The 72,089-nt window shown below is 29.4% G+C and overlaps 3 protein-coding genes across 6 annotated transcripts in view; 2 read left to right on the top strand and 1 right to left on the bottom strand.

Annotated features, from left to right (window-relative positions):
* Nucleotides 1–502: 502 nt before the first annotated feature.
* LOC143079439 (core-binding factor subunit beta-like) lies at nucleotides 503–44,099 on the top strand. 2 transcript variants are annotated; one of them, XM_076254777.1, is made up of 6 exons: nucleotides 503–679; nucleotides 806–892; nucleotides 2,794–2,913; nucleotides 8,664–8,780; nucleotides 11,622–11,818; nucleotides 39,385–44,099. In XM_076254777.1, the coding sequence occupies exons 1-5, from the start codon at nucleotides 518–520 to the stop codon at nucleotides 11,784–11,786; spliced, it is 651 nt and encodes a 216-aa protein (XP_076110892.1). In that variant the 5' UTR covers nucleotides 503–517; the 3' UTR covers nucleotides 11,787–11,818; nucleotides 39,385–44,099. The 2 variants fall into 2 exon arrangements, with proteins under 2 accessions (XP_076110892.1, XP_076110891.1); XM_076254776.1 differs by having other exon boundaries at nucleotides 11,622–11,741.
* A 7,688-nt stretch (nucleotides 44,100–51,787) lies between these two features.
* Nucleotides 51,788–58,447, top strand: LOC143078580 (uncharacterized). The gene is made up of 3 exons (XM_076253437.1): nucleotides 51,788–51,878; nucleotides 52,340–52,963; nucleotides 56,007–58,447. Exons 1-3 carry the CDS (start codon nucleotides 51,788–51,790, stop codon nucleotides 58,202–58,204), a joined length of 2,913 nt encoding a protein of 970 aa, XP_076109552.1. The 3' UTR covers nucleotides 58,205–58,447.
* Nucleotides 58,448–59,185: 738 nt separating this feature from the next.
* The window catches only part of LOC143079440 (katanin p80 WD40 repeat-containing subunit B1-like), a 24,941-nt gene continuing 12,037 nt past the window's right edge, over nucleotides 59,186–72,089 (bottom strand). The window contains exons 9-21 of one of the 3 annotated variants that reach the window (XM_076254779.1): nucleotides 71,847–71,997; nucleotides 71,419–71,472; nucleotides 70,648–70,703; nucleotides 70,180–70,242; nucleotides 69,496–69,668; nucleotides 68,247–68,297; nucleotides 67,802–67,849; nucleotides 66,283–66,404; nucleotides 65,589–65,747; nucleotides 63,525–63,601; nucleotides 62,404–62,478; nucleotides 60,965–61,081; nucleotides 59,186–60,383 (exon numbers count right to left, since the gene is read on the bottom strand). In XM_076254779.1, coding sequence (XP_076110894.1) covers nucleotides 60,251–60,383; nucleotides 60,965–61,081; nucleotides 62,404–62,478; nucleotides 63,525–63,601; nucleotides 65,589–65,747; nucleotides 66,283–66,404; nucleotides 67,802–67,849; nucleotides 68,247–68,297; nucleotides 69,496–69,668; nucleotides 70,180–70,242; nucleotides 70,648–70,703; nucleotides 71,419–71,472; nucleotides 71,847–71,997 — 1,279 coding nt within the window. In that variant the 3' untranslated portion in view covers nucleotides 59,186–60,250. The remainder of the gene's footprint in view (nucleotides 60,384–60,964; nucleotides 61,082–62,403; nucleotides 62,479–63,524; nucleotides 63,602–65,588; nucleotides 65,748–66,282; nucleotides 66,405–67,801; nucleotides 67,850–68,246; nucleotides 68,298–69,495; nucleotides 69,669–70,179; nucleotides 70,243–70,647; nucleotides 70,704–71,418; nucleotides 71,473–71,846; nucleotides 71,998–72,089) is intronic. The other 2 variants (XM_076254780.1, XM_076254781.1) reach the window with 2 other exon arrangements.

Raw genomic sequence — 72,089 nt, forward strand, 5'->3', positions numbered from 1 at the left:
AATTGAAAATTGTCAATATTTGTTTGGTGGTGCATATCGCAATCACGTTTCCAACCTTTATACTTTTGCTTTGATTGTTTTGAAATTATTTAACATGCATCGCAAAGACAACAACATGAAAACATCACGATTTTATATAATTAAGTCATTAACATAATTAAAAAATTTCTGATAATGTATCGAAGTCTTGTTTTGTTTACTATAAAATCGGTAGTAAGTTGTAAATGTGTAGTAGAAAATCTAGGCCACGTCATTCCATATAAGGAATAAGCTAATGAATTATTCATGAGATATGCCTTATATGGAAGATGATAATGAAATATTGATCACGTCGTTTGCATAATAAGTGATTTCCGCTTACGTAGCGTAAACACTGAATTCCCGAAGTCGACAATATCCAAATAAGGTAGTCCCCGGAGATCTCCGTGATCCCGAACATTCATGAATATATTTCCGTCAACCAATCGGAACAGTCGGTTGTATTTCGTCACACCGACAATATTGTTGTGATGTAGTAATGAATGAAGTGACCTCAGACAGCATGCTTTCATTTGTAGCGAACACGTTGTGTTGCGAAGTTGGAAATAATAATTTTAGAACTATGCCAAGAGTTGTCCCTGATCAAAGATCTTCGTTTGACAACGACGAACTATTTAGAAAATTAAGCAGAGAGTGTGAGGTAGAGAAAAATATAGTGTTTTCATTCTTACCTGTGGAGTTCATATAAGTTCATTCATTGTACCGTGTCGCAAGTTTTACCAGGAATATATATATATATGTATAAGGATTATGTCTTTTATTTCAGGTAAAATACACAGGATTTAGGGATCGACCAACAGAGGAAAGACAACTTAGATTTCAAACTGATTGCAGGGAAGGACACGCAGAAATAGTAAGTTTTCTCACTTTTCACACTTGATGAACTTTTAAAGTTGCGGTAATATGAGTAATTTCTTATATACAAAACACCTTTCTTCCCAATAGCATAAAAGTTTTATTAGTAAGAAAGAGTTGTCTTTATTATTTTATGATGTTAACTTAACAGGTTTTGCAAAAATATCAACATTTGGAGGCCCGAAAAATTTAAACATAACAAAGTTATTGTTGAGTATACAAAAATAGATTTTTTGGAAAGACCAAATTTGACCGCTTTTATTTACAAAAAACCGCAAATATATACGTGTGTCTATATAGTGCTTATTTACTACACAAGTAAACATGGTAAAGGAAGTTCTAAGTAGTTTTAGTTTCCTGCTCCTTTGCCAAGTACACAACTGACATTTTATTGAGCAAGTTGTCTAACAAAATGTCACATATATGAGACACTCCCAAAGTTAAAATATCGTCTTTATGTTCCTTAAAGTTTTAAAGAAAAGAAAAGAGGAGAGTCCGAGACAAGACAAAGCAACTTCCTCCATTCATTAGAATTAGTCACGAATTTTAAGTCTTTTAAAAGACGAACATTTTCATAGATATACATTTATAATTACGAACATCTTCCCATTGTCTGGGATAGGTACATACATTGTGATCATCATATTTTAATATCAAAATATCAAAGTGAAAAAATAGAGAAATTTAAAAAGATGCTAATCTCAAAATTGCTTTTTTTTTATAAAAGTTTTTAAATTACATCGACTTGGGCATTTTATTTTAATTTTATATAAATATTCATTTAATATTTGTCACCAATGCGAGGGAGTAACATTAAATCTTTTGGGTGTAATTTGTGCTTATAAAGACTTAAGTTGATAAAAATGACATTATAAGCAGAAACCGGAGTTGTGCACCTTTTTTATCTATACCATTTGGAAGGCTAGTCGAACGCACCTATTCTAAATCCTTTATTTAGATGTTTGTCTCTTGAAACGAATTTGTGTATATTTGAAAGAATGTATATAAATACATTTTAATTTACGTAAATGTGCATGATTATAATAAGACTAGCAGGGACTGTAAAATTTCAAATTACGTTTCGGAGATCAGAAAAGAAAAAAATCAGGATTATGTAAAGGATGTATAAAATTATGAAGTATCCCTGCATAGAAATGATTTTGCTTCTAACTGCACCATTAATATAGCTAGAAAAATACAAAAAGAAAAAAAATTCTAGTGACCACTTTTTTCTAGCATTTCCTCCCAAGCTTCTTAAGAAAACAAAGAGAATTGTTCATTACATTTTTGTTGTTATGAACAAAAATCAACAGTTCTAGATATACAATATGTTTATGAGGATAGAAAGAAACTTCTATATTTTATGTTCTGTTTTCTGTTGAAGAAAGGAACAATAGAACCTCCATTCCAATATACTATTTGACCTAGCTTCTCCCAGATATGTATTTTTTTTTAAATGCTATTGTATAGTAAGGTTACTTAACCAATGAATGTCTTATTCCTGGGACTAATACATTGAAATCAAAGTCATGAAAGTATTATTCCCAGCTTGTTCTGAATTAAGTATCAAATTATCACTACATAAAGGAAGGTCACTACTTCAAGTTATTGTACTGTCTAAAGATTAAGATGCTGTGTTGAATCTTATGTAAGTAGTCATGAAATAAAAACAATAAGAAAAGTTTTCCATGTTTTTACAAAAAATGTTTTTCAATGGATATTTATATTACATGGACAGCTAATCTTCTTTTTGTAACCAAAATACTTTTCAATCTTGACCAAACAAATTTAAAATATTTCACAGCATTATACATTAAACTGTTTTACAAATAAAATTCTTGTTTAAATAAATATTTGTATGCTTTTAATTGATTTATTTTTCTTTTCCCTTTTTTAAAGGCATTTGTAGCGACAGGGACCAATATACCTCTCCAATTTTCATCTAATGCCTGGTCGGAACGTGAAGAAGACCGATTAACGACACAAGAGTTTGTAGATTTCGACAGAGAACCAGGAAAAGTGAGTGATCGTTGTTATATAAGTACATAATGAATGTGATTTATATATTTGAATTGTGTTTTTTAGTAAGTCTGGAAGAAACAGATTAATAATAAGTCACACATACTTCACACAGGATAGAGGTCTTAAAAGGAAAACCTATATACCATCAACTGACGTTCAGATTTCCCTTTTTGGGTCCCTTGTATGTTATTCCTGAAAATGGAAGTGTTTCCTAAGATAAGGTCCCCAATTTACCAGACTGCATGTATTAATTTATTTGTTGTATGGATAGGAACTTTGAATTTACTAAACTTGTAATATATGTGCTGATCTGACATTCCATATCAACAATTTAAAATAAAGGATATTTTTCATTTTCATTTATTAAGTAATTGGATACTATAGTTTTGATCTTTTTTTAAAAGCTAATGTATAGATAAATGATCATACTTTTGATATAAGTCAACGAAATCAATGTTTGTCCTAATTTTGTTGGAAAATGACAATGCAAATTTAATGCTATAATTTTTTTTCAAAATTCAAGATGGATTTTTTTTTCAAGACAAAAGTTTTTTAAAAAGCTTTTATCTATATAATACTTGTACTTCATTGATGACATTATTTAACTTCAGGTCAAGGGGCAATGTCCATTATGGGTTTGCTTTTAATCTGAAAAGAGGTTATATTTACAGAAATCATATTGATAATTTAAAAAATATAGTTATTAAATAATAAATATTTATGAAACTAACATATTCACAAAAGTACAATACACAATTGTCTATATGAATATTAAACAAGGAAATACGTATTACGAACAGGAGCTGAATAAGTTCTCAACAATTTATGTAAACATGGGGATCAGTGGGGGTTATTTTAAGTTTATGTAATAACAGGGACTCACAACTTATAAATTGAAGTGGAAATCTTGCAATTTACACAGAAATACATTTATAAATAAGACATATTCAAGAATTAGCATTTAGTCTATTTTATTTGATTTTTGTTTAATCTTCAAGAAAGGGATATGCAGTTTTAATAATATTTTAATAAAATGGTTTGTAATGTCAGTTTCAAAATTTTCTCCTTTCACTGTCTTTTAGCACTAAATACTCTTTCAACAATTTTAGATGTTTACCAAAATGTAAGATAAATCCATGCTTTAAGTTTGTTCTTATATCTGCATTGCAGAATATAAAGAACTTGCTAAAAGTCTAGTCATTCCTCATTTTTTATTGAGTTGAATGACCATTTAGATTGAATTCCCGGCAAACTTTGTACCTTTAAGTGTATTATGCTCAATAACTAGTACCATTTAATAAAATATTGAAATTTAACATTAGAAATCTCAGAGTGGAAGTAATTTTTCTTTCACCCCCCCGTGTAAATTTTAAGTACTGAGATGTATACATGACATTCAGCATTTATTTTAATTTGTAAATTTTTATGAGAAAATAACTTTAATTAACAATATCCTCATGTTTTGTTGGCTTTATAATCAATAAATATGCATCGGTAAAGTTTATTAGTGTCATTTGGTTTATTTCTTTTTTCTGTCGAAGATTAATAATGTTTATTAGAAGAATAATGTGACTACTTGCATGTTTTGGAATTTTCCCGATATTGTATTATCCTTACATAGTAGTGACATCATAGCGCTAAGTATCGGTTCTACGTAATTCTGTAAGAATCAGATGATGATGCTTACAGAATCATCCGTGATTGTTTTAGAATGATATTGAAAAACTAATCAATATGCTGTGGCTTATGGAATCTCGCCAAACCGCAAGACAAATTTAACTGTTATGATAGACTCAATGATTATCTAGTGTAGTTGTTAAGTGCTATGTACAGTGCTAAATGAGGAATTCTATAGAGGATTTTCTAATTAATAAAATTGAGAAAAACAAATGGAAAGATCCTTATACGAACGATCTGGGAAGTACAACATTAGATTTTTCGTCATTCGGCAATTACTAGCCGTGTAAAATAGAAGTGTTTTGTACAGTTTTATTTCGATATGTCAGATTTTAGCTTGAGGCTAATAAAAATGTAGGCAATTACATCTTTTTGTTGACATTAAATGCAATACATCATTGACTTCACACACTGGTGCACATATAAGTAAAAATCAGACATAGGTAGATAGGAAGGTAATTTCCTGGTAAAAATAAGATTTTAAAATAAAAATTAATACTGTGATCCTTGTTTGTTAAGGAAGTGATTTTAGAAGTCGTCATAATAATCAATAGCAAATATTGAAAACGCATAAACTAAATTCCCACATTTTTCCAAGTATTAAAAGAGCATAATTTTTTCTAAAGGAATTAAAGCCTATCATGTCATCTGCCTGAGGTGTGAAAGTGAAAAAATATAATTTATGTAATGGTTTCATTATCATAATCTGATTTTACGAAAAACATAATTTTCCATAAGATACATGTACATAACAGTATGTCAATTTGACCTTGAATTTTGACAATTGCATTTTGTGTAGTTGAGTTTTATAAATTTCGCACAAACAGTTTTGAATTTAACTTTATAATATATGGTGTTGTTGATTATACATTAAAACTTATTATCAATATAAAAACCCTAACTTAAGGAAAGAATAGGCATTAACAATTTAATTTTCATTCTCGTAGAATTCACTGGTTTTAAACTTTTTAATTAACGCTTATAAACCTCTTTAATAATAAACACCAAATTTAAATGAATGACCTGAAGTCAAAAAGTTTAAAATGAAAACTAAAAAAAGATAATGCATGAAGTCAGCTAACGGATAAGACAGATTATAATTTTTAAGTTTTTAATACTGTACATTTTCTGTTTTAACATTTAATGGGAGACAACTCTGGCAATTCTATATTGTCCTTAGATATTTGCAATGCATTGGACGCTTCTTATATTTTATTATATGAAAATAAATTCTGTAAGATGTAATCAATTCATTATTATAAAATTCCTATCATAGTTGGTTTTATAATTAAATTCTTTAACTATAACAATGATGAAAATCTCTTTATTTCTGTCAATAAGTATTCTTTAAATAGCTTAAGATTACATCATAGTTTATATTGGCAGAAGTCAAAATATTTAAACAGTTTGGCACCAAATCTTTAATGTATTCAGATAAAGGGGTGGTCAGTGATATAATACCTCATTACACCTTATAACTCATCAATGAGTCACATGGCCACTGACCCACTAACTTTTACATACCAAAAATCGGTAAACCCCCACCCACACATATACATTGGCTACACTCCAGTTACCTTTGTAAATATATTTTTGCCTTGACATTTTTCTTTGTAGTGGGTCAGATTTATTTAGAGATGATAATATAAAGTTATTTAAAATGAAATTTACCAGTGCTTTGATAACAGTTTGGTTCAAGTGCCTTTAAAAAAGTAAAATATTGATTATCTTGAATCACCTGGTCAATCCTAAGATCTAACTTAAAGTGTATAATTGAACACACCTTTTAATATTCTAGACTTATGCAAAATGCAAAAAGCTTTTAAAATAGCAAGATAGCAATTACTGTGTGCAGGCCCACTTAGGAACCCATCCTTACTCTTTCTATTTCAATAATATGTAAAGTCTAGGTAAAATTGTACAGAGAAGTTAACTATTATTCAATAGAACCCCCTTTAAATTTAAAAAAAAATCAACAACAGGTGGATTTATCTGTGTAACATTGATAAATAAAGAATTTTAAGAAATGAATAAAATTTTAAAATTTAAAAAAAAAGCTAGATTTAAGAATTGAGTGTAATTTTCTATTATCTCTGCTAAACATTAATGCTAGTTTGAAGTGTTGTTCAAGTTCAGCACAGTACGTGTCATTCAGTTTAATTTCTAGCACTTGTAGGCACAATAAATGAATGCTAAAACTATTAAACAGTTGTAACACATTTAGTGTTATTGGCAGTTAAATACAAAAATGCGTGTTTTGGAATTAGTCATTATAGAAAAGGATGGTCATTTGACTCAGTGCCCCAACCATCCCCCATACTTCAGTTATAAGATGCTTATCTCTCAGTACCTGTGTAATGCAAGTGCACATTGTAACATCTGCAGAGCCTGTTGCATTCTGAGCAATTGGAAAAATCATCAAAAAGTGAATAATAACAATGATTATAAACGTTAATATTTATAGATTTTTTTCTATATGTAATAATTCACTAAAAATAGAAAACAAATACCACATGTTGTTGTGAAAAAGTATTTATTTTTTACGGAGTTTTACCTTTTGTGGTATTCAGATTGACCTTTAAGTTTGTTTGTACTTAAATAACTTTTCCTTGTTTATCAATTTTCAGATTTGTTTCTTTAGTTTTTGAAGAAATATATTTTTGATCATTGTTAGGTCAATTCAATTGACCTATTCATTTGCTTCTAAGCTAGTGTTGTAATAATGTAAAACTAAACCAATGATTTGTATTAATAATAATGCTCTTAAACATAGTTCAAAAAGGATGTGAAAAAAATGTAATTTATGATAAATTATAATATTTAATGTCTGTCCGAATTATCATATAAAAAGATGAAATATTTTATTTTTTAAATTTATGCTGACATTTTAGCTGTTAGCAAACTATTATAACTTTAGGAATAAAATTTAAATTTGACAACCCTATGAATTGTAAAGAGTTTCTTCTTGTAAAAGGATTTTAAGTTTTAAAACTTTTGTCCAATCCATTTATGCAAACAATTTAATAGGATATTGTAACAGAGACTTTATGTTGATGTCAAAAACTGTATTTTTATTAACTTATGATACTACAGCATTAGTTTTGTTTTGATATTTTGGGATTGTTTGCATTGGGTTTGACTAACTTTGATTAGATGAAAATTTAGATAAACACAATATTAGTTTCATTTTCGACAGTATTTTTTATGATACAGTAGTCAAGCCTAAATGACAGAGGTGTCAATTCTATTTTGACAGGGAATTAAGTAACCTGTTTGTCATTTCACAACACACTTATTATACATCACGATGTAAAACATATTCTGTCTATGACATCACATACAATATGATACACAGTAAATGTTACGTCACACCTGAGAATGTCACGGATAATAGATATTAATAGGAAGTGGGTGCATAATAGTATTACGTCACTTCAACTTGTTTACATAGCTTCATTTATCATTTGTTACTAGATTTTCACATTTTTGTGTTTATTTCCTCTCTCTCTTTTGCCAGATTTCTATAGACTGACAAAGTTTTACTAGTAGTTTCGTTTCATAAATAATTTCATTAACAAATGATATGATACCTATAAATTAAATGAAAAACATGTAGCACAAGTTCTGACAGTCTAAAGTACAGGCTGAACAGTTTATTTGAACAAATTACAATTATTTATAGGTTTAATGGATTTTGCTCCTTGTTGAAGGCTGAATGTTGACCTTAAGTTTATAACTGTCTACATTCTGTTGGAAGTTGTTTTATTTCCCATCATTCTACATCTCCTTAATAAGTAATTTACATTAAAGGACCATGGAATAATTTTGTATATATAATGCTAAAAGTTTTTGCATGATCTCTTTAAAGTCAACCTAACTTGTGTCCCAATTAGGTGTTTCTGATAGACCCAACTAGACCAAGAATTCCCCTTCTATAGGACTGTTTAGCTATTTGCTTTGTAAGACATTCACAATTATTGTTTTAGGATAAAACAATTTTGTGAAGAACCAATAAAGATCTGTAAAATTTACTAAGACATAATTTTTTAACATTACATTCTCTTTTTCAGGTACATTTAAAATCACAGTTCATATTGAACGGAGTATGTGTAATATTTAGAGCAGCATTAGATTTAATACGATTAGATGGTGTAGGCAGTTTAGATTACGACTCGGATAGAGCCGAGGTAAGTCAAGTGCATGATGGGAAAGGATTTTCTTCTTTTGGTCTTATATGCCATTGCTTGATGGCTTGCTGACCATATAGCATACATCTTTTAGCTGTGCTTGTCTTTTAAAAAAGGTTATAATTCAAATGATTGATATGTTCATATTTAAATCAAGGATAAGAGAGGGACTTGAGGTCTGAGACAAGACACAATGCTTGAGAGCTTATTGCCTTGTTCAAACAATCAGGTGAACTTGAAAGTGGGTCTCATTGGGGTCTAAGCGGGACACGGGATTGTCGATTTTTTTGTAAGCATGACATGTGAAAGTCAAATTATTGCGCCGTGAAAATGGGGAAATGAAGTCTAGCAGGACACGGGAAATTACAAAAAAAATGAGAATTGCTTACGTACATAGTGTAAGTGGGATATGGGAATCTGACAAATCAGTAAGCGGGATCTGGGAACACCCCCCCTATGAGACCCCCTGGAAAGAAAATTTGTTTTGTCTCCTTCTCCCTTTTCCTGTTTTTTGGAAATAGAGAATGATGAAAAAAAGTTTAAGTGTCCAAGACTTGACTTTAGATCTCTCATGTTCATTGAAAGAATATGCACTTTACTTTGTATTTATATATACCAGTTACAAAACATGATCAAACATCCTTTCAACAAACCTGAAACAAAACTGAAAAAAAAGGAATCAGCTGTTTTTTGCAATTTTTTGTTGTTCAAAATTTGTTGTAGGACCATCATTTATGTTGATAACTCGTGAGAAACCTTTTTGAAATGATAATAAGGGGTATTAACAAATACATCTCCATTGTGTATAGTGAGGAATATTCATATCCAAAAATACAATACAAAAAATTATAATATCTGGCTGGATGATGGTAAAACTCCCTGGGGACCAATTGTAAAAGGAAATATTTTGAAATAAAAATTGAAAAAAGTTGATATGAAAGATGAAATTAAAACATCAAAGTTGTCTTAATTAAAATTGATGTAACGATTCTATGAAATGAAAACGTCAATGTCTATGAAAGCTAATGTTTGAACTATGATAATACCGCAGAGCATATGGCGAAAGAACAGATTAAAATGCACCCTATCATAATTTTGTTTGCACTTGCATCATGATTCACTGTGATTAAAACACTTATTTTCCTTTTATTTGGTTTCTAAATGACCATGTTGGGACTGTTTTATGAAGAAAATTGTTCGCAAACACTGGATTTTGTAATATTGTTTAATTAAGATGCAAGGTGGCAAATAAAAGGGAAACACTAGATTGAAACATTTTTGCAGTTTTATGGAGATTTTGACAAAGAAATTTGTCACTTTTGTGCAAAGATTAGAAATTTTGGATGTTATTAATATTGTTTGTGGTAATGGGGACTGTTTAATATCATATGATTTATGTATTAAGGTCTTCTTTTCTGCAATGTCTTAAATACATTTCCTGTATGCAAACTGCAAAGTTGCATCATATGAAATTGCCTTTCTCTTTAATTATGCTTGGAGGAAACTACAATGATTTAATATTTTCTGACAGGTTTATTATCTAAAATTGAAAAAAAATGTCCCTATTGTTTTAACATCTGCAGCATATTTCAAAATTCCATTTTTCATAATTTTCTCCAACAATACATTTTAAAATTTGTGTTTTAGGCCATATTAGAAGTGGGTATTTTACAAGGGTTATGGACTCTTTATATAATAGTAAAGCACATTTTTCCATATCTAGAAACCATGCCATATGCTGAAATCTGTCTTTTCTTCAACATTATCATTTGTTGTGGTTTTTTTGTGCCATTATGTAATGACTCTGCAATCATGGTATTGCATCTTGAGATTTGAGATATGAATGAGCTAGTCACCAGCCTCCCAAGTTTGTGTTGTCCCTGAAAGCTAAAGATAACCACAAACATATCCCTGTTCCATCTGCTATAGGCCAGGCCTTTGCTATCTATAGACAAGAAAACAATGAAAACAAAGACTAAAATGCAGATTGCAAACCTGAAAAAAATTGCAGTGATCCATTCTAAAATATCACATGTGTTTCTTAAATCATCCAGCATCAGATTCATTATGTCAAATGTTTCATAATTTTAGCTGCTGCATCTGAGTAAAATTAAAGTTTCCACAGGACAATGGGAACAAAAAAGACAAAGAAAAAATCAATATCTGATAGTCAGTGAAGGAAATGTCAGCTGCCTGTATCCCATTTTGTTATTTTATTGCACTATATCTTGTAATAATAGCCCAGAACTACCATATGCAGTATGGATGCAAAAAGCCTGCAGGAGAAGTTAAAAGACAAAAAACTAACTTCAAACTAATTAAAATTTCATTTTCTTTGATGTTTTGAATTAGCAACACATTTTATAAAGCAGCTGATTGAATTTTTAAGCCATATTTTATCCCATTGTTTTGAAATTTTCAAGGATTGCATCTTAAAATGCATATGCCGCAGTCATGTTTTTGGATGCAGATGATGCATTTTAGTGCTGCCCGGCACATGTCCAGCAAGTGCTTACATAATAGAATGAAAATATTACCATTTATAAGCTCCAGGTGACACATAGGGTCTGCAGAAGTTGAAGTTTTAACGTTTGAATCATTTTCAATAAAAAAGTTATTTGGATATGTTAAACCAAATCATGTGTGAGACCCATTACTCTTCAGATAAAAAACTAATGCCATTGCATATTAAATGATTTGAAATAATGCTTTTCAAGGAAGGACATATGCTCTTTGTAAACTTAACTTGAGAAAAAGTGACTAACAGTATCTAGTTTGAATAAATTGAAAAAAAAGCCCTGTGATTTAAATTTTAATTCTAGAATTACCTCCCCTTTTCAGGCGGAAGATGCAATGCTCAGAGAACAAGTAGAACAATATAACAGAAGAATACGAGACTTTGAAATTCGACAACAACAATATCGTGATCAACAAGACCGAAGAGCTGAACAAGAGGCAGAGGTAGTTGAAGCCTTGTTGTGCTTTTCTGAAGAACGGAAGTCATAGCCATGTTGTATACATTGTTGTGTGTGATAGGTGTATGTGATCTTCATTTGCTCATTCGCATGAAAACTTGCCTCATGCTCAAATTCTTCATTATCAATTTTTGAATGTATTTTACATTTCATTTGTTTATATATTATGAAAATTTTTCCTTATTAAGTTAAATCTTTTATATATTTTATTTATAATTTTTGCTTTTCTATATATATATATCTCTTGATTTCAAAGAAATGATTAGGTGATGCCCTTTTTTTAACAGTATACACTTGTTTATTTATCAATTAAAACTTAGCTTGAAAATTATGAAATAAGTCTTGCAATTTGGTTATAGTATTGGCAAAGAATCTTTGATTTGTAGGACTTTAAGTTTAACACAGGCTTTACAATAAAATGCTTTTATCTGTCAGAAATATTTCTAGAATTGAAAAAGAAGTGCTATTTTAGGAAATTTTCAGATTACTGTGTCCGTTAAGGTTACTTAATACAATTTATCAAATCATTTTCTAATTCAATTGAATGATAAACTGGTTCTATCAAAAGTCCTACATATGCTTACAAAATTGATTTAAGCCCTTATTCAAGTCTTTCGGACAGATTACTCCAGTTATTTTATATTTGTCCCTTCTTTCTGAGTGTAACTTTTCTGACCTTAAAAATCATGATATTCAAATCTTCCTTCCTATATATATGTTGTAAACTGTTGTATTCTCCAAGTTGATTGAATATTGTAAAGTCTATAATTCTGAACAAAAAAACTATTTCTGTTATGTTGTACAGATCTCGTCTTCAATGCATGTTATTATTTGAGAGTATATAGATATTGTTTTATCATCATTGTACATACAAGCATTTTATCGTAATCATCCTAAATATTGTTATTGTATGTTTGTTGACAATAATTTATGATTCTCTAGTCAATTTTTATATATTTATATTATGTGTACATAGAAGCCACTAAAGATGCCTTACCAAAATGTATATGCAATGCAGTTCCGATGCAATTTGATGTATATAGATTTGTAGAATTTTTTCCAAACATAGAAGGCTGTGATCGCAATGATTATGACCGTAAAGTCTTCAATCAGATTTGCCTGTTTTAAAGGTCAAATCTGTTGTCTTTGACCATGATGATCCGAGTTTTGCTAGTTATGTTTTACATGAACAAAGCCATTTGATAATATTGCCGATTTATTTGCAGTCCATATTTATTCTGTAAATGAGACGTCTGAAAAGCAGTAAACCTGTTTTTTACTCGCATAATTGCATCTTATGTAGAATTTAAGTCAAACAGTTTGGCTTTTTTCCTTGAAGAATATTCCTGATAGAAAAATCAATATTTTCTTCTAATAAATTTAGAGTTACCTCCCATGTTGAACAATAAAATTCCCATTGAAAGATAAACTGTCACTATTGTTTTGTTTTATGTTTCATATTTTATAATGACAAGGTTGTACACAAATTATGTTTTAATGTTAAATAAAAACTGTTGAACTCTTTATTTTCTTCTTTGTTTTATTCTGTCTTGTTTTTTTTGTTTTTCAGTGCATGCATCTTGTAAGTGGTCCACACTTTTCTTTGTTCAAGCTTTCAGTTCTTTTGTTGTGGTCCCTATTACAGACAGGGGCACATGACCAGGTTTATTGTCTCCTTTTGCAGCACCTGCATTCAAAAGATTGAAATATTTATATTTCACATTTCTATTTATGCATTCATATTTCAGTTTTATTTCAAGTAAGGTAAATAGGTCATTATAATAAGTGATTTAACAATGGAATTTTCAATATTTTTTCCTAAGCATAAAAAGTAAACTTTTGGAAATTTTCATCAAAATGTTGAAATTCAATTCTTTATTGGTACATTAAGATAATAAATCTTACAACATTATGTATTCTTGAGCAATAGAAATTATTATTTTATTTTCTCCTCGTATCAATTGAATATGACCATCTGTGTTTTTTATATCATACATCAAAATATTTTAGACATTTACTATATTAAGTAAAGGGTTTCTGGTTGAATTATTCCCCTTGATTTAGACTAACAACAGATATGGAAATAAATGGTCGTTGGCAAACAATTGTTATTTTTAGTGCTATATCAGTTGAACAATAGACTAGATTTTTTTTTAAAACGAGTTAAGAACTTTTGAAAGGTAAAAATACACTTTTAAGTATTTTGCACTAAAATTAAATGATACATAAATATCCCCAAAAGTCGTAAATCAATTGCTGCATTGGTAAACGAAGTAAACTTTGTGATGTTTTTGTTCACACATCTTTACAATGTAAGTCACGGAAGAATATAAATCCATATTCAGCGGTAATAGATTATATAATTTTCATAAGGCCGGTTGTAAAAAGTTGAAATTTGGGGTATTTAATATGTTAAATCTTTTAAATGATATGCAAATGAGCATTGGTCTGACTTACTTTTAACAACAGGTTTGTAAACGTTTGCATATTGCTAAGAGGCAAGCAATTGCTTTATATTGTGTTTGCTTTGAGAGAGGAAGTTGTGCATTTATGTATTACTGACAAATTAAGCAGAAAGATGAATTATTAAAAACCCAGACAAACTTTCTTGCTTTTCATAAATTTACTTAACTAGATTTAAAGGTGTGTTTCCTTTTTTGAAACTTTAACCGAGAAACATGTTAAGCAAGAGGTTTTTATCAAAAAAATAATTAAATCCCTCTTCACCTATGTTATACATTATTCAATTACGACAGATAATGACATATCTAATATCATCTGTAAAAGAACATTTAAGAAAACCCGTCATCATTTTAACCTGGGCATCTATAGGTACGTCCATCATTGCTCTTTTATTCTTAGAATGGTGTAATGTATTTTTTATGTTACCAATACTATAATTATACTGCCCTTGTTAATAGAGATCACGCTCAAGAGTAAAATTAATTCCTTTATTGGACAACAAGATTTATTTATTGAATTCCATAACAATGAAAAACAGACATGAGCTCATTTAAATCTTTAATGGGAGTCTTTTTGATGTCCAGTAAATTAGAATACTTTAATGGCCAACAGATTAATAAAATGTTTTGCGCCTGTCCCAAGTTGGGAGCCTTTAGCCTTTGTTAATCTTGTATTTTTTTTTTAATTTAAGTTCATTTATATGGTTTGGAGTTTAGTATGACGTTCATTTTCACTGAACTAGTACACATTTTTGTTTAAGGCCCAACTGAAGCCAACTCCAGGTGTATGATTTACCTTCAGTGTTGAAGACCCATTGGTGGCCTTCAGTTGATTTCTGCTCTTTGGTCCGGTTGTTGTCTCTTTCACACGTTCCCCATTTCAAATCTCAATTTTATTTTTTAAGCAAACATAGATCTGATATAATTTTAGGATAAATTTCGTGTGACATTTAAGGTACATACTATGTCTACATCATATGCTAAAAATAAAACCAAAATCAAAGACTCCTCCCATTTGTAAATAACCAGAAGGTCTTTAGCAAGTACATAAATTATACATTACATAATATAACTAAGGCTAAATAAACTTTTCTGACAGCGATAAATAGACCTCAAATCATTCTAATACATGTAGTTCAACATTGCCAAGCATTGTAATATACTATGTTATTGGTCAAGAAATGTTGGCTTTGGTCACTTTGCTTGTTTGCTTTATTTCATATAAGAAATAAATTTCTAGATTTGTTTTCTGTTAAAAAATACTGAAATAACTTAATTAATTTGTTTTTGGGTAATTTACTAATAGTCTTAGTTTATGGGGGAAAAAAATTGCAATTGAGGCATAGTTTTCCCCCAACGATGAAAAGCTTCATAATATTATATCTATTTACAACCAAAACCACAAGTATGTGTTAACCGGGTTTTATCGCAAATGGTTTGTTTAAATTTGAAGACCAATTATAAGTAAAATCTAAGTAAAAAATCACCAGCAACAAGCTTCTTAGCTTGAGTTATGTTCATATAAGGACCTTTCAAATGCTAAAATAGATCTAGGAAAAGTTCTTGCTGAACTGATCTTTTACAAGAAAATTAGTTACAATAAAACTTGTTTCTATTACAAACCTGGTAGTTTATAATGCTCAATGAAAATGTTTGGCTTTAAATGTACATTTTTAGCTGTATATAGTTTGCATGAAGATACTTTAGATTAACCTAAAAAGATAAAATCGAAGGTAGGCTTAAAGTTATTTGTTTTCAAATTCTTCATGAAAATGTTGATTTGTTGTTTACCTTTTAATTAATAAATGAAGTAAACCTTATGTTTTATAAACACTAAAATTTGCATGGAGAATGAAGATAACTTGATTTCTTTAAAATCAAATATCAAAAAATATTTATCAAATCTATTTGGAACTTGAATGTAAAAAAGAGCTTCTTCCTGTGTATTCCACCTCACCAAATTCTTTATTAATATATCCGCTTGTCTCCTAACACAGGTGAGTTCATCCACACAAACCAGAGGTGCCAAAATGATTGCAGACCCTCCAGTTAGAAAGTAAGAAATTGTTTGTCTGCTTAGTAATGCATTGTGATGTTCAGCCATAATGTGAAAAAAACAATTACTTCTCTTGAACATACTCTTGTGCTTGGAGTTTTGCTGCTCATTTCAATTATTACAAATGTGTATATGACCTTCATTAAATGCTCTAACTGGTTTGGTATTTTTAAAGAAAATCTAATGTTGTTTTAAAACTTGCATAAAAGATAATTAGCCAATTAGTATAACTTCAAAAGGTTATTTTGCCCCTAAATTTTCCAAGCGACATGTATATGTTTAAGTCTGATTTAATGTTGAGTTATAGGGCTAAATCACAGTGCATTAGTTATTTGTAGTGACTTTGGTTTGTGGGCATGGACTCGTTGTGTTTTACAATGCTTTGATTATGCATTATTGTTTTAGTTGTATATATTGCTATATATTGCTACTTTCAGGAAATATATATTTATGTTTGCCAATTTCATTAAGCTCACCTTGACTTAGGTCATGTGAGCTATTGTTTAAGCTCTGCATTGCCATTTGACTGTTGTCATAGGTCTTAAATTAAATACTTGACCAATTTTAACTACAGCTGATTTGTATCAAAGGTACCCTCTTACAAGTTGGATTGGGCAACTCAACCAAACAACCAACTAAACTTAGAGTGTGTTCTCTTAAAGATGTACTTAGGTGAGGTTAGGTGAAAATTAATAAATCAAGAATTTAAAATTGATACTGTAAGCCAGTAGAGCATTCGTGAAGGATAAAAATAAGCTAAAAATAATGATAGGTCATGGACCTCCTTTTCGAGATATTTGAGATTTAAAATATGGCGGTAAAAGTCTGACTCAGACTTTTACCTTACATTTGCATCGGTATTATTTGGGTCTCAAAACGAAACAAAGAAAATCAAGAATCTTCTAAAATTTTGGTATATGACCTTTTATGAGCTATTAAGTCTTATATGAAAAAATAAATACATCCTTAAGCAATCTTGACTTTGTCCTATAAAAACTGACAGCTATGAGAAAGGCTATAGTGTTGAAAGTGGCATTAAACACCAACACTGAATCAATCAATCAATCAATTTTATTTCAAATCTATAAATCAGGTTATGTAATTAATCAACTAATTGGTTGATTTTCTTTTTAAGTCAAACTTAGGAATTGAACATAATCTTTATCTGCATGCAGCTTATGAGCTCACAATGAAGTTTTTCCAGCAACTCAGAACAATATGAAACTATACACCGAGCTATACACAGCTAATTCAAATATCAAAAAGTACTTGGAGCCTCTGGTTTTTTAAAAAGGGTCAATCAATCTATAGTAGGGAAATACTTTTTCATAGATGTATTGTTTCATTTTTTTTCCTGTGAAAACAATATTGCGACATTCTGTTTTGTACTATGTTCATTTAAAATATATATGTAAGCCTCCCTTATTTAAAAGTTTATTAAAATTCTGTTATTTTGTTATATTACCAATATGATTTTAATGCACAGACAGAAAATTACATTTCCTAAGTAGGCCTTTCAATCATAAGGAATAATACTATTGAATAAGGATGAATATTTAAACACTTTTGAAACTTTTGTCAATAAAAACAACAGTCATATTGACTTTTTATTGAAATTTATAGCTGCAGAAATTTATTTCACATGTAAAATTTTTATGCCAAAATAATTATGATAAAAACTGTTTATTGTTAGAAATTCTGCCATTATTTTGTAAGGACATATTCAACATATGCAGAATTTGCATTTGTATGTTTGCATATGAGATTATTTATTCGTAAAAAATTCTGATGACCGTCATAAACGCTTTTTTTATTTAAATATCATTGAGTTTTTTGTCAACATCCCAGTACACTGAAATGTAATGAAATATTGTCTCTGTTTTTTCGTTTCTTGGATCCATCTGTTAAAGCCCCTATAATTAACTTGTAACAACAACATCGCCCTCGGAAACAGGTAAACGTTTAACATAAAAAGCCAGTTCAATTAAGTTACCATATGAATGGTGCTTTTTTTTCAATTGAAGAAATTATAAAGTGTCTTGTTACATGCAGCAGTAACTCCATCTCAAATTTTATGTTTTCAATAAATTTATAGATAAGATAAAAACTAAGATATGAAAGCTACTAAAAATCAATTTGAGAATTTCTTATGACTAATAAATGAAAAGGAATGAAATTTGTAGTTGATCCTTTCATGATTTTAAGTAGCTGTACGAAAACAGCAAGTTCAAAGGTTCCATAACATAAAACCGTTGAGAATTATTACTTAGCCACACAAAATAGCTATTAATTTATCTTTAAATATTTAGCCACACGCTAGAACAAAAATTAATAAAAATCCATTTGATGGAATTATACATTACTAAATAATAAATCTTTGAGAACCGATTCTTTGTGTTATGAAACTTATTCTTTGTACGAAGGTCAATTTACTCTTTAATGTGTTCATAAATACTTGCTAAAACACAGTTTATAACATCTAAAGAGCTGGTAATTAAAACTAACAGAAAAAAATATATTTTATAGAAAATTAATGAATATTTTCCCTAAGGCAATGATTGAAACCTTGCTATTAAACAACCATAATATTTTCTTATTTCTAAAACATTTTGATATTCATCAAAATTGATTTAAATGTTTAATAATATTGACTTTTGATCCTTTCTTGGACAAAAGTTGTGATTCAATCACGAGTTTTACATGTTTGATGACAAAGATCATTTAACTTACAGACAGCTGATAACAAAAAATACATTTATCTCGATCTACTTTAAGATGGCTAAACAAACAAATTTTACAAAATTTTGATATAAAATGTCCTTCATTTTTAAGAAATGACCAAATTTTTTGTAGTGATAAGATTAATTTTTCTGGAAAGGTTATTGAAGTATGAATGATCAAACATGAAAAGAACATTTGTAGATTATCGGGTGTTAAAGGGGTTAATTGAATTTGTAATAATAATACCGTACCAATCCTTCGATATGAAGGGAATCAAATTCTTTGCCTTATCATTTTATAAAGTTGTTAGAATTCTATAAAGGATAAATTTAAAGACAAAGTCAGAGCTCAAGTAAAATAATAATATGGAATTTTTTAAGATTACTTTTAAATTTAGTTCTTGACCATAGTAATTTGAGATGAAAATGTCAAAATTATACACCTTCTACGATAGCATAATCAGATCTCATATTTTTTCCATGATTTGATGATTTGAAAAAATAAATGCACACGTTGGTTTCTGAAGTGACAGTATTTAGATTTTTAAAGTCCAAATGCATAAAAAATTCTACAGTTTCATTAAAGTCATACTTTTATAATAAATGATATTTTTTTTATATAAAACCAGAAATATAATAAAATTACAATCAACAATGTTACTTTTGTAATCATTGACGTCAACAAACTTTAGAATACTATATCACAGGATGTCACTTGTCTAAACGTTCGTTCATTGTAAAATATTTCAAACAAATTTCAAGTAGCAAATACTTTTAATAAATCATATCTTCTAAATTAGTTAAAATAATGTAAAATTAATGGGTTTTAAATTCAGATCATTTAAATTTTAGGTTTTTTTGAGGATAACAAAAGATTGATACATGGATAAAAATTCATAAAAGAGTCTAATTAAACATTTTTTGCATTTTACTTTTTCACTGTATTAAGTAGATCATCCTGTTAAGTCAAATAAAGTTAATATTTAAAACATGAATTTTATATTAAAAATCAGCTTATAACAAAGTGATCACTTGTAATCTATCTTTCATAAAATTAAAAATCAATTTACTTAGATAATTTTGCATTATAACTACTCTTTGCTATAGATTTTTTTTTTAAATTGTCTTTTTTTTTCTTTTTTTTTTTTTATCAAAATACTGTATTTCAGAGACCTTTACAGGCCATTCATTAGGAGGCTGTACCCTGTACTTTTACCCTCGTATGATATTGACAAGTACCACCTAAATAGAAATTTTTATATAAGATATTCATGGAATAAATTGAAAAGTACCACCTAGACATGTGGAAAGTACCAGTCAACATGAAAGATAATGAAACCCCTGCTTTATTACCCATAAAAGTACCAAAGTCTTAACAAATCATAGTATAAATGATATCTAGTTAATATCAGTATAATAGGCCTTTCATTTTGACATTAAAGAAAAGCAGCAAAGTATGAGGAAATCTAGGCTCAGTGTTTAAACTTTTAATAAAAAATCATAAGTATTCAATTGAGGGTTTTTATCCATTTGTAGATGGCTTCTTTTACCATTTTCTCCATTTGTATCCAGCTTCTTTTACTGTTCTGTGAAAGATGAGTTTACATAAAAAGTTATCATGGTTTAATAAACTAAGTCTTAAATTGAAATATCGTCTAAGAAATTCAACACCATATAATTTATGATATGATTGAATAAATTGAAGTCAAAATATTGAAACATAATGAATAAATTTGAATACAATTTTTTGCATAAATATTCAATGCACAGATGATCTTTATCGTTAAATTACTTCTATAAAGGGATAATTAGACCTACCTCAAAGAATAAAACAGGCCTGCAAGGTGAATATGTTTTTTTGATCAAATTAATTTCATATTAATATTCAATATTTCAAGCTTGATGCATAATCTTTAAAGACATCAGGGTACCCTTAAATTAAGTTCAGAAACTTTGCCCGATTAACATTAAGAGGTCAGAGCGGGGAATTACATAAAAAAACATGAATTTTTAATTTTGATTTTTCTCTGATGATGCAAAGACTTCAAACAGTCTTTTGTTTTGAAAAAAATCCTCAGGAGGGCTCTTAACTCATATTTATAATTTTAAATAGTTTTTAAATTTGATGTAAATTTCTTTTCATCTTGCTAGACAGATGCGACAAAATGACCCCTATTGTCCTTCAATTGAACAACCTTATGCCTGGACAATGCAACTTGTATTACAAACATTCCATGTTGGTCCTTGAGGAAAAAACTAGTCTATTATCATTGAATAATAAAATAGAAATTTGAAATAATTTATCTGAAGTGGGTTATAATACTGATTGACAACAAACAAACGTGAGGGCAAGACTGTCCATAATAGGAAGATTTGCGGAATCATTTTTTTCGATGAACATCTTTCGTCACCGTGGGGGTTACATAGATTTTTAACAAGTTTTTTTAAGGTTTTATTATGAAAGTGAAGAGGATATTACAATCAGATAATTATCCATAGTGAGGACATTATGAAAATGTTTTCATTAGATCAAAAACTTAATTATATTTTTTTTTTCTTGTCCGCAGTATGTCATGGACAAAATTTAATAGGTTGGAAAATTCTTTGTTGAGATGTGGGACCTTTGTGCCAAACTGTTTGGAAATGAGTTTTATTGCATAAATTTACGTGATCAGGAATAATAAAATTGTGGTCAAGATCTGTGAAATGTCATTATTCATGTATTAATTTTCCAGTAAAAACTGATAAAATTGATGTTTATTTGGATGAAATTCATTTTTGCATATAAATTTGATTTTAATCAAAGATAGTAAATTGTTTATTACAAAAATGTCTAGTTAGATAACAAAAGTCAGTATTTGTTCAGGATTAGAATCTCTATCAGTTTAATTTGTTTACACAACATCATCTGTTCTTGTTCAAACCTCAAAAACCCAACCCAGGCAGATTTTGGTTTACCAATGCAGTCAAATCAGAATAGCATTTACATGCATAATACTACCACAGCTAATTTTATTAGTTAATTTAATTACATATTATCAAAATTTAAAAAGTATAGGTTTATTTCTACAATGCAAGTCTTAATTAGATAGATTTCTCACATAAATTATGATGAATCAGGTAGCAATAAAACTTGGTAGGAGGAACAGTATATCTGACTGCCCTTACAGGTTACTAGGCTAAAGTATTTTAAAATGTTCTTTTGAACGCCAAATTGCTGTTCATTAGTTTTGGCATAGTATTAATTTTCATGTATTTGATGAGTAAAAATTAACTTCAAATTTTAAAGTTTATAAAGATATAAAAATTTCAGTATGTAGAATTTGTCAAACAATGAAACTATTATGTTTGCGCAAAAATATTTCCTTAATTACCCACGAAATTAAAGGAATCTATAGTAATTGAAGTTTCATTTAATACTTTTAAAATAAGGATGGTATTCTTAATGCATTTCTGCACCCACACAATAAAAATATAAAATGGAACTGTCTCAGCTTTTATTTTTAATGAAGTAAATACATTTTTTTTTTATACCACACATTTTGCAATTGAATTTAATTCAAATTTTAAGTGATTTTACATTGTTTTATTTTTGTGCATTATTAAATCAGATATTCATTTTTTTTTATATATATATATATATATATATATATATATATATATATATATATATATATATATATATATATATATATATATATATATATTAAAAATGATTTATTGATGTTACATGCAAGATTTAGGACTTTAAACATAATACATTTCATAGTCCTATGAGAAAACCCTATGAAAAATCCTAACCCGTAAATATAATTAACTACTTTGGGGTAAAAAGGAGTATAAGTTTATATTTTGAAAGAAAATCTTAGTCATTGAAAAGATGGAATGGTCATTAATCATATTAAGTAATCCTGACATAACTAAATTAATTTCTAGTTTCAAATTGAGAAAAATAAACTGCTCAACCCCCTTCTTGCTCAATTAAATAAACACAAAATGATACTTTGTACAATGTTAGTATGAATTAAAATGTAATTATGAGCTGGTATAATGATATTGGTCCGTGGAAGATCATTGAGATATGAATGCAGTTTTATTGCATTTTTATTAAATATGCATTGAGTTGTATGCACATCCCGTTAGTCTGTTTATGTAAGAGATTAGCCACACGGTTTTCTTGTTGACAATTCCATCAAGGGAGATATCATATTTAATTGCCTAAATTAGTTAACATAATTATTTTATATAACCATGTAACAGTGCACTTGCATTTTCTAACGCAATGTGTTAACAAGCTTAATAAAATTCTTAAGGAGCCTGTTAGTGCATACAAAAGATCAAATCAACGAGAAACCAATGATGCAATTTTTTTTCAAATCGGCTAAGAAGACATTAAATATGCTTTTCACAATTTTTTTCTTCTTAAGAAATCATTAAGAATTTTTTAATTTATTTAAATTCCCCCTTTTAGCATCACAAGTATCAAACTCCAAGGCAACTACTTGAAGTACAAATGTAGTGTTAAATTAAAGAATTAAAAAATCTTGGCAGTTTCATGTCAACTCTGTTCTGAAGTTTTTTTAAAAGCACACTTTATTTTAAATTGCAAATGTCTGGTATCAGAGTAGTTTCAATGAGGTGTCAAAGATTTTAGAATACCTACAAAAGAAAAACTTGTGAACCATGATAATATATTATGAATTCCAAGAAATTGGAAATATTTTGAATTTTACTAATTTTAAATAATTTGTGTTGTTTTAGTAAAAATTTCTTATTTGTTAAAAGAGTATTCATGAAAAGAAAATCAGCAAAATTATGCTGCTGTATTTCATGCTAAGATAAGATATGGAAATTCTGAAATTTTTGTTTCAATCTTTTTTCAATGAGGGTTTAGTGAAATTTAGCTTTGAAATTGTGCTTTTGATCTTCTATGGCTTATGGTATAAATGTAAGCAAACAACATTCAGTTAACCATATAGGACCACTGGTCAAACTTCAGAAGACTGCTGTATATATATCTATACTCGGGGGCGGATCCAGCCATTTTAAAAGGGGGGGGTTCCAGCTATATGCTCTCATTCAAATGCATTGATTGGCCAAAAAAAGGGGGGGTTCCAACCTCGGAACCCCCACCCCCCTGGATCCGCCAATGATACTGCTGCTTGACCTTCCAATTTACATCATCATCACAAGGTCCTCTGTTAAATCACATGAAATTAAGAGTTTCCTTGTAGCGATTTTGCTTTAGGTCAGTCCTGTATTCACTATTTATGGCTTATCCATTTTAGACGGGTAAAAGTGCAGAGTTGTGTCATGTACACATTGAAGAGAAAAATATTTTAAGAGTTACTCTTCCTATTTGCATGAAAAAATGAAAATAAAGTTCTTATCTCCTGACAATAATAATATAACTGGCAAACAGATTGAATAATTTTTTTTATCAGTTTTCATTTTATGATCATTTTTACATTCTTGTAGAAAGATTTGGAGAAATAAAAATGAACCCTTTATAAAAGCAAAATGCATTCTACAAAATTTTTACTAATTGATTAAAATGTCTGGTTTTTCATAAAAACCACATTAAAAATTTAAATTCAATACATATTTGCCATTTTTAAACGCATACATCATAGTTTGGTATTTTTAGAAGGTGAAAAAAATGCCAGGAAATGTGACAGAAAGAACAGAAAAATATTGTAAAAAATATTGAAACAGGTTGCCTAATGTTTATAATTCATATGTTTGATACACAACACAATATCATGTTACGTGTAATAATAGAAGTTATAACGGTCGCCTATTATGATAAGAAATGAAGCCATTTGTAAAAACAGTAAACTGAGAGATGTGCTAAAAAGCCAATTAAAAATTATCATATTATCAAAACTAGTGATGGGACAATGACAATTTGCAATAAAAGTACGAGCATTAAACTTTTTTTTATATCGCCTTTAATTTTTCTATTAATGTACCGCTTTTGTTGACTCAATATGAAAAAAGGACAAAAGGACTACACTATGTCCAGAACACAAAATAACTATAAAATCTCATCAATACCGGACCAGATCACCCGAGGGTGTCCTCTCATAACATTACCCCATTATCTTTGTTTGAAGACTACAAAAAATTGCCCGCACTGTGTCCTTATAGGCGTAACATAGATTTTTATGGTGTAGATGTAATAGCAAGTCTCTTGTAATGGCGTGTGACCGGCACACTCCAATCAGATGTAAAGTATATAGGCAGAATTTGAACGTACCGGTATTGCTTTTTTTATTTGATTTCTAATGTTTAAGTCACCTGTCATGACAAATAATGTATTGAATTCTGTCATACTATTTAATTTTATGGACGGATAGAAAGATTTAAAATTGAAATGGGTGTCAAGCTTTCCTTTAATTAGCCAACATCAATGCAGTTTATTACTCTAAGGGTTCTAATAGTTTTCAGAGGAAAGGTTATTTAGTATTGTTATGCAGAAGATATTTTTTTTATGCTATTGTGAGCAAGGTTAAATGTTTATCAAAATAAGCCGTAAGGCAGGTATGAAATTTTAAGCATGCATAATGGAATCATGTTAGTATTAGCATATATTATAGTAATTCATGATTTCCTAAAGAAAATAGATAAAATAGTGCCTTTTATGTTACAATTAGACATGATGTTGGCTTTTCGTCATTTTGATTTAATCGTCATTGAAATTTAGTAAAGCGCTGGTTTATTGTATTTCGTGTATGGTATAAGAACATTAAGGCGTATCAGGATAACAGATTGTATTAGGGACTTATTCTTCCACATTTTCCCTATATAATTATGTCCACGTGTCTCTTTCTTTTCAGTTGTGAAAGTACTCAAAAGTATGAAAAATAACCATTTTTCAATTATATAGAATACAATAGCAAGTTTTTGTAACATTTGGAATAATAAAAATATTGTTTCTTTAATATCTGTTATTCAAAAAGGATTTAAAGATTCAGTATGACAGTCTGTTATTACAAAAGAAAGGTTTCTTTTTTAATTAATTTTATTGCAAAACATACTCTGAGATGTATTATTAAATGATGGATTAAATTTTCTCTTTTCAAATGTTGATTGAACGTTTATTTTTACCTCTATATTTAGTTTTAATATGTTGTTCTTTGGCAGGTATTATGCGAAAATATAACTGATAATTTGCTATGGTCAATATGCTCTAACAAAGTTAACAGAATATTAGAAATTATGATCATAAGATCTGTTCTAATATTATTTTTTTTCTCACTTTTGTTTATTTTATAATAATAAGTTATAATAACAGAATTCTATTCAGAAAAGGGAGATTTTAAAAAATAAATCATGATGATACAAAAATGTAATAATAGCAATGGGATTTGAAGGTTTGGATATATTAGGCTCTGTTTACAGGAAAAACATCACTTTTCACTAATGGTTAGAAACTTCTTTTCTAGGATAATAAAGATATGTATGATCTATTAGTCCAAAGTTGTTCTACTCACAGAGGTCCACTTTTTAGTCCAATTATGCACAGATAAATGCCCCTCTAATAATGCAATTTCAATGAAAATAGCGAGGTTGCATGTGTCAACCACGGTTCATATTGCATGGATTCGAAATTAATGGAAAATTTTCTAAGAGCAATAGGTAACAATATGTTCATGTATCCTGAGCAATGGGTAACAGTTTGTTCATGTTTTCTAGAAGAAAATGGGAAACAGTTTGTTCATATATCTTACAGCATTGGGTAACAATTTATAAATATGTCATATATTAGTGGGTAACAGTTTGTTCATGTATCCTAGAGCATTGGACAACAGTTTGTTCTTGTATTCTAGAACATCAGATAACAATTTGTTCATGTTTTCTAGAGCATTGTGTAAAACAGTTTGTTCATGTATTCTAGAGCATTGTGTAAAACAGTTTGTTCATGTATTCTAGAGCATTGGTCATCAGTATTTTCATGTATTCTAAAGCATTTGGTAACAGTTTGTTAATGTATTCTAGAGCATTGGGCAACAATTTGTTCAAGTCTACTAGAGCATTGGTTAACAGTTTGTTCATGTATTCTAGAGCATTGGTAACAGTTTGTTCATGTATTCTAGGGCATTGGTAACAGTATGTTCATGTATGCTAGAGCATTGGCTAACAGATTGTTCATGTATTTTAGAGCACTGGGTAACAGTTTGTTCATGTATGCTAGAGCATTGTGTAAAAAGATTTGTTCATGTATTCTAGAGAATTGGGTAACAGTTTGTTCAAGTAAACTAGAGCATTGGTTAACAGTTTGTTCATGTATTCTAGAACATTAGGTTACAGTATGCTTGTGTATTCTAGAGCATTGGGTAACAGTTAGTTTATGTATTTTAAAGCATCAGATAACAGTTTGTTCATTTATTCTAGAGCATTAGGTAACAATTTGTTCATGTATTCTAGAGCTTTGGCTAACGGTTTGAATTCTAGAGCATAGGGTAACAGTTATTTTCATGTATTCTAGAGCATTGGGTACAGTATGTTCATGTATTCTAGAGCATTGTGTAAAACAGTTTGTTCATGTATTATAGAGCATTGGGTAACAGTTTGTTCATGTGTACTAGAGCGCAATGGGTAACACTTTGTTCATTCATGTATTCAAGAGCATTGGGTAACAGTTTTTTCATGTATTTCAGAGCATTGGGTAACAGTATGTTCATATATTCTAAAATTATGGTTAAAACATCTTGTTCATGTATTCTAGATCAAAGGGTAAAGCAGTTATTTCATGTATTCTAGAGCATTGGGTAACAGTATGTTCATGTTTTCTAGAGCATTGTGTAAAAAGTTGTTTGTGTATCCTAGATCAAGGGGTAAAAGTTTGTTTGTGTATTCTAGAGCATTGGCTAACAGTTTGTTCATGTATTCTAGAGCATTGGGTAACAGTATGTTCATGTATTTTTGAACATTGGGTAACAGTTTGTTCATGTATTCTAGAGCATTGGGTTACAGAATGTTCATGTATTCTAGAGCATTGGGTAACAGAATGTTCATGTATTCTAGAGCATTGGGTAACAGTTTGTTCATGTATTCTAGAGCATTGGGTAACAGTTTGTTCATGTATACTAGAGCATTGGGTAACAGTATAGTCATGTATTTTAGAACATTGGGTAACAGTTTGTTCATGTATTCTAGAACATTGGTAACAGTTTGTTCATGTATTCTAGAGCATTGGGTAACAGTTTGTTCATGTATTCTAGAACATTGGTAACAGTTTGTTCATGTATTCTAGAGCATTGGGTAACAGTTTGTTCATGTATTCTAGAGCATTGGGTTACAGAATGTTCATGTATTCTAGAGCATTGGGTAACAGTTTGTTCATGTATTGTAGAGCATTGGTTAACAGTATGTTCATGTATTCTAGAGCATTGTGTAAAAGTTTGTTTGTGTATTCTAGAGCATTGTGTAAAAGTTTGTTTGTATATCCAAGATCATTGGGTAACAGTATGATCATGTATTCTAGAACATTGTGTAAAAGTTTGTTTGTGTATCCAAGAGCATTGAGTAACAATTCATTCATGTATCTTATAATAACTGCAGTAAAAGTATCTTACTTATATGGCCTGAAAAAAAACTGTGTATTCATTCTACAGATTGAAAAGCATTCTGCTCTTTGGTTTAGGTTCTTGTCTTTTTCAATTCTCTATTCCATTCTACCTAGTTTGGTGTTATTCTACACCTAATCATCTTGTATTAAACTTAATAAATCTTGTTTATTTGGTTCCTTCATGCTCATGTGTATTTTAGAAAAAATAAATAGCTTGTTTTTCTTTATTTAGGATCTAAATCTGAGATTAACATTTTTATTATCGCATTAAGTTGGATGCAATGAATAGTACAAACCATAATATTTAAGTAATTACGTTTTTTCCATTGCAAAAATAAATCATCACAGATAATTGACCATTTACCACAAAATGTCAAAATGTTGACTAAAAGAACAAGATAAACAGTTAACAACTGTGTTATGAACCATATCTTCGTTGTCTGATATGCATTTACACACATCAAACCACAAAACATTCTGTTAGTGCAACATTAAATTGGAAAAAAAATCAGTCAAGTAGCAGAAAAGTACAAATTAAATAGTTACCTTTACTCTCAGGTAATAATCAGGTGGGATCTACCGGTAGTTAGGATCGGCTTGCATAAACTCAGATGTTTTTTTTCCTTTCCCTTATGCGATGCATTAACCCATTAATTAATAAATCAATAGATGAAATTAATTTCAAAACAATTTTGAAATTAGTATATGCGTATATCACAGATGTCATAATTTGCATAAATATTGCATTTTAAAAACACATAGAGGACAGATAGTCAATGGGATGAATTATATAATCATATTTTTGTCCCATAAATTTTTAAAGAAAATAAGATTTTATGGAAATTATGAAGCATTACGTATCAGGTTTCTATTACTATTAATTATGACAACCAGAATAATGAAGAAAAAAAAAGAAAAATAATTGTAGGTTGCAGTGGCGGATCCAGGGTGGGTTCCAGGGGTTGGAACCCCCCCTTTTTTTTGGACAATCGATGCATTTGAATGGGAGCATATAGTTGGAACCCCCCCTTTACACTGGGTTGGGACCCCCCCCCCCCCCTTTTTAAAATGGCTGGATCCGCCACTGGGTTGAATAGTGTTTCAGTGGTTGATTATTATTTACTTTTAAGGGCATATCCAACAGTTTCAGGGGAGGTAATAACAAACGTAACTGTCGTCTATTGTTTCCCGTAATTTAACGTTGTTTCAGCGACGTCATAACGGAATCACCATTGGCTATGGCCGTCTGGCAAGGGCGGTTTCTTTCCTCAAAGAAAAGGGCACGGCGGGAATCGGCAGAAAACTCATACAGAATATTAACAGAAATAGAAGTCAAATCTTAAAAGATGTTGTCCTCTTGGTCCATTATAAAAGAACTGCAATTATCTTTATAATTATAGACCATACTCACTTAAGTTTCCGTTTTATGAAAATTATCTTCAATATACAGTACAGTAGAGAACAACGAGAACAAATGCGTAATAATTTATTTTTTTCATTAGAATGCAACACAAATTGTAATTAATTCTGTATCAAACTTATCCGAGATTTTGTCCTTCAGGATAGAAAACTCAGTTTGATTTGACTCGAGAAAGTATAAAAAAAAATGGTCTCTTGAGAAATATAAATAAATATAAATATAATTTAACAAACAAAAAAAAAGCGGTGTAAGTCTTGATGTAAGTCTTGACTTATTACCAACCCCCTCTTAAAACCAGCGGTTCCATAATAGGATAGGAAAAAACAGCCTTCTATATCATTATCCGAAATCGGGGGGGGGGGGGGTCTAATAGCTTAACTCAAGATTTTGATCATTATTCAACTTTATTCTAGTTTTACCGCTAGCAAACCCTTTATCTTAATAATGTATCAATCATTTATTCAGATCCACTTTCGCCTCCTCGTAAATATGCGTGATATATTTGCCACTGGAGAGTGATGCATAATCATTAGTTCTCAACTGATAATTGTCTCAAACAGTTTTCCAGTTTTGGTAAAAAAAATTATCTATATTTTATTTTTAAACGAAAATTTAAAAATTTCTTTCCGCATCTTTCTCTTTGAATTTATTAGTTTGAATAATTAATAATAATATAGTTATACAGTAGTCTACATCAGTGGTTACATTGTATGCAGCCAAACTAGGTAGAGTTTATTCTCAAGTTATTGTCTTTCTGATCTGTTTTGTAAATTATAATTTTTTTTCACGACATCTACAACTGCAAATGGGGCAACAGATGTGTTAAAATCAGCCATGTGACTTATTTGAAGATTCATGTGTCATTTGTTGTTGTTAAGAGATCTTATTCAAAGTTCGGATATCCCTTGAACCATTTATTTAGATGGTTTTTAAACGTATAGATGCGCGAAACTCTCACTACACTATACACTAAACGAGGCTGTAAATTTATACATCCGAGCAGCTAAACGGCCGCACCCAATTATAGCAAAGATATACTGTCGGACATGAGAAGTCCAGAGATGTGAATATTTCTATATCCTGTCCAATCAATCCTTTTGTTTTGAAAATTTTTTTAAATGTTTATACATTAATACTACAGCAACCGAACGACACATATAATTCAAAACACTAAGCTTTAGAGTAAACATACACATTTTTGTTAAAGCAGAGACATATATACACATATATATATGTCTCTGGTTAAAGCTAGAAGCCTATAAAGAATAAAAGCCCAAAACTGCAACATGAATAAATAATACAGAGTTGGTGAGTTTTTAGACAAGTGTTTGATTGCAAAATTTCACTAGCTCTTTATTAATTTCGATATGTGAAAGTAGACGGTGTAATATAAATCAGTGTAAGAAAAACACTTCATTGTAAAACTATATATAACTGAATTGTCATCTCGTCCATATACTGGTTCATTATAAATAAGAAGATGCGATATGAGATATGAGTGCTATCGAGACAACTATCCAACAAAGTCACGGTGTATAAATACATTTGTCTGCCATCGCACTGCCTTTGAAAAAATAGCGGGGAAATATAACGTTATTTCCCGAAACGTCTTAATTTTTGGCGCAATTTGTGAGGCTTGCGGAAGGGATTTAGTAAACAATATCAAATTTCTCGATTTTTCTCAAAAACGAGTACGGTGACAAATATTTTTCAAAACGTTATGACGTTTCATTTTTTTCAAAGAATAACATATCTTACTTTGGCCAAATCGACACCGTTAGAAATATTTTAATAAATTAAAAATGTGCATTTTAAATGTTCATTTCTTGCCGTTGTTTGGGTCCATCATAACGTGTTTGGCTTTATTTGAGTAAGAATTAATGCTTTAAATGGTAAAGTTAGATTTTTCTAACCGTCTTGAATTATTTTGATTTAATTTGAGCCCCATTATATTAGTATATGTTGATTAAAAAATCATATTTAATTTTTCTAAATAAAAAACGTTTTTTACTCCAAAAATTGCAAAAATGTTCAATTTTCAGCAGTATTTTTTGAAAAAAAGAAATTGACGACTAATATTTTTTTTGGCAAAATTTGATTTTCTGTCAATTGAAGAATGAAATATATTCAAGGGAAAAAATTCTCACCGTCAAAAATAAACTGTTGGATATGCCCTTAAAAAGGTGTTTGCTCCTCTTAGTTTATGAATTTTTGACAGATGTTCTGAATCCTCTAGTTTTATCCATGTAGTTCCATTAAAAATCTTGCATGAAACCCCTCAGTAAATTTTCTTTTCATATATTTTATATATATAGTTTAAAAAGCCATATTTGAAAATCTTATGAAATCCTTGTTATTTTCTATTAGTTTTTGAAAGAAAAAACTAAATGATTTTACATTGCAGTTCACTTTTTTGATTTGCAAGTCTTTTAAGCATTAAAAATATATCTGAGAGATAAAAATAAAAATATCTTTAATAATTGATACCTAGAATTTCCACTTTATTCTTAATAAGGAAATGACCTTGGGTTTAGAATTGACCTTCACTTTAAACACCTGTCTCTGTGTTCAGATTTATGTTTGATCAATGTATAAATGTAAGAAGATGTTTAAAGGATAGATTTGATAGTCTTATACACCTATAAATACTGATAAAGGATATTATTTATCCTAGACCAGTCAAGTAGAAAGGGCTGTAACTGGTAATAGCATTCATGCAGGTCTAAAGATTGTATCTTAAGGATTGGTTGCTTTTTGTGTACTGGTTCTTTTTGATTTTTTCTTCAATGTTTCATAAGTATCTTTACTATATAAAAGGATTGTGCAGTTAAGACTTAATATTTTGCACGCCTTGTATGCTTTAAGGGACATCTTTTGATAAATTGTCTGTCACATCTAAAGATGTGTATAAGTTTTATAAGATACGACTATGTAAATATTATTGTAGATAATCACATGTTGAAGCAAGCACTTGGTTGGTTTGCAATTATATTTAATCTTTATTCTGACAATTTCTAATCCTGAACTATAGATTCATTGTATTTAAAGACAAATCTTTTACATTTATCGAAACTTTGACAGTTTTGGAAAGAATTGCAAACAAATGATTCGTTTGAATTGTTCAATGTTTAGATAATATTTGAGTTTTTTTGTTTGGTTTATGTCTCACTTTCAGTAATTTTCTTTGTAACTAGTGATTTATATTTATTCCTTGTATCATTTTACAATTGGCCAATGGCCCTAGTATTGTCCACACAAATGAAGAAAGATGCTTTTTACGGCTTCCTCAACGAGGGGCAACTGGTCGAACTTTTGTTTAGAGATTACATCTGGTCCGAAAAAAACATCTTATTGCTACAATATTAAATGAAACACATTGACAATTAAAGCTAATCGTGTCCATCATTCAAATTATTCCATTCTTTTACTCTTCATTTACAATGCCAAGAAAGGACCATGTGACTTGTCCATCGCGGAGGATTAGCCATGGTGTGATCTTTACGGACAGTCAGGAAATCCAATTTTACACTTGCTTGGAGTTACATCCCATAAAAAATTATAAATCTATAGCAAATAAAGAAAATGGTCAATTACTATTGTAACTTTTGTATCATTATTTTTCAAAATTGTCAACGTCTGTCCGACAATGGCTTTGTCCGCCCTTATGAAAATCAGGGAGTGAATAGTTGTTGAAGGTCTTCTAGATGATTAGTAACCTTTTGAAATTGACACACGCTTAGTGTAACCTGTCTACTGCATACTTAGAAAATGTTTTAATATGTCTTCTTTCTTTTATTCATAAAGATTTGCAAATTTTCTAAAATATCTATATTTATTAATATTTATCGGATGTCCAAATTGATTCTTTTATTTGTATTTTTGTCATGCAATTTAAATGAATGAATACTGACCACCGTTATAAAGAATTGACCCATCAATGAATTGTTACAATTAAGTTAGTTCTAGTATCTGTCTTAATTTGTTCTTTCCCTCAAGCTGAAATGCATGTGACCTGTGTCCAGGAAAATTCATTTGCTATGCAAAAGACGTGAAACTTCTCATGCATAAGATTGAAGTTCTTATACAAAAATTGAAAGATCATGCACCTCATTTTATGAAATACTGTGGATATATTATTATTCCTTGGATATCAGTTTTCATTGGTTTCAATTGGAAACAGATGAAACACAAATTCAAAAATTCAACGAATTAAAAATTATCTATCACATTTTTATGCAGAAATTTGCAAAACCATGAAATAAAATATTCATGAAAATGCTAGTTTTCCTCAATCTATGAAAATTAATGAATCAACAGAACTTTACTTGAAATGAAAGAAAGAAAAAAGAAAACTTGATTTGAGGCTTGTCCCCAATATATTAACTTAATTTGAAATCTTTATGTTTTTGAAAATGTTTGATTTTGTAACTTCTTTCCTAGGTTTCAGAGTTATGTTGTTTTCTATTTTCTCATCTACAAGGTCATTACGTATACAATATTTTTGCTTGAAAGGTTTACATTTAATTCCTAAGATTGTATATCTTTGGTTTACATGTGCAATACAAACATTTGATATAGTCCTGTATAAAAGAAATAAAAGAAAATCATTAATGAATTTGCATGGAAATAATAAAGATATCACTTTGAAATCTGTGATTTTTATCATTCACAAAAACATCTGAAATGGCTATTAGTCAAATGATTTTTATTAAAGAAAAAATGAGAAAACTGCTTTGAAATAGTCACTTCAAAGTTTTTATTAGATACAAATCATGATCCATACATCTGTACAGTAGTTACATAATAGTTATAAATAGGCCAAAGTTAGGCCAAACCATATATTTTTTTTCAAAAGGTAAATGTACATTTATTGACTAAAGATGAACTTATAATTTTACAAATTCTTAAAGTTGATACAGTATAGCTTTTTTTAAAACTTGACAATGGAATATGATAAAGCTTTACTAAAAAATTTAAAAAAAATACTTTTCAAAACCATAATAATATTTCCATCAATGCCTCAAGTAAAAAAGCATTTTTTTTTAGGGATTGTGGTTATTCGATTGTTTGTGCACCACAAAATATGCTATGCATTTGTTGACTATCAATTTTGACAGACATTATGAAGTAGTGTTTTGGTATGCACTTTTGAAAATATATCCAGAATGCATTTCATTTCCGATATACTTGAGATATGTGTGAGTGCAATTCAAGTTAGATTTTAAGGATTATGGTTTATTGAGGCAGAAAAACATCTTATCTGAAAACATTTTGTTGTTTGTCAAAATGAACTAAAAGTAGGCTTAGTCAATGTAATTGCTTATATAAGTTTATAGATATTTAAAGTTTTTTTTATAAAAGTTCGTTTGAAAATTCTGCTAATATTTTGAAATTTCTTTCTTTTTCTTTCTTTTTTTTTCTTTTTTACAATTTCTGTTTTTACTTTTGTCTGCTTCACAGCTTTGATGTCTTTGAAAACAGTTTCTCACAAAGTTTTTAAAAATCTATTGCTTTTAATATAACAGTACATGATTTAGATTTCTTTTTGTTTGAAATATATTTAAAATTTTACAATAATTCATAAAAACAATGATCAAACAATATGGTTAATTTTTTTTTATCTCTGCTATTAAACTAAAATAGTAAAGGATTATAATAAAAAATATTTCAAACCTTATAAATTTTCTTATTTGCAAATGTGTAAATTATAATTTGCATGAAGAAAAATTATCATAGAAGAGATTACAAACATGTGTAAATTACACATATATTCAAAGTCAATAAGATAAATAAATTTTGAACAGATTTTATTAACCTTGAGTTTTTAAAATTTCAAAACTATTACCTGTCAGAAATGACTGACCGGAATTTATTCATTCATATTTTAGGTTTGCACCCCCGCAAATTAGGTTGTCACACTGTTTACAATTGTAAAATACCATTTATTGAAATTCTTTTCAGCATATTTGATGCATGTCAATGCAGTTTGAAAAGAATAAAGGGAAGATTTTATAGAATAATAAAAAAAAATTCTGAAGGTGTGATCTGTAGGAGTAACTTATTGTTTAAGCTAAGTAATGTGTAGGATTTAGTTTTTATCAATCATATTTTTTACAATTTATTTTTTGGGAATGTTAATCAGTATGATTATTACATCATTATTTAGATTTTTTTTTAAATCTTTAAATAGAAGTTAAGAACATTTGAACTAAAAAAAATAAAGATTTTATTTTAAGGTACCCTCATGTATTTAGCTTATTTCAAGATACTGGTTATATTTAGATATTTATATTGCAATGATTTATCTATTTGTTATTTTAAATAATTATGCATCTAAGAATTTTTTGAAATATTTAATTTATTTGAAAAATGTGTTATTTTTTAAAACTCAGATTTAACATATGTTAAAACGGAAATAATGAAATTTCAAAAATTTTCAATTTTCAATAGTTGTACACAATGACTAATGTTTGATTTATTTGAACTTTTCATTAGTATTCATTCAGATTGTAAAGTTTTACTATCATCGAGTAAACATATTAAAAGAAAGTTGACACAATCAACAGTTGATATTATCCGGAGGACATAATAATCACTTTAGCTCCTTAAATTAATAAGATGTCAAAGGAATATGGGATGTACCGAATGACACCATTAATCGTACCTAGTACCGAATTCGTATATAATTTATCATACCCTGTTATTTTGTCGTGTTATATAGTTTAAGGATTTGAAGTCATTTCCTGGTTTCTAATTTTACAACCTTTTTCAAATTTTATTGTCAAATTTTGTTTATTTTTATACCATTATTTATTATTTCATTTGAAATATAATCTGCTCCACATGACGATTACTTGCAGTTTTGTACAATGCTCGGTTTTTATAGGTAAAATACATTATTATCGATAAACTATTTATTGCATATAGACAGGTCATAAATATTAGTAATAAATTTTTTGAAATGTAAAAATTTTATAACAAAGGAAGAGAAGAAATTTGAAATATGATTGTTTTTCATTTTAACAAGTGTTGTGTGAAATATGATATAAGGAATTATATAAATTGTGCAGTGCTTTGTGCAAAATCTTTGTTGGGGATTTTCATTTTTTTGGAACTTCAGCATGCAAACAAAAAAGCCTTAGAAAATCTTTCATTGCATATAATCATTATTATGCCCCTGTAACCTATGATAATAGGACTGCATTAGGCTATTCTCCTCTGTGTGTCTGTCTGTCTAGCTTAAATGGCTTCCTATTTAATATTTACAAAAAAAAAATATATCTCAGTTGTTTCTGCATAATATCCTACTATAATCTATATAATACATTTTTATTTGTCTATACTGCTGAAATTCATAGTCAGCAAAATTAGTAAATTTGAGTACACAAAGAAATGAATCATCATTGATTATTTTTGATAGATAATAAGTATAAAATTGACCATTATATTTGATATAAATTTAACATAAATAAATTGAAATTGATAGAGTTATGTAGTGCCTTGAGTTGTTGTACAATAGCTTGAAGTATACACTGAAAACCACAAATATTACAAGTATTCCTTTAAAGGAAGAATTTAAAATACCGTAATTACCATGAATATAACCTTGAAGAGATAAATAAAAATTTGAATTATTAAACTATTCATTGAAGATATTAAGCTTGTCACATATTTAGCAGAAGTACATTTTCCTTATTTCTATTATATTAACTTTGCCTTTTTTTTTCTTCATGAAACACTAAATAAAAAATGTCATGGAATCAAATGTTATATTTATAAATGGGAAAAAAAAGTGAACACCAAATTTTAAAAGTTAAGGCAAAAAGAACAGATGTTTTTTAATTATTTATTTCAATGTTTTTTGGAGGAATCTGATAAAAAATATTAATATTTTTTATCAAACTCTGGTTTTACAAATTGTAGAACTAAAAAGGTTTTACAAATTGTAGAATTAAAAACTTTTTTTTAGAAACTGTAAGGTAAAAAATGGTGTGACATGAAGCAGATACTGTATTTATATGTCTCTGCGAAAGTATACATTTTATTGTTAAATACTTGAAAACATACAATTATCTTTTATGTGCTTGTGGTCAGCCAATTCTACTATATAAAAGTACCGAAACACTTTATATATACATAACTGGAGTCACATTTACACACTTCTAATATCTCAAGTCTATAATCATCTTTTATGGCATAAGTTAACCATGCTGAATTTAAATTTATAAAACTGTAGATGGCTATTTACATAAGTGTTTAAGTGACCAGATTGTATAATAATTCAACCCCTTTCTCTGTTCTGGTTTTAAAGTACGGGTGGGCTGTGGTTTATAATCAGGTGTCCCAGGATTTTCTTATCCTCTTAAAATGTGGTAGGTATAAGAGTTACTCATAAACTGTAGAAAATAAAGAGATAAAAAATTTGATTTTTTTTTTTTAATTGAATTTTCTTTTTTGATTTTCTCTATTGGCTTGTTACAGTACATTGTATAACTAAATGAACTTTGCATGATTGTATTTTTAATTATTTGAAAAAAGAATTATATTGCTAAGTTCATCTTAAAAGTGCACAGACAAAACATTCTGTCTAGTAAGCACAAAAAGTGCTAACATAATCTAACCTGAAATGGGAAAAGTGGTTAACCGACTTGTACAGTTTATCTTGGAATATCTCCAACCCAAACCACAACTTCATTAAACAAAACCATAATACCATAGCTTTTTTGTTACAAGTTTGTTTTGTCTGCAGTTTTTTGTGGTTCCTTCATTTGATGTTGTTTGTTTGTTTACATTCTGTTTGTACATTTATTTCATAGGAATATTATATCATTTGATGTTGTTTTTGTTTTTTTTTTACCTTCTGTGTGTAGTTTATCTCATAGGAATATTACATTTAACAAAATCATGATTTATATCTTTAATTGTGTCTGTATGTAAATCTTTAGTTCAAATGGTGAAAACAACTATTTATTGATTTATAAAACAATGTTATAGTTGAGATAGAATTTTCTAAACTGATATAAGTTGATAACTTACTTCGGTTTCAAAGCATTGTATAAAGAGTTCTCACGCTAAAACATGACGATTTTCAATTAGCAAAAAAAAAAAATGTTTTTTTTTTTAGAAAAGGAGTGAGATTTTTACAATAACAGAAGTTACAAAATTCAATGAAATTTGAATCATATGGTTTATATATAATTCAACCAAAAAAGAGTTCATTGGAGAATAAGAGTCAGTTCTTCTCAAGTACACTGCATTTGGTTTGCTATTTTTCCATGTAACCATCATTCAAATATATTTGACATATATGTTCTATTGTCTTTATGCTTCTTCAATTTTTTCATTTAAGTATATAATAAGCCAGTTGAATATATAGAATTTTCCTTTTTTCTTTCAGACAAGTCGTAGAAGTTCGCGTTCCAGTCCCGCTGAGACCAGTGGCAGTGAATGACCCTCGTAGAATGTTTCCATTGAAACACCGCCATTTGTACATTTTGTAAATACAGAGCTCAAAGAGAGAAGAATAATTTATTTTTATCAAAAGTTTGTTATATAAGTATTAATAAGACAAGACCAAGTTATAGCAAGTCTTTTGACATTGTACGCAAATAATTATAAGAACAGTTTTCAGACATAGGTACAAATATATGTGTTATCAGTTTAAATGTTTTTTCTGTAAAAACAAAATGTTTATCTTTAGCACTAATGCTTCAAGTTATTTATGTAAATGGCTTCTGGAACTTTCAACTGAAGCAAGATTAGCACCATGTTTTTGGTAAAAGTCATTCATATATTTGTAGTTATTGACATTATTTTGAATAAAGGATATTTTGGAAAAAGAATTTTGATCATAAAAAAATGAAATAAAGAAATTGTGAAAATAACATTTTTTAACAATTTTGGCTGTTATTTTTTTTTTAAAGAGTCAGTATGTTTCTAGAATATATCTTAAATCTTAACATCAATGTATGTGATTTGGCTTCACACTTTTATGTATTTATGTGTGTTGACTTCACACTTAAATGTATTTCTGTGTATTGACTTCACACCTACATGTGTTTATGTGGGGGTTGGCTTAACACTTACATGAATTTATGTTTATTGTCTTCATACTTACATGAATTTATGTGTGTTGACTTTACACTTACATGAATTTATGTGTGTTGGCTTCACACTTACATATATATTAATGAATGTTAGCTTCAAACTTACATGTAATTATGTGTGTTGACTACACACTTACATGAATTTATGTGTGATGGCTTTACACTTACATGTATTTATGTGTGTTATCTTCACACTAACATGAAGTATGTGTGTTGAATTCACACTTACATGAATTTGTAACCGTTTAACCGTTTTACACTTATCTGTATTTATGGCTGAAAACTGTAAAAAAGTTGTTGAGTTATTTGTTGTTATTCATTAGGTCAGATCTTTATTGATGACCTGAATGACTTCATAGATATGTTATTGGAGTAATGTGAAATGGCACCAGGTACTTTTGTAAAGGTCTGGCTTTGATGTTCTGTGAAATCTTTTTTCATTAAGTAAAAGAGTGTAGTAGGCCTCTTAATACAAGGCATTAAAAGACTTTCGTTCTGTTACTTTTATCATTATATTACATTTGTATATAGACCATTATGCTTATAATTTGTTAAAATTCTTCAAAAATGTCATTAACATAATTTAATGTGACTTTTGTACTGTAAATTTCTATAATGACGACTACTTTACATGTGATGTAATAGTTGTAGAAAAATGTTGCTAATTTATAAATCTAACAAAAATCTTTTGAAAGTTTATTTTAAAGAGATGTTTTCCTCATCATTCAGTTCAGGAATACATGTAAATCAGAATCTAAAAAATTGTTCCAATTATAAAAAAGTTTTAAAAAATAAGGAGTTCGGTTCCATAGATTTGGTTTGGAAAAATGGTCTCAGATCCTTTTTAAAGCATGAACCACTTGTGTTTTTTCCAATTTTAAAAAATTATTAGTTTCACATTTTGAAATGAGTTTTTAATATGCTGCAAGACTTGATCAATTGTAGTTGTTTTACATTCCACTTCAGAATTGGTGCACATTTTTTTTTCTCCATAATGGGGAGACAATTCATCATATTTCTATTTTTTTTGTCATTTTTCTCTTTCAGACTTTTGATAATTTCAATAAAATATAATGTCATATTATAGAAGTTATAAACCCTCCCACATGCATTAGCTTTTTTGGTAATATAAGAAAATCTTCAATTTTTATGCGCTATAAATATTAAAAATTTGTGACAATTTTATCATCAAATTTTCATATTTTGTATATAATTTCATGGTATGAAATTTCATATTTACTCCAAATTATTTTTTTATTTAAAAATGTTTATTTTCTTCTTGTGTTTTGATCGTTTACCAATATCGAATAACCTAACATTTTTTGAAAGACAAGGTATTGTTACATTTTCCATGTTTTTATAGTGTAATAAACCTTGACCTTATAAAACCATTAATGATTTGGGAAATCAAACTTCAAATACCATTTTCAACTTTCGGCATGAAATTGTGTAAAAGTGAAAAAAATATCTTCCAATTGGAAGTTTTACCATTTATTGCATCAATATTTTTTGTTCTTTCTGTTGTAATTGAAACATTTTATTTTATCAACCGTAGATGTTAAATAATTTATTTTATTTCATATTGCTATATTTTTTTCAAGTTAGGCTCACATTATTACTTTGGAAGACTTTAATCATTTAAAAGATAATTCAGCATTATTTGTCTAAATAAGGATGCATGTTTATTGCATAGGTTATGTAAACATTCTAGTCAATTTTGTTGTTATTTGTTTTATTTATTGACCTTGTTGGTCAAATTGCATTATTTCATTTAAAGACGGTGTACATGTAGGTTCATTTTCATGATTACAAAAATCCTATAAACATATCAGAATTTGATCTGTTTAAAACATGTATCATTATAATTTGTATATCAAGTTTTGTTTTATTTTATTTTTGGTATTTTGATTTACACCTTGATTTGTAAGAATATTGTTGAGTTTATTTTTCTAGTCCTTTTTTTTATAATGTTTTATTGCTTCATTAGATGATTTCAATGAATTGTATGATAGACAAATTGGACTGACGCAGTAAAATTCAGAAATGATCTGTTAAGAATTATTATGAAAACTGTCTTCTGTTCATGTAACATTTTTAACCATTAAATTGTTAGGCATTTTTAATTTCCTATTTCACATTTTTTAACATTTTTTTATACAACAATATACTATTTTCTTACATACCGACTTTTGGCTCCGGACTTTCTAATTTTAGATAGGTAACCTACTCTGTGGTTGGACATTTTGGTACTCGGTCAAGTAAGAACAACTAAAGACATTTGGTATAATTTGGGCAAAAATTCACAGTTTATGTTTTCTATACAAGACAAAATCAGTAAAAAGACAGTAAGGTTAAAGTCAAATTGACCAAGCAATTATTGGTTGGAAATTGTTGTTACAAAAATTAACTGTGTTTTTTAGCTAACTATCCATCGAAGTGTAAATTCAATTATATTTAGCTTGTTATTTGTGTGCTATACATTCCAGATATTTTGTTGTTTTGTTGTAAATATTTGAAAGAATTATATGGTGCATTGTTTAAACAAAAATGCTCAAGTGGACATATAACATGCATTCCTTATAGTTGATAAATAATTTTCTGATAAAAGATTCCAAGTTCAAGTGTCTCTAAATATTTTTGGGAGGGATGAGACTGAAAAACATTATTTGTAGGGCTTAAAAGTTAAATATCATAAGAATAAAGTTACTTAATCATAGCTTATTAAGTTGATAGTTGTTTTGTGAAATGTTCATATTGTAAAACAACCAACACAATCAGAACATAAGCTCTCAGGTGTCTCACCTCAATGACATTTTTAAGTTTTGGTGCTATTCACATGCACATGTGCTGATTCAGGATTTGATGTTAATAGAATTATGAATAAATCTGAGGATCTTATTTTGAATCAAAGTTTGCCCTAATTTTTCCTTTGATATATTTTCATTTTTTTTTTTTAAAGAGGGAAATCAGACTTTCCAGTACGATTTTCGTACTCAGTACTCAGCCTTGAAAATCAACCAACCTAATCCCTTGCTTTTGTGTTTCAAGCACAAACATTGTACTCTGAATATAAAAGTTTTATGGCCGAGAGCAGGTATGTTCCAGTCTATCCACACCTGCATGCACAAATAAACCATATTAGACTTTCTAACTTGATTTTAAAAGCACATGTATATGTTTTTTTAATATTGGTGCTGACAGAATTATTTCATTTGTGTTTACCGGTGATAAATTTCCTGGGAGTTAAAAATATAAAATTTTGTGACAGTAATATTCCTTTGTACATATTTATTGAATTGTGTGTTTATAAACTATTTAAGTGTGCATATTTTGGTGTCAATCTTAAATCATCTTAATACAATTAAGGATTTAACCAATTCAGTAGTTTTATTCAAGTTTGTGTTGTGGCACTCTGCCTTTATAAGTGAAAATACTCCGCTTAGAAAAACATGTCTTAAAATTGATGATTTCCAATTATTAAACATGATCAAATTATTTTTAAACACAGAGCAACAGTAACTTGTAGTTATTTTAAGTCAAAGGAGGGCTGAATTTGTTTGATATGTAAGCTGCAAGTATGTACTACTAAGTACTTGAGCGATTCTAAACGGAAAAAATTGAAATCTATGAAAATTGGTACTCCAAGATAAGGATGAATTTACAGTTGTCTTTTTTAAAATTATTTATTGGTTTACTGTTGAATTTTATTGATTAAATGATTTGAAATATACTGTAGTCAGAAATTTATTCTCCTTTGAACCTGTATGTAAGGAGAGATAACTCCTACAGAAGGGAGATAATCAGGTTATAATTCATTGTTGAAGTGGTTGATGAATTAATTATAGTCTCTGAATGATTAACTGAAGGAATACTACACATTGTAATGTTTAACTTATTGATTTTTAATCTTTGTAAAATTTGTATGTTTAGACGCCAAACAGCACAATTATACTTATGATCACAATAGTTTGTGTGCCTGAATGAATAAAATTATATTTTTTGAAAATAAGAGACTTTTGTAGTTCATTCTTCCCATTTTACACCTCACTTTGAGGAGCATACATGCTATAGATAACAATGATTGTTTTAAACAATATGGAAGTAGAGGACTTTTTGAACCAAAATCACACAGTCACACAAACAACACTGTCTTTTCCCTTTCATACCCAGACAAATTGGATTCTTCTTACAATTTTACTGTAAATTATTCATATAATTTGAGTATTTCTATCATATTTTCTATCATTTATCAATTTTTCCTATCATCAATTATTTGGGTATATTGACACAAGACACTTTAGGACTCATGTAGGATAACACCTCTTGGGTCACAAGGTCGTGTTAAAATTTTGCCTCTAGTCACCATGCGTTTTTACGCAAACTTGACAGGTTTATTGGAATATTTTAACCTGTAAGTAAGGTTACAGATCCTCTAAATGAGACCTCAGTTTGTACTTTCACTCACCAAATCCCAAGGTCACAGGTCATATAATATTCGACAATGTCGTAGCCACCACAGTGTTTGTGGTATATTTTTTACATACCTGCTAACATTCATGATTTAGGCGGGTACTGCAAGATTTTGATGTGCCTTCTCGAAATTGAAAAAAATTGCTATAAACTTCCTGTTTCCAACAAAGGCATTATTGGAAGAATCAACAATGTATGAGTTTCTTATGATGTCAGTTTAAGAGGATTTACCACTAGTGGTAGGTCAAGGATATTTGGTTTCAAAGGTGTAAAATGCAATATAATAAGCCAAAAAATTGTAATAATCCCATTCCTCTTGTCAAATCACATTGTCAGCATAGTATGGTTAATAACACTTCATGACAGAGTTATAAAGACTTACATGGTATCAGAAGAGTAACATTTAATAAATGTTGAGTTACAAATACTGTCACTAAAAAAATGGCCAAAGTTCTATAACTCTTGCAAAAATGTCAACATATATGGTCAACAAAAAACAATTTTACACTAAGCATACTAGTTCAGTCATATGGTTCCTGGGTAGTAGCTTTACAAGGTTTAATTGTAATAAAATATGGTCTGGGCCACATAAATCTGGCCAAATTAAATCCTCACATTGCAATGGATGTAGAGTGGTCAACTACATATGATGCTTGGCATTCCTACCAAGTTTTGAAGGATTACGAGAAACACTCCAAAAGGAGATCTTCACTAATTCTAACAGGTAGAAAGGCAGATGGACAAAGACTTTTATTGTGTCCCTTCTCTTATGTATGGTCATTGGCATAGGACAAAAAAATAAACTATTCATACTTTCAACAGTCCGTAAAAATGTTATAACAGTATATATCTCAACGGCTAAAATGCAAGTGCATCTTTTATATTTGCCAATACAATGTTTAAATTTTTCGATGTTAAGGAGTTTTACTTAATTACGGACAAGTTATGCATTTGTCTTAAATTGTGCAACTTGAAAGTAAAATTTTCAGGTTATTTGTGACGTCAGAACTTGCATGTATCGATTCACATATTATAAACCACAAATGACTGAAATAAACCAGACGATATGAAATGTACAATCATGCACTGCTTTGAATACCAAGGTTACTACAGAACTTCTCCTACAACTTTCTAATGTTCTGCCTTAGGATAATTAAAATATAATTGCAGAAAATTGGCATCAGATTTCATCCATTTAAGGTTCTTTAAAGGGAAGATTATTTCATCCTCCAGGAAAAATGAAGATTCAAAACTCCTACTTCAAAGCACTGTTGAATAGAGTGCAATATTTATGTTCAACCAACAGCACAAGTGATAACATGACCATAAATAACTTTAAGGGAGCAACCATTTAAGTTGAAGGAGGAGGGTATGGTTTTTGTCAGAGTCAGAAAAAAATATTTGTGAAAATTTTTTTTTAGTTTTTCAACTCTATCAATCTAATTATTTTTGTTCAAAATTTCATGCTATAAGTAACAGAGAAAATTGGTTTTCAGAATATTGTTTTTTTTTGTTGTCTGCTTGACCACAATATTTTATTTTCTTCATCAAGTTGGGGATCAGAATATATATATAGAGGCTCACCTGGGGTTGAAGTCATAAAACTTTGCTCAGTTCTTGCAGCACAAAAATCATGCTAGAAACATGAAATCCAGCATTTTGATTGGTTGATTTTGGAGTATGAGTACAAAAAAAAAATGACCTATATGGTTCACATTGTTGCTCATAACATGCCAAAGTGTGAAAAATCTCATAAAGCAGATCAACATGGTTAAGGAAAGATTTAGTTTAATTCTCTATTAAAATACATATATATTGGAATCTATTGCCAACCTTATAAGGAGAAACATATAACTAGAGGCTCTCAAGAGCCTGTATCGCTCACCTGACTCCACTTGGGTTTTTGAATTCATATAAAAAAAGATAAAATTTTGCTACAAAGTACCAACACTTGGTCAGCACCTCATTAGGAAAGGAACATTTATGCTATGTTTGGTTTCATTCAATTCAGTGGTTCTCTAGAAGAAGACTTTTGTATGCATTTCTCATAGGGTCCTATGTTAAACTAAGCCCCCCCCGCTGGCGTCCATCTTGGATGATGGATCGGCTACAAAGTAACAACACTTGGTCAGCATCTTATCAGGGACATTCATGCTATGTTTGGTTTGATTCCATTAATGGTTCTCTAAAAGACGAAATTTGTATGCATTTTCCCATAGGGTCATAATGTTAAACTAAGTCCTCCCCACTGGCGGCCATCTTGGACATTGGATTGGCGACAAAGTAACAACTCTTGGTCAGCATTTATTAGGAACATTCATGCTATGTTTGGTTTCATTCCATTCAGTAGTTCTCTTAAGGAAGACATTTGTATGTATTTCCCATAGGGTCCTTTGTTAAACTAAGCACCAAATTGGCGGCCATCTTTGATGTTGGATTGGCGACAAAGTAACAAAACTTGGTCAGCAATTCAAATGGAACATTCATGCTATGTTTGACTTCATTCCATTCAGTGGTTCTCTAAAAGAAGACATTTGTATGTATTTCCTATTAGGTCCTTTGTTAAACTAAGTCCCCCGCTGGCGGCCATTTTGGATGATGGATCGGCTACAAAGTAACAACACTTGGACAATTCCTCATAAGGAACATTCATGCTATGTTTGGTTTCATTCCATTCAGTGGTTCTCTAAAAGAAGTCATTTGTATGCATTTCCGATAAATTCCTATGTTAAACTAAGTCTCTGGCTGGCGGCCATCTTGGATGCTGGATCGGCTACAAAGTAACAACACTCGGTCAACACCTCATAAGGAACATTCATGCAATGTTTGGTTTCATTCCATTCAGTGGTTCTCTAGAAGAAGTTCAAAATGTAAAAAGTTAAAGCCGACGACAAGTGACGACCTTCGGGCCAGGTGAGCTAAAAATAATATACAGTTGGTTCAATGAAAAAAAAATCAAATTTCAAAAAGATAAGTTTTATCCACAAATAAACATAACTGATCTTTGGTGTTTTTGTGGCAGTCTATATTTTTTTTGCAGAGGAAGTTGGAATGTCCAAGCAAATAAACAAATGTATTGGTTATATAATCAACTTATTATTTCATAAGAAAAGAAATATCACTACAAAACCATATTAGGTATTAGAAAATTATGTACAGTATCTTAAAATGTGTGTATATCACAGCTTTCATATATAAACCTTTTATAGCTGGCTATGCGGTATGGGCCTTGCTCATTGTTGAAGGCCTAAGGTGACCTATAGTTGTTAATGTCTGGGTCATTTTGGTCTCTTGTGGATAGTTGTCTCATTGGCAATCATACCACATCTTCTTTTTTTATACTTAGATGATTGTAGGTGTCAAGGTCATGCCTACTGACCACAACCATGTGTAACACATATTAGTTGTACTATTATTTGTTTTTTGTGGACATAGAAATATCAATCTGGCATGCACATAGAAGTTCCTGAGCTAAAAATATCATTGTCACATGGTGAATCCTATTTTTGAAGTTTGTTGAAAATGATACAGTATCTTAAAACATGTGTATACCACAGCTTTCATTTATAAACCTTATATCGTAGGTGTTAACGTCATGACAACTGATCACAAACATTATGTAGCACAATCTTTGTTTCGCTATTATTTGTATTCTGTGGACATAGAAATGTGAATCTGGCATGCACTATTTAGAATTTCTTGAGCTAAAAATCTCATATTGTCACATGTTGATTCCTATTTTGGATGTTTGTGGAAAATAATATGGATTGAGAGGTTTTAAATATTGTAGGTCACAAATCAATAGTAAAACATGTATTTCAGAAGGTATTGAAAAGTGTGGGTAGTGGAAGTTCTACAAATCAACACAATATTGGAAATCTGCAAATCCTCTTTTACAGTTGTTAAACAAGAAGGTCACCAGTGTACAGTGATAAATGAACAATCATGTCCTCCCCTATTTCAATTAAAACAATGTCAAAGTCAGTATTTAAATTAGCACTTCTATATGTTATTGTGAAATTATTTCTTGCCCACACCTTTTTTTCAAACTATTTTTTCCTGTCCCCTTTCTGTTTATGGGTTGCTGCCTTTGAGAAAACACATGATGACCTTGATAATCAATAGACTATTCAAATTCTTCAGTTCCAAAATTTATAGTTCTTGCTGTTTATTTTACTGTCAAGGTCATGTGCCTTTTATTACCGGTACTTAGAATTAAATTTTCAAGTCATCTGTAATAGAAGCACATTCAAATTAAAAAAAAAACTATGAATGAAATAATTCAGACAACATGAAATATGCAACAACTACATTAAAATACTAAGGTCACTGTAACAAATGTACTTAGTAGTTTTCCTACAACTTTCTAAATATCTGCCTTTATATAAATTGAACCATGGAAGTATAGTATGTGATACTTCCATGATTAAACATAATTGCAGAATCAGATTTCATTCATATTAGGTTCTTCAAAAGGAAGATCACTTAATCTTCCATCCTCTATCAATATATAAGGGGCTGGAAAGGGTATCCTTAATTTCTGTATTTTTTATATAAAGTTTCAGGACATTTTTCTTTTTCTTTAGATAAATAAAACTTATTCTGTAGAATTCTTATGAAATGATTTACAATTCATCTTTTCTGTATTATTTCTTCATTCTGTACATCATTCATTCCTGTAATCAGTATTTTATTACCCCATCCAGACCCATATATATATAGATTGGAAACTCCTATTAAAATGCACTTGAAACTTCAGTATGTGAAATTTAGTGCAAGTTTCATGTTCAATCAACAGCCTTACCAAAGCTTGAGTGATTACATCTATTTAAATACAAGTCTTATTACAGTAGAATTCAAAACAAAATTAGAAGCTTATTTGAATTTAAGTAACCTGGGTTGCTGTTCTTCGCAAGCAAGTGAAAGTACTAATAGAGTAAGTCAAAGGAAGCATAAGTATATTCTCCTGAAAATTACAAAGATTGGAACTAGTCATTTGTGCATTTAGTGAGCACAATATCGAAAGAGATGTATTATACAGTTTGGCAAAATAAAATTGTTTCAATTAAAAAAAAATCAGAATGCTAGTCAAAATGATATATTTGTAGAGTTAAATTTGTTACTGATATAAATATCATACTGGATTTAAGGATGTTTGCTTGTCTTGGAATTTTTGTCAGATTTTCGAAATCCTCTGGTTTTATCCATTTGAATGCCTTAAACAATTTTGCCCATGGACCCCCATTTTTCTTTTTATAAATCTTTTACATGTATAATTATAAGCCATTTGTAAAAGTCTTATAAAATCTTATTTATCTTTAAATAATTACATTAGATGTATGTTTGATCATAATACTTTATTCTGATTGGCTAACAGCACATCACGTGTTATTCCGTAAGCAATTGCATCACTCAATAAAACTTTTTATTCATGATAACATGTGGTCCCACAATAAAGTGCACAGGTGAATTAAATAAAAACAATATAAAATTCGTTTTTTATTGATCATAGCTAAAAAATGTAATTATAAGTATTGAATGCTTCTTTTTGTAACTTCATAGACCCTTCATAGGGTTGTAAAAGCGTTGACCATGCGCACATTTTTAGAATGAAGCGCTTCCGCGCTTCATATAAAATGTACTTCGGTCAACGCTTTTACACCCCAATGAATTTACAAAAAGAAGCATTCAATTCTTAAATAGTTTTTGAGAACACTAACTTGTCAATGATAAAGCTATGAAAAATCAAGAGAGTATATTTTCCACAAAAATTTCAATGGTTAACATCTCAGAAACAAGCACATTGACCTATATATTTCTTTTTTGCTTTTTTCATTCCTTATTTAGTCCCCTATCAATATATACTAGTGTTATGGAAAGTTATTTATTTTGAAATTGATTAGCGAACTTCGTTAATAACATTCATCTGATTTTCACAGAGTTATCTCCCTGTAGTGTTATGTACCACCTTACATGATGTAACCAGAAGGAGTATTAATAAAACAACAAAAGCTTTCACTCTTTTATTTCTGTAAGACAAACAAATAATTAATCATACATATTCAAGGCCTTGGTCCATTCAACAAATGCATGATGTTTGTACCCTCTCTCAAATCAATATGTCATTATACAAGACCAAATTAAAGCATGTGATAAATATAATTCCCTTAACACCATACTAGGCAACACTTTTCTACTGAGAAAGGTACTTGTGCCATTTATAGAACTAACAGTTAGGTGAGGTCAATACTACTCAGGTTGACCTCTGGTAGGGTACCATGAAGTCAACTTTTCAACCTAAGCAATTCTGGTTTAAATACCTGAGCATTATAGCAATCTCAACTGATTTTAATAGGGACGAGAAGATTATGGATGAATTATAGGAACTATATTTATGAATGGCTAATGAAAAGGAACTGGCTCAAGGATTCTTGAATTTGCTTATATACCTATAAAAGTTAACAATTTGTAAGATATACAAATTTTCTGGTTTAGATGTGTGAATGAAAAAATCATAAATGATTACAGTCATAGTTTACTTAACAGCAATGCTTACCATAATATCACTCATGTTATTTTAAGTAAATGAACTAAACTAACCTTTTGATTCAATATCAATAAAGGCAAAATTGTCAAAAAAAATGAATACCAGTTCTGAAAACTGGCTGTTATATCTTTAATAAAGAAATAAATTAAGCAAACCTTTAATAACTAAAAATACAGGATATTCCACAAATTTAAAATAAGTTCAACCAAGCATATCTTTTCCACTAAACTGGACAATACATCTGTAGCAATAAAACGAAAAGATGTGGTGTTATAGCCAATGTGACAACTATCTATTATTGGCAATAAAGTGAATGTATCACTTAAGCAGCTATAGGTCACTATACAGCTTCAAAAAGTAGTATTTAGTACAAGTTACACAGAAACTTTAAAGGCTTGCATGTATATAAGTCTTTAAATATCTCAAAAGTACACTGGACACATGTAAATATACATATATATATAAATATTCATACCACACAGCATGCATAATAATTAATCGATTATTTACTTATTACCGACTTTTAACTCTTAAGAGTATATAATTTTCAACAGGTTAACCGTTGTGATAAGAATTCTGGTACTCTGTCAAGTAAGAACAGCCAAAAGAAGTAAATTCAGTCTTTCAACCAGTGCAATTTGGTTGGAAAATTAAAGGTTTTATGTTTACTATTCAGGATGAAATCATCAGCACAGATTGTAGGCTTGATTTTACTTCTTTCAGTTGCTCTTACTTTACTTACTGAGTACCAGAAAGTCCTAACTCAGAGTAGGTAACCTGTTGAATAATTATCATTAGCAGATCCAAGGAGAACCTCCCCTTTTAAAAATGGCTGGATCCGCCCCTGACTATATACTCCAGTCAAAAGTCTGTAATATATTAATAATCTATTGTAAGTAAAAATATGGTTTCTCTTAGTTGTGTAAATTCTGGTGGAATGAAAGACATTGAGCACTTATTTCCACATTGTATTCTACAGCACTGTATAAAATAAAAATTATTTCCAAAAATTTCTATAACATGCACATTTCACTTAACAAAATGGTCTATATATTGCTTTGCAATAAATACTTTAAAATATATACATTCGTGTTTCAAAAAAAAAACATAATACACAACAGTGACAAATACAACCATGTGTACATATATATCTATATGGTGGAAAAATCTAAATGTTGCTTTTACAATTTGTACAAAGTGTGTATCTATACGTAACAAACTTTTAACAGTATACGATAAAAACCCAAGAATCCCTGTAGCTGAACAACGCCCAGAATACCTCCGAATACGTGTGTCCAACATTCCATTATCAGCTGAGGACGGTATGATCTTCTCGTTCTTTCAATCTAATGGCGTAGTCGTTACAAGCTATTTCAGAGAGAGAGTGAGAATAAATGGCGAAATGACCGACTGCCAATCTGGAGACAGAATCTTTTTTGTCGAACCATTGGAAGGCACACTACCCAGATTCACAAGGATAAGCAAGTACAATGCCAAAATATATTACAAAGGCCAAATCTACATAAATGCACATATTTCTTGTCAAAAATGCCTGAAAAAGGGACACAAACAGGACAAATGCCAAAACGATTGGGTTTGTAATGAATGTGGAAAAGAAGGGCATAAAGCAAAAGAATGCCAAACTCCTAGTAAACCAGCACCAGATAATGACACTCCTAGTAAAACAGCATCAGACAATGAAGCTAATAAAACAGATGACCAGTCTGATTCTAGTGAAAGTGAAAGTGGGGAAGAGACTGACATTGGTGATCATGTTGATCACAGTGAAACCCCACCTTCACAGTCCATATTGCTACCTACAGAAGCAATAACAGCAACAACAACAGCTATCAGTAAAGTCGTTACAGAAATTGATCCTGATTCACAGGAGAAAAAAACAAGAAAAAAGAAAAACAAAGACAAAACAAAAAACAAGCCAAAAGTTGAATCAAAAGGACCAATAGACAAATTCATTGTAAACCCTGAATCAACAACACCAGTACAAAAACAGGGGAAAAGACCAGCAACAACCCCTACAGATGAATATCACAAAAGACAAACTGATTCCAGTAAATCATCAAAGACATAGGTACAAGAACAGTTACCATATACCATTTCCTTTCAAAATATATTATCCATACAACAATGCCTAAGTCAATGGACATAATAATTTGTACTTGTACAAATATCTGTATATACTCCTATTTTATATATATTCATAAAAAACAATTAAAAAAATATGTGGCAGTGTATGATACAATAACATTAGATTGTATATACTCTGCACAAAACAAAATAAAACAATAAACTCTATATATAGATTGTTGTCAATATAATATGTATAGATCAATGAAACTAATTCTTTTTTTTTCATATGAAACAACTAGTATAGTTATATAGATATATGTAATAATTTGTGCTTCAATGTACCACAATATCAATATATGCGCTATGTCATATAATCATGTAAACAGAAAAGCAATAGCACTCTACTATATTTATATAGATATGCAAATTAATTCCATCGCCATTTCCACACACCTGTATACAAAATGTAAACAAATCAGTTTGACCTATTTATACCTGTTTTTATATGCAGATAATTATCCTTTTTTAGTTGTAGCCTCAAAAGTTTTCATTCATGTATTATGTCTTCATTTTTTTAATTATTTGCATCAGAATCTCCGTGTCCTGCTAAATATCTGTATAATTAAAGTCAAGCCCCTTAAACAAAATAGTTGTAATATTATCTGTACTGTTATCACAAGCATACGAAAGTATTTGATAATATTCTCCCGTTATTTTTGCTACCTGGTTAATAATGTCTTTATTTCTGAAAAGTGTTTTAAAAATATACAATTAACGAAAAATAAATTCAATACTCACCAATTCAGAAAGATATATATTACATCCATCACATTTATATATTTCTATGTACGGTATATTAGTCTATTAAAGTTAATCCTCGTGCGAATTAATCGTTTTACATGTGAAGGTCAATATATTTTACCAGCTAACAATTCTAAATATAGAAATAGGTGGAAACCTATTAAAGTCGGTCAATATGAAATTAAATGTATGTGTGTACATGTAATTATATTTCGTCTAGCAACTCACACATGTACAGTCAAAGTTAAAACTGTCACTAGAGATGCACATATGATTGTATTTTTATCTCTAAATTCTGTATATATTTGTATGTATATTATGCTTTTTATATTTGAAATACATGTATCAAATACTTTTTTAAAAACAAAATCAAGATGTCACTTAATCCATTGCATATATGTTCTTTAAATTGTCAAGGGTTAGGAAAATATGAAAAAAGAATTAGACTAAAAGAATGGATAAAACAACAAAAATGCAACATAATATTTTTACAAGAAACACATTTTTCGAACAATTTAATAGATAAAGAATTTACGGGCGATTTATATCATAGTTTTGGAAGCACACAATCAAGAGGTGTTTCGATTTATATCAACCAAAAAATTAAGTATGAAATCATAGATAAATATGTAGATCAACACGGAAGAATTGTTTTAATCAACATAGAAATCGACAAAAATATATTTACTTTTGTAAACCTTTATGCCCCAAACACAAGTAAAGATAGAAATATATTCTTTAAAAAAGCTTTAAGTGTCATTGAAAAATATAGTCTTGGTATAATTATCATAGGCGGTGATATGAATGAAACGCTTAATATAAAAGATAGAAAAAGTAATAGAAAAGATCAACAAAAAATAAAAAATAAGACAAATGGGCTAAAAACTCTGATAAAAAAACTAAAAGTTATTGATATATGGAGAGCTATAAATCCAAATAAAACGCAATATACCTGGAAAAGAAAAAATAATGAAGTAGCTAGTAGAATTGATTATTTTCTAGTAAGTGAAGATGTGAGACCAAGAGTACTCAGCACTGATATACGACCTGCAACAATTCAATATACAGATCACTTAGCGATTTCACTTAAAATTAATCATTGTCAAGGGAACAAAGGAAAGGGATACTTCAAATTAAACAATAATATCCTTAACGACGAATCATACAAACTAAAAATAAATACTTTGATAGATAAATATGAAAAATTAAGAAATAAAAAAACTCTAGCAATCGTGTGGGATCTTTTTAAAATAGAAGTTAGAGAGAAAACTATAGAACATTGTAAAATAAAAGCTAAACATAAAAGAGATGAAATTACAAAACTAGAACAAGAACTTAAACTTATGAATGAAATTCACGATAACTACATAGATGAAAAAAATAATAATTTGCCAAATATAATAGATTCAATAAATAAAACAGAAGAAACACTACAAACTTTATATTCAGATAAAATAAAAGGGGCACAAATAAGATCACGAGTTAAATGGATAGAAGAGGGCGAAAAAAATACAAAATATTTTTTGGGATTAGAAAAATCAAGACAAACAAGGAAAAACATTACTGCTATAAGAGACAGTAAAGGAGAATTAACAGAAGATCAAGGCAAAATATTAGAAACGGGGAGAAATTATTATGTCAATTTATATAAGTCAACTAATCCTGATCTAACAGAAATTGAAAATTATATTGAAAAAACTAAAATAAATTACAAATTAAGTACAAAAGAAGGTAATGAAATTGACGGCAACCTGACAATAGAGGAATGTACACAATCTGTTTTTAAAATGAAACTTAATAAAACACCAGGTATCGATGGTCTCTCAATTGAATTTTATAGAGCTTTCTGGTCAAATTTACAAACCTTTGCTGTAGATGTTTTTAATAATTGCTATGAAAAAAAAGAATTAACAAATTCTCAGAAACTTGGATTGATTACCCTTATATACAAGAAAAATGACCCATTAAATTTAGATAATTATAGACCAATTACCTTACTAAATGTAGATACCAAAATTATAGCATACTCTCTTGCACAAAGACTGAAACCAATATTGCATAAAATCATTCATAGTGATCAAAACGGTTATGTAAAAAACAGATATATAGGATTTAATATTAGACAAATCCAGGATATTATAGATTATTCGGAAAAATTCAATGTAGATGGAGCTATCTTGTTTTTAGACTTCACAAAGGCATTTGACTCGCTAGAATGGGAATTTATGTATTGTTCTTTAAAGAAATTTGGCTTCCAGGAATCTCTTTTGAGGTGGATAAATACTTTATACACAGATATAAAGGGTTGCATTTTAAATAATGGCTGGATTTCAAGACCCTTCAACATTGAGCGCGGTATCCGTCAAGGGTGTCCCGCGAGTTCTATAATTTTCGTAATTGCTGTTGAAATTTTAGCTAGTAGATTAAGACAAAATAAAAATTTTAAAGGCTTTCAAATTAAACTAGATAATAAAACCCATACATTAAAATTAAGCCAGCTTGCAGACGACACCACTTTATTTTTAAATTCAAAACAAGAAGTGTCAATAACTCTGAATATTATAGAAATTTTTGGATCACTTTCAGGCCTAAAGCTTAACCGAAATAAAACAGAAGGAATATGGCTCGGCAATTTAAAAGCCTGCAAAGATAAAGTTGAAAACATTAATTTTACACAAAAACCTATAAAAGTTTTAGGAATATACTTTGGACTTAATAAAAATGAGTGTAAAAAATTAAACTTGCAACGACAATACGAAAAATCTGAAAAAATAATTAAAGATTGGAATAAAAGAAATTTAACTATGTTAGGTAAGATAACTCTTGTTAAATCATTAATCTTACCGAATATTACTTATGTTGCATCTGTAACCGAAATTGATAACGAATACCTAGCAAAATTTAAAAAAATAATATACAGTTTTATATGGAATAATAAATCTGAAAAGGTTAAAAGGGATATAATAAGTAAAAATTACCATGCTGGCGGGCTTAAAATGATAAACATAGATAAATATCTAGAAGCGATAAATATTAGTTGGGTAAAAAAACTCATCGAAAACGAAGATCTATCACCCAATTGGAAAGTATTACCAAGATTTTATTTTGATAAATTTGGACAAGAATTCCTTATATTTAAAATGAATTTCAACAATATTAATTTGGTCTATAAACTGAAAGAACTAATTCCACAATTTTACTTAAGAATAATCAAATCATGGATAAATACAATATCTGAAAAGGAATTGGATCATCTATCATATAAACAAATAAGACAGCAGCTTATATGGGGCAATAAAAATATCAAATTAAACGGTAAATGTCTCATCTTCAAAAACTGGATAAACAGCAAAATTCTTTTTTTAAATGACATTATTGATAATAAAGGAAAATTTAATCAAAACATGATCTTAGATAAACTTTCCTGTCATGCTAACTGGTTTTCAGAATATTCTAAATTAATGAAAGCAATACCAAAACAGTGGTTACAAGAGCTAACTAAAGAAGAATCATTAAAAACAAAAGTTGCCACTGACTCCGAATATAAATTTAAAGATAAAAAAGGAAAAATGGTATCACTTAAAAACATTTCCTCCAAAGACATTTACATCTCCCTCTTAAATAGATATTATGAAAAACCAATAGGATTTCAAAAATGGGACAACATATTTATCTTGGAAAAAAACACAAACAAAAGACAACAAATGCTAAATTATATCTTTTATTATATACAAGATAATAAATTCAAAATGTTAAGATGGAAATTTCTGCACTACATTTTACCAACCAAACAATTACTTTTCTCTTGGAAAATAACTAAAACTCCGCTATGTAATATCTGTGATGTCATCGAAGATTATGAGCACTACTTTTTAACATGCAAATTTCTGAAATCATTTTGGGATAAAATAAAACTTTTACTTGATAAACTTAAAATAGGACATCACATCATATCAATTAAATCACTTTTGTACGGATACAAAATAAACGATACAAGTTACTACAGTATAAATGATTTAATTACAATTATTATTTTTACTGTATACAAAGGATACTATACATCCGAACAAAAAACAAAACAAATTAATATGTTTGAAATTTTCAAAAAAGAATTTCTTCAATATCATGAAATATTGATAAATAAAGAAGGCAAATATGAAAAATTCCATAATCTGGTTGCAGAAAAAATTAAATTAATTTCATAAATTAGAATTTATTATACATCTTGTTATCATATTTCTATTCAGTTACATACATGTCATTATTACTATATATACATATTGTGCACTAACAAGTACTAACTTATCAATAAAATGCTATATACTAACGTTAACGAGGCCGGGATAAGGTACCGGTACTTCATGTATCTCTAACAAATGTAAAATTCAAATAAAATATTTTAACATTTAAAAAAAAAAAAAAAAAAAAAAAAAAAAAAAAAAAAAAAAAAAGTTTGTATCAATTAAACATGGCACATACACATTTAAACATTTACCATTTGAAAAGAAGTATCATGAATTGTTTTTATAGTTCTAATTACAAGAAAACAAAACTAGAATTCTAAACCATTTTGTAAACAAATGCAAATCCTGACTCAATGAATAACATCATTTATTATTTCACATCTATTAACAAGATTTGTTCTTCACATTTGATTACAATTTAATTGCTTTCAAAATTCTACTCAAAAATTTAAATCTTTTTTTTTGTTATCAAACACAATTATTCAAAAACGTACACAAAGGGAAATAACTCCATATTAACTGTGCATAGCAATCTGTCAAGCAGTCATTTATTTTAACAGTTACAAAATAATAAAACAAATATACTCAAATGAATGGTTTAAAATCAACTTAACAATACAGCAAGCTTTATATGTTTTATACAATGTCTGGAATGAAGATTTTTTAATTGTCAAAGGACTGGATTTACAGTTAGAATTCAAAAACAAAACATCTACAGGAAATTCAAAAAGAAACCTAATTTCTACAAAAATGAACATGAAAAATTGATTACAAAAAACTAAGTCAAATGTTCTGGTCCAATATTTTGTTACAGACTATCAAGCAATGTCTTCTAGGTCTGCTATCAATTTTTAGAAAGAAGACACAAAGACATGTTGTTTTCCTTTTGTAGACTAGAAAACGTGTATACACATCAGATAGAAAGTAACAATTTAATATATATTATAAGCAAGCTTTTGGCATTTGACTGGTTGTTAAAATCTATCCTATTATTAGTGTATGCACTTAAAGCTAAATATATATTTCCTTTCCTATTGAAGTATAAAAGTAGAGTTCAACCATCTTGTTGCATAAAATAAAATAGCACTAATTGTGTCTGTATAAAGCTTTTTATAAACATAACAATGGTATGTAATGATATGCATTTCACCATGCAAGGACATACCAAAGCGTAAAATGTTCAAATAATAAATGTCAGTTAGAACTGTCAATAGTTCACGAACTTTTCTACAAATTAAATGCCTTTTGACTGAAAAGCTGTCCCATTGTAACCTATCAACTGAAAAATACACATATTTCTGAGGTATTGTGCCAACATTTTCAATCTTATCCATAAGGAAATTTGAACCTCTAATGCCCTTTGTCTAGAAAAGTTCAAAAGCCATTTAAAGGGGATTTCATAACCATTTTAGTCATTTAGTGTATTGTGTTATATCCATAACTAAATTAAATCATTCCTTTTGGGCAACTATCAATATGCAAATTATAACAATAGAAATACATGTACATGTATACATTATAGTAAGCAAAAACTAATGAAAGAGATTCATGGCAACAATTCTACTTCATACATATTTCCTTTAAACATTTCAGTGTCATGTGTCAGAGCAATTTTGAGTTCACCAGCTATCAAACTTTTAAATAGTTCTCCTATAATCAAAATATGTCAAATGAAAATATGTATCAGGTTGAAGCATTTATTGGAATAAGTATCTGGGAATTAAAAGAAATTTAATGAGATGATTCATTACAAAGCACACAACCATAAATATAGATAAATGTATTGTTCTAATGTTCACTTTGTTCACTGGCCTCACTCATTCTTCACTTAATGGATCATGTGATCATAGAATGGAACAACTGTTTTGATTGGATGATCGCTGAAGATGAACTGACAATGCCATATATCACCTTTGAGACTGTTACCCAACAGTCATATATGATTGGTCAATACTGAGCTGCCCCACCAATGGCTTTCATACACTATAATTTTCCATAATCACTTCCTTAATCCATAGTTGACATCAGGATTTGCACTTCCTTATAAAGATTTCCTAATTTGCCCGATACTGATTGTTTCTTTTCTAATGTTATTCTTATCTCTGACAAAAAATTATAACAAGCATTGCACTTCTGTATTCTAAAAGAGAAAAAGAAAATAATATAATTTGCTTATATGAAAGGTAAAATAAAAAGAATAAACATATTTTTTTTAGATTGATAATCTGATAAAGCAAAGTACAGTTCATTATATGAGCTGTTGGACCAAGTAGACAAAAACAAAAAATTTATAGACTCACATACTAAAAATCAGATCAATATGTGAAGACATTTTGAAAAAAAGTCTGTATAACTGTCTGTTGCAGAATGAAGTCTGTATAACTGTCTGTTGCAGAATGCAGTCTGTATAACTGTCTGTTGCAGAATGACCAAATGACAGTTAAGGGTTTAACTATAGGCCATAGCCACCTGTCACTCGTTTATTATGACTTAAAAGTCAGGTCAAGTCAGAGTAACAAATTTCAAACTTCTTATGCCTATTATTTTTTTTAATTTCAAAATCAATTCAAAGGACTTTAATTCATGGTAATGTGTTATACAAATGTATATGTTTTGCTGTTTGTGAAAAATGGCATGCATTTTAACTTAAATTAAACAAATTATTTCTATTATACTCAAACTGGCAATTTATCTATGTTAGTATACATATGTATATCATACCTTTCCTCTCTTGATAGATCAACACCTATACTTGGCGCTGATGTAATATTTGACTTTATCACAGGTCCAAAGTTTCTAAGTATAATCTTTAAGGCATTACAAGCAGCTTCTGAATGGCTAAAAAATACAAAAAATACATGCATCATAAATGAAAGTGTCTTACACGGATTACATCAAAATATATTAATTCTGAAGAAGTATCTTGGAGAGATCTACTGGTTTTTTATTTTCTCAGAGGGGCTGAGTGGTCAAAATAGTCAATCTACTGTATTACTCCTTTTTGATACTGTGGTTGTACAGTCAAACCTCCCATGTGGCAGGTGTGTTTGATTGAAATCTTTATTGACTAGGATTGTCAAATTCCTGCCATAGGTTGTGCTTCTTTCAGCTTCCTTTACCAATAAAAACTGACCCCCATGATATAGCCAATAGAGCTGAAAGTTGTATTGTGTTTGCTTGTCATGTTTTGGGATTTTTGTCAGATTTTTGGAATCCTCTGGTTTTATCCATTTGAATACCTTAAAAAAATTTGCCCATTGACCCCTATTTTTTTTTTATAAATCTTTTACATGTATAATTATAAGCCATCTGTATATTCTGTTATATTTTAATAGTTTTTGGAAACTTTAACTTGTCAATGATAAAGCTATGAAAAATCAAGAACATTTTCCCGCCAAAATTTCAATGTCTAATATCTCGAAAACAAGCACATTGACCTATATTTTTATTTTGCTTTTTTGGTTCCTTTATTAAACCCCTATCAATATATACTAGTGTTATGAAAAGCTTGTTATTTTGAAACTGAGTAGCAAACTTCCTTAACATCAACAATCAATCTTTTTCAATGTTAATGAAACACATTGAGCTTTAAAAATCCATTTTCAGATTTCAAGTACTGTAAATTCAGAAATTATTGAGTGCATTTATTATTGTGATTTTGTCATTTTAGACTAAAATGCTATTTTAAATTTCTGCGATTTTGATAAAAATCCTGTTTAATTCATAAAAAAAAAAAAAAAATACAAAATGCGAGTTTAAATTATTTAGTTTATAACCCTGTCACATTTTTCGCAATAATAAAAACATCACAATAATTTCTGAATATACAGCTTTTTTCTAGTCAGCCCAGATCAGCCTGTGATTATTTTGAGGATTAAGGTAGTTTGATATGAAGTACATTAGCTATATACTGTAAATTCAGTTATTTTCTTTAGTATCAATTATCATGGAAAAGTAAATTATTTTTATTTTCTTTTTTTAATTCAATATAATTGCACCTCATTTCCTTTTGCAGATATTCAAAACGTGACACACATCCTGGCAGAATACAGAGGTATTTGAAACAAACAATTACCCAATATATAATTAGAAGAAAAACCTTAACACAGGAGATATGGAAGTATGAAAAAAAAATAAGATTAATATCTCATATTTTTTACCTTTCATATTTACTGTTAAGGAGATCTTTAACCTGAGGTAATAAACTGCTACACAGATCTAAATTCCATAATCCCCTGAAAAAAGACATATTAGTATATGAATTCTTATTTTCGTTTAAGAAAAAACACTTAAACAACACAAAAAACAAAAGTAGTACTAAAAACATAATGTGAAAATGTTTCCAAGGAAGTTGACAATATTTAGTTCATGTATATTATAATACACCTTATCCCGGCAGACCCTAGAATCTGTCCCACTTGAACTATTGACGTCATACAACTATCACTTTTCCATTGTGGAGTCAGATATTTTGTATTATGAGGCCAAATTTTACGGGAACCTGTGGGATGTCCAGTAATGGCGTACATATAGCAATAAGGTGTATTCCATGATCTCCAAAGGGCTTCTAATCACTGTAGAACCCTGGTGCTATATGTTCTACCATGGTGCTATCTTGGATCATTTCATAATAGAATGTATATTCAGTGGTTGTCGTTTGTTTATGTGTTACATATTTGTTTTTCGTTTATTTTTTTATACAAATAAGGCCGTTAGTTTTCTTGTTTGAATTGTTTTACATTGTCATATCAGGGCCTATTATAGCTGACTATGCGGTATGGGCTTTGCTCATTGTTGAAGTATGTACGGTGACCTATAGTTGTTAATGACTGTATCATTTTGGTCTCTTGTGGACAGTTGTCTCATTGGAAATCATACCATATCTTCTTTTTTATATATAGAAGCCTTGATGCAGTATATTTTGGAAAATAGTATGTTAATTTCCATGGTGATATTTTAAAATTATCAGGAGAACACAGTCAAAACTATTTTTCAAATCTGTAATTTTGATTCAGAAAAAAAAGGATACCTTGAAGAGCAGCTGTTTTTTCAATTTTTTTCATATTCTGTGAGAAAATCTTTGTATGTATGCCCCCCGTTTTATCATATTTAAACTATGATGTGTAGTGGCTGCCATCTTGGATTTTGACAGAAATCATATGAACTATAAAGAATTGCTGTTTTATTCACAATGGTATTTATTTTATGTGACACTAAATCATTTTCAAAACAAAATGGACAAGTTACAGTTTATAAAATACATAATGTAATGTATACATACGTTTTTAAATTAAGAACATTTAATAAGTCTACTATCACAGAAGGGTCTCTCATTGATATTGCAGAGTCTAAGGCTGTCTGAAAATATAAAAATATTCACCATATTAGGTATGGATATTGTAGGGAAAATGTATAAAATGTTAACTTCAATCCCATGGACTATCATAAGTATGTGGTCCGAGACCACAATTGTCATCCCTTGATTTTCGTTTTTCACGAATATAGTCCCTAGTGTCAACAGTGGGTTACCTGCCATTTATTTTTATACCCCTTCCAAATTTATTTCTCCATGTTTAATGCTTCAAATTGCAAGTAAGGGGGTGAAATTACACTGTAAAAAAAATTGGGTCCAGAATTGTAAAGGAAAGTAGTGATTTGGTCCAGCTGAAAAAGGTTAAAAATTAGCACTTCGGAAGCTGTCAAAAGATTTCAAGACGCCCTGAACATAAAATTGTCCATATTTGGAGTTAGAGCCGATGAACTTTTCTATAATTTTGATATAATTTGTCCCAAAAGTAGTACAACACACTGTAAAAATTTCACTGAGAAAGCGCATGTGGGATTTTTTAAATTTTCATTTATGTTCTAAAAGAAATGCACTACGAAATAATTGTGGTCTCGAACCATGTATTACTTTTGACTGATTTAAGCTAAGTTTAACCAAAAATGGCTTCAAAAAACTATATAATAAATTATTATTCAAATTGTAAATGAGAATTCACACACAGCATATATATTAAAAAAATTGAATAGGTGACACACTAGAAGTGACCTAAAGCAGGCCTCTACATTAACATTTTTTCTAACTTGTCCCTTCGGACAAGTGGCAAGAAAATCAGCTTGTCCGAACTCTTAACTCACTTGTCCGAATTCATAATTGAAAATCTAACATATTGATGATTTATGGCACACACACAATAATAACACTTGGGCTTTGATTGTACCTAATAAAAGGAGCATTTTGTAATGTTATATGAATACCACATCAAAATACATTTCATTATTTCAGAATGAAAGTTTTTTTGCAAAACTGTGTTCTCTGACTCAATGTCACTATCATTTGTCAATCATTAAATCATCATTTCTTCCCAAACCACTACGTTCCCCTATGGATCTATTCATTCTTTAGTAGTGGTATGGGTTAAACCAAGGATGTAAATACACCTGGCCACCTTGAACATGTATATGAGTTAACCTTTTTAATTTATTTTGATTTGTATATACATTGATATATGATCATGAAGTACATACACATTTCACTAAAAAATCTGCCTTTTTAGATTTTTTTTTTTTTTTATCTTAAATTTTTATATCATAGATCTTATCAAATAAAACCTCTTTTAATGTATTGTTATGCATAAAAGCAAAATCAAATGAAACATACTTTAATTTAATATTTTAAAGATTAGGTAAAACTCCATATGGAGGTGCTCCTAATTCAAGGAAGCTTATACTAAGAAGATACATTAACATTGATTTCTTTCCCCTTACTTATATCCCCCTGGTCAATGGCTGCCAGCATGTTCAAATACTCCAAATCAGAGATATATTATACAAGTTTTATATGTCTCTGGTTCAATCAATGAATAATTATTTCATTTAGTATGATCAATAAAACAATCATTCATATTTTTGGGAATGTATAAGTCTTGAATTTGATCTATTTTTATCTGACCTTGATTTTTCACTTGTCCCATCGGACAAGTAGTATGGTGAATCTACTTGCCCGACACCTGTGTCGACTTGTCCCGGACAATCGGACAAACGTTAATGTCGAGCCCTGTAAAGATTCACAATTTTGAGTCATTTTGTCTGTGTTAGATAGTGGTCTTGTAGCAATCAAACAACTGCTCCATATTTTTACATAATAAAAAAAATCATCTAAGATACCAGGCTTAATATTTTGTTTGCAAGATACATGTTTTGTACACAAAAGACTCATTATTAAAGCCTACAAAATTTTAAAAGACAAAATCAAGTACAAAGTCAGAGAGCATCGAGTACCAAAAATTTTGATAGGTATTATCAAATACAACAAATAAAATATTGTTTCTGAATACTGTACCTTCGTGTTTCCTGAAGTCCACATGGCTCTCACAATTTGTAAATTTTTACTCCTTGAAGACATGACAGCTGACATTGCATCATGTCCATTTTGAATTGTCTGTAATACACTTTCATCTGTCACAAACGTAGATTTTTTGTTTCCAGGTTGTTCAGATTTCTGTAAATAAATGGATTATTATAGATATTTTTTTTCATTGTTACTTACAAATGAAACCCTTTTGTCAAATTGAATCCAATAACATAGTCTACATGAACTTGTGAATGTTGTTTGTTCATGATTATGGAAACCAGTCCAATATTGTGTATTCATTATTCATAGAGTACAAGAATATTTGTAAGTAAAGGTAAACCATGAATGAAAGCCTTTAACGAAATACAATTATTATATAAAGCTGTTCCAAATCTTAAAGTTAACCTCTCATGATTATTCTCACAGTGATATGGTTAATATTAGTTTTTACTAAAGAAGATTCCCTATACCACTTTCAAGTTATGTTCTTCACCTGAAATATTATTTGTGCCTTTATGATGTCTATCAAAGTTAATCCAGGGACTCTCTGGATCATCATTAAGCAGGATTAAACTAGAGGCTCTAAATAGCCTGTGTCATTCACCTTGGTCTATGTGCATATTATACATTAGTCTATTAAAAAACAGAAATTTTATAGTAGGATGATAAAATAAATACTTACAGGTAGAAAATCTTGAGCAGATATGGCTGAGTTTTCTGGAGGTTCTCTTGGAGATTTTATCTGTCTAGTTTGTTTAGATACAGCTTTTGGCACAGGTTTAGAGGACTCAGATTCTTTCTTACCTAGAAATTAAAATAGGTACTATCAATACAAACAGGACAACAAACTCCCAAACCTTCCTCTGAACAATGTTTGCATCCACTAAATTTGACAACCTATCTTCAATATTGGAAGAAAAAAATTCTTTGGTTATAAATTTTGGTAATAAATGGTGCAGAAACAGTAAATTCAGATTTTTTTTCTCCATGTATAAAGGGACTCGAGATTGATGAAAGTGAAGCCAATTATATTTTAACTTCACATGAGTTTAGTGATATCATTTGATGAAGACAAAACAAGTTAGAGTGCAAAAACAGTGACGGAGACTCCACAAAAATTTGAAATTATGGTGATATGCATTCAGTGATATTGTTTGCCTTAAATTAGTGGAGAATAAAGGCTTTTTCCCCTGGAGAAGAATCCCAATTTGAAAAAAAAAATGGCTTAAAATTATTCCCGAAAAGACAACTTTTTTCCCAAACAGTGCAGTCTCAGTAGTAATTGTGCATGAATTCAAACTGAAAAAACACTCATTTAAACAATTTTCTTGCCTAAAATGACTATAGGTGAACATTTGAGGGTCTATTTATGTATCATCACTGACAAGATGGGGTCTTATTTTAAAGCAGGGTGTGACTCTTGAAAATGGGTCTGTAAATTGAAGTTTCAGTCATATTCATGGTTTATTTTAAATTTCCCAATTTGATGAAAATGACGCATATTTTCACAATAAAAAAGGGTAGAGGTAGTTTTGAAAAAAAAACAACAATATCACTGAGCATTGTGTATAAGTTTTATAACATTTGCTCTAGGTAAAACAATGTTTAAGAACAGAAACCAATTTCTGAAGGTATGGATGTTGAGAGGTAAAACTGAATGTCCACTTTGCCTAAAAGTTAACAGAACCTTGCTTTTAATTGTTTGGTTCTTTAAAAAGAAATATTACTTTGAAATCTGTAAAAAAAATCCAAAATTAAAAGTTGGAAGGCCTTTTTTCTGAAGATGCCTACCTAGCTTTAAGTGTAGTGATATGTGTTATTGCATTAAAACATTTATATTTCGAACACTTATTTATCAATGTAATGCCACTTCACATCCCTCCCCCTACCCTCCTCCCAACACACAATTGATTCTGGAATAGCTGTGCAACAGATTTCAGTGCACACAACTAAAAATTCTAGACAGCATCTGTTTTGTTATTCTGTCAACTGTTTTGTTATTCTGTCATCTGTTTTGTTATTCTGTCAACTGTTCTGTTATTCTGTCATCTGCTTTGTTATTCTGTCAACTGTTTTGTTATTCTGTCATCTGCTTTGTTATTCTGTCAACTGTTTTGTTATTCTGTCAACTGTTTTGTTATTCTGTCAACTGTTTTGTTATTCTGTCAACTGTTTTGTTAATCAGTTCATGCTTAACTTACTAGGTGTTTTTTTGACAGGCTGTTTTGGTGCAGGTTCAGGCTCGGGTGCTAAAACAAACATATACATATAAACAGTGCAACCAGAATCATTCACATGGCAGAAAAATATTATAGACTTGCATCATTCAAAGGAAAAAATATACAGCCACCGAAAAAAACTAAATAATAATAAAAAAATCTAAAAACTAAATCAAAAAGGCATAGTTGCAAAACACATGCAAAATAATTCTATATGCACTTCCTAGCCTTGTTTATGTAGTTGTACGAACGTAACATCTTTAAAACTGAGGGTTAGATCTTTACTGATAGCAATAATACTTTAATCATAAGATCAAAATTGACTATTATCCTTTCTTTAACTTTTGTGTTCAACAGAAAATACATTTAAAAGTATTAACAACCTAAAATTATTGTTGTTTTGTATGTTATTTTAAGTCTAACTCACTAGTTTTCCTGGCTGGTGGTGGTTTTTTAACTGGTTCTGGTTCACTGGGTACTGAAATTAACATTTTTCACTGTATTGAGGTAAATGTGCTGAGAAAATTCAATTAAATTGTTTTTGTATTCATCATAACAAGAATTTGAGTGTGAATTTCAATTTAAATAAGCTCCAGAATATTTTGATAAGAAGTTTTCCTTTCTGTACTTGACATAAAATGTAAATAAAAAACAAGAATGTGTCCATAGTACACAGATGCCCCACTCGCACTATCATTTTCTATGTTCAGTGGACCGTGAAATTGGGTAAAAACTTTAATTTGGAATAAAAATTAGAAATATCATATCATAGGGAACATGTGTACTAAGTTTCAAGTTGATGTAACTTTAACTTCATCAAAAACTTTAACCTGAATTTCGCACTATCATTTTCTATGTTCAGTGGACCATGAAATTGGGGTCAAAACTATAATTTGGCATTATAATTAGAAAGATCATATCATGGGGAACATGTGTACTAAGTTTGAAGTTGATTGGACTTCAACTTCATCAAAAACTACCTTGACCAAAAACTTTAACCTGAAGCGAACGGACACACAGACGGACGCACAGACGGACGAACGAACGAACGGACGCACAGACCAGAAAACATAATGCCCCTCTACTATCGTAGGTGGGGCGTAAAAAATCAATTTGCTATTGCGTTACAAGAAAAAGTTCATTTGGATTGAAATTTTTAGTAAATTTCTGTAACAGATAATGGTCTCTGTACTAAAAAATAGGTCTAATCAATTTCACATTGTGAAAATCCAAAATTTACAGATTAAATAACTATAAACCTTACATGTTTTAACCATATACATACATAAACTATTGCACATTTCTTTTTATTGAATTTAGGTAAAACTAACTTCTCAGGAAATGACTGTCAGATCTATTAACAATTTTACACATTTTTAATCATTTTACAAAGATTAACCTGCTAGTAAAATGTATCAAATAACCAGCATGTACTAGCCAATGCAAAAAAGCCATGCAAGTAAGGAATGAATTATTCAAAGAGAGGAATACCATGCTTAATAAATAATGCATACATATCAAAAGATACAGGAAGAATCAGCAGAATCCAAGAACCACCTTTATCTAATTATAATAATACAAAAGGAAAATAAATTTTGAACATGCCAAATGCTTCAACGAAAGAAAACATGAATATATTATTTCTATTATAAATTAAAAGCATATATTTTAAGTACCATCTTCAGGAGGGGCTGGGAATGGTTCCACTCTTCGTGTAGGTGACCTTGAAATGCGTGACTTTGGTTGGAAGATTTCTCGGTAGTCCTCTGGATTCTTTATGTCAGCAGTAGATGTTTCTTTCTCATCTTCATTATCATGGGTTGGTTCTTCAGCTTCTTCTTTAGGAACACTAAAATTAAAAGAACTATGATCCATTAAAAGCATAAGACATTAAGCACTTACTTTTATGTTATCTTATCTATTTGGGCATAATTGCTCCTTGTCAAGGTTTTATGTTATGTTATCTATTTGGGCATAATTGCTCCTTGTCAAGGTTTTCCCACTTCATGCCTGTTATTGATGATTAATGGGAATATTGTAAAGTCAGACAACTGCAATTTGACAACTGTATTACTCATATTTTAATGTTAATCAGAATCCTTGAGTTCATGAATTGCTTTGATTCTAATCTTTTTGTTCTCTTTTAAATACATCATTCTGATTTACATTTGATATAATGTTATTTTTTGAAAACTGACATTTTAAATATGAATTCCTATATTTAAGCAATAAATTGGTCTGTAGTAGTAAAAATCTCAGAGTTCCTTCTGTATCACTTCTATATGAAGGGGACACAACTATTGTAAAAGAAATTATAAAATAGTAAAATAATGTACATGGCTCCAATCAACACAACTAACCTTGCCTGTCTTGAAGATTGTGTGGGTGGTCTTTCTGTTATAAAACTTTTTCTGTTATGACTGCTGTAAATATAAACAACATTATATAATGATAATTTTTTATCATTGATGCAAGTTTGTGACTTGTGAAATTCAACACTGATATTGCACAGTAAATACATATTTTACAAATACTGATTGAAAGTATGAGGCATTCAGTTTAGACCCCAGCTTCTTGTATGCAATACAAGATTGCTATCACAAGAACATCATGGTGGTAACTTTAGTAACATAATTCCATATTGTCATTAACTAATAACATAAGATGTATACAATGAATATCCATCTCCTGTATTCCATTTTTTTCCTTTTTTTTAATATGTTCAAAACTAATTAACCCTTACTTCATATTTTGTACCGTTAGAATTAAAAGAGGGGTTTAAAGTTTTGATTTCAACAATCAATTTTTACAATTATATTATTTTGTACCTGTTAAGTTGCTGTTGTCCTTCCTGGTTAGGCACACCACCAAATGGGTGAACTCTCTAAAATAAATATACACAACAGTATTATAGCCTTTTTCAATGAGTATGTAGCTAAAGGTAATATCTTTGGTTACCTTACTTGCTAGCTGAACAATGAAGTCATTGTTGGGTAAGGTATACTACCCTAATTTCGAAGTAGCCTAGTCTACTAGTCAACTTTGTACTGGAATGTTCCTATTTTAATGTATCTGTATCAAAATCTTATATGTGTGCATGAAGTATAGAGTGTTGAGACCAGATGACTTAAATGCACTGAAGTCTATTTTCAAATATTGATGATACCAGATGATGTGTAACTGTAAAGAATAAACATGCCGTTAGTTTTCTCGTTTGAATTGTTTTAGTCTTATCGGGGCCTTTTATAGCTGACTATGCGGTATGGGCTTTGCTCATTGTTGAAGGCTGTATGGTGACCTATAGTTGTTAATGTCTGTGTCATTTTGGTCTTTTGTGGATAGTTGTCTCATTGGCAATCACACCACATCTTCTTTTTTATATTTCCTCCATCATATTCAAATTGACATTTGCCAGTCTTTTTATATTGAATTTGCCAAAAAAAAATATACATTTCCAGCAAGCTCGCTGATACTTTGTATTGGAATTTAAAGTATGGAATATGATAACAGTATTCAGAAATTATTGTGATCTTTGAAGAATGAACAAAATGCTAGATTACTTATTGTGATAATAAAGTACAGAATTTGACAGCCCTTACCTGTACATCTACAACATAACATGAGACATTGGTCTGTGAGAAGGAAGCTCCTATCTGCAATTAAAATACAATTGGTAAAATAGGCAATCATAAAAAGTAAACAATCAATGCAGAAAAATTAGTGATAAGTATAGCTACTTGTTAAATTATTAAATAAAGTCAGCTATATAAGAAGTTTTAAGAAATGATATTATGATGAAACTCATAAAAAAAAAAAAATTTGTAATATCATTTATCCATTTATCGGTACTGTATTGTTGAAATACATTGTTACTTTGAAATTTCTTTCAAACATTTTTGTGAAAACAGTAAAAAAGGTCAAATGTACATTACAATGAGTTGAATTAAAACATTTTTATGATACAGATATATCATCATTGAATCAAGGAAATAAATAAATGAAACTCAGACAATATAATGAAACATACTAATTGGTTCTGTGTGAGTGTAATATCTGCTACATCTCCCCAGGATATAGGAATAGAATCGTGACACTCTGATGGCTCCCAGCCATAAACTTTCAACAGATCTTTACCACCACTAAACAAACACAATCCGTCAGGATGAAATGCCATTGATCTGCAAAGGAAAAAGAAAATAGTAACTTTCAGTGCAGCTTTATATCAATGATCAGATATTATCTGATCTAAATTATCGAAATCTAAATTCTG

This window comes from Mytilus galloprovincialis, chromosome 6, assembly GCF_965363235.1.
Source record: "Mytilus galloprovincialis chromosome 6, xbMytGall1.hap1.1, whole genome shotgun sequence".
In the NCBI taxonomy this organism is placed as follows: domain Eukaryota; kingdom Metazoa; phylum Mollusca; class Bivalvia; order Mytilida; family Mytilidae; genus Mytilus; species Mytilus galloprovincialis.

Bases quoted from the DNA above. Each gene is read 5' to 3' on its own strand.
- LOC143078580 (XM_076253437.1), top strand. From the start codon at position 51,788: ATGAAATCATCAGCACAGATTGTAGGCTTGATTTTACTTCTTTCAGTT. The intron at 51,879-52,339 runs GTAGGTAACCTG...AACTTTTAACAG, and splicing joins CCAGAAAGTCCTAACTCAGA to TATACGATAAAAACCCAAGA. The intron at 52,964-56,006 runs GTAAAGTCGTTA...TACTAAATGTAG, and splicing joins AGCAACAACAACAGCTATCA to ATACCAAAATTATAGCATAC.
- LOC143079439 (XM_076254776.1), top strand. From the start codon at position 518: ATGAATGAAGTGACCTCAGACAGCATGCTTTCATTTGTAGCGAACACG. The intron at 680-805 runs GTAGAGAAAAAT...CTTTTATTTCAG, and splicing joins AATTAAGCAGAGAGTGTGAG to GTAAAATACACAGGATTTAG. The intron at 2,914-8,663 runs GTGAGTGATCGT...TCTCTTTTTCAG, and splicing joins TCGACAGAGAACCAGGAAAA to GTACATTTAAAATCACAGTT.